General features: G+C 40.0%; 3 protein-coding genes across 4 annotated transcripts in view; 2 read left to right on the forward strand and 1 right to left on the reverse strand.

The window, feature by feature from the left end:
- Positions 1 to 22,411: 22,411 nt before the first annotated feature.
- LOC126972507 (uncharacterized) lies at positions 22,412 to 38,807 on the forward strand. The gene is made up of 5 exons (XM_050819327.1): positions 22,412 to 22,541; positions 25,195 to 25,276; positions 25,614 to 25,747; positions 31,865 to 32,059; positions 38,662 to 38,807. The coding sequence occupies exons 2-5, from the start codon at positions 25,198 to 25,200 to the stop codon at positions 38,761 to 38,763; spliced, it is 510 nt and encodes a 169-aa protein (XP_050675284.1). The 5' UTR covers positions 22,412 to 22,541; positions 25,195 to 25,197; the 3' UTR covers positions 38,764 to 38,807.
- Positions 38,791 to 46,194, reverse strand: LOC126972491 (peroxisomal membrane protein PMP34-like). The gene is made up of 4 exons (XM_050819297.1): positions 46,109 to 46,194; positions 45,885 to 46,028; positions 44,793 to 44,853; positions 38,791 to 41,835 (listed from the first exon to the last, which is right to left on the reverse strand). Exons 2-4 carry the CDS (start codon positions 45,939 to 45,941, stop codon positions 41,111 to 41,113), a joined length of 843 nt encoding a protein of 280 aa, XP_050675254.1. The 5' UTR covers positions 45,942 to 46,028; positions 46,109 to 46,194; the 3' UTR covers positions 38,791 to 41,110.
- Positions 46,195 to 67,611: 21,417 nt separating this feature from the next.
- Positions 67,612 to 72,089, forward strand: part of LOC126972498 (enoyl-CoA delta isomerase 2) — a 5,442-nt gene continuing 964 nt past the window's right edge. Inside the window, exons 1-3 of one of the 2 annotated variants that reach the window (XR_007731143.1) lie at positions 67,612 to 68,544; positions 68,933 to 69,022; positions 69,866 to 71,858. Coding sequence is in view for 1 of the 2 variants with exons in the window: in XM_050819305.1 (XP_050675262.1) it covers positions 68,185 to 68,544; positions 68,933 to 69,022; positions 69,866 to 70,120 (705 nt within the window). In the remaining variant the exon portion in view is untranslated. Of the gene's footprint in view, positions 68,545 to 68,932; positions 69,023 to 69,865 lie in introns of both variants that reach the window. The other variant, XM_050819305.1, reaches the window with a different exon arrangement.

The following is a 72,089-nucleotide window of genomic DNA, read 5'->3' on the forward strand; positions in this document are numbered from 1 at the left end:
AGAATAAACAGTTACATACTGCGCGTCACCAAACTGTTCAATATGTATAATTGTGATAGCCGATTTGATCATTTTAGTGGTAGTATAGAAAGCATAAAAAGTGCGTTCGCAAATGATTTTACGAAATCAAAAAATGTATCATAAGTGTATCTCTATATCTGTATATGTGTAAGTATTTCTATTCTTAATCTATAGTTATAATTAGACTAAGCAAATTTCTTTCTATATGTGGAAGCTTGTAATTGGCATTTAGTATTATGTTTACTTGATCGATTTGTAAATGTTGCTGTAAGCTCCCCAAATAAAATAAAATAAAAATATACTAGGCTCATAGGATTGTCTGGCAACTTGGTCTAAGTATCTTTGCATAGTAAATAAATATAAGTAAATCTTAGAAAATCTATATAAAGTGGCCATTGGACGATACTGGTTACAATCAACCTCCAAACGTCCACCTCCCTTATTCATAATAGTCTGCTAACTCAAAGCATTGCTAATTCTCACTCTGTCTTCTTCTATTGACCTAAGTCAGAATGAGAAAAAAGCGGCTGTTTTAAGTTAGCGGAGGATTACGAGTAAGGGGGTCAGTCTCTAAAGCTGTCGCTTCAATAATGATGGCAGGTCGTGTCGGAGCTCGGAGAGTTTCCGCTTGAAGTTGAGCGCGCTGGGCCGCGAGCCGGCGGAGCGAGTGAGCGGCGCGGGCTGCGGCGCCGTGCAGGCGTACTGCGGCGCCGTGCAGGCGTACTGCGGCGCCGTGCAGGCGTACTGCGGCGCCGTGCAGGCGTACTGCGCAGGCGCGGGGGGAGCGCGCGCCCGCTCGCACGTGGCCGCGGCGCGGGCGACCGCCGCGTGGACCTGCGCGCTGCCGCTCGTGGCCTACCATCTGGCGCATCAGATGTATCCTTTACACTCGCAACACGTTGATATAATAATAATGGTTGATATCACCGTTCCTTGTGATGTGATAACCTTGTACGGTGTTCTGTTTGCCGTACAGATTAATTTATGTTTGGTTCATAAATTAAACTAGACTTAAGAACAATAAGTTTATTGAACTTAGTCTAAATGGTTGAAATGATAAATGGTTTTGAGCACACGCGAACGGATTGATGCTCGAACGTGAACTAGGGGAAAATGTGGAAACACGGCACGCGCCAGCGCAACCGCTGACAGGGCGCAATGTGATGCGCGATATGCAACTCGTCCAAACCTTATGAAAGCTAATATAGACAAATTGAAATCTAGCACACGAGGCTACTGACATGTGGGATGTTGATTTTACAATAATTGGCCCAATAGTCGTTTCCGTAAACGTTCTTATAGCAAAGAGCCTTGAATATCATCTCAAGAGGCTCTCGCTTAATAACTGAATTAAGGGTCAGTTATGGAAAGCAGCTATTTTTGGAATTGTTGGGGACCAACGCCGGCGTTAATAAAATGTTATATATATAAATGTTTAAAATAAGATGAAATTATAAATAAGAGGAGAATTATCATAGTTATTTATGCAACTGTTGTGTAATAAGGGGTATTAAAACATGAATGTTGGTTTGAATGTGATAATAGTATCATGAATGCTACATGAATGTTCCAATACCTACTTATCAACAATTGCATATAAGACTTTATCTACACCCATAATATGAATCCTCTATATAAGATTATTTATTATAAGATTATTATTATTTAGGAGTGGTAGTGCCATGTTGGGTCCTCGCGGACACAACCGAATTAGGCTGGCACGCCCGGAGCAATACCACTCCCCCACTCGAAACCGGCGTGAAATAGCGGCTATGCCGCTGTGTTTCGTCCGGTGAGTGGGGTATCCGGAGGCCTACACCCCCCCCTCCCAAATACAAATGGCAGCACAGACTAAAACGAGACTACTCCAAGACGGTACCAGGCTATGCAGCCCTGGAGAATCCGTCCCTGGGCGTCCACATTTAGGGCCTGTACCTAACAGTGGTTGCCCAGGCTGCCCCGCGTATTCTGGAGGGGGCAAATCTGCGCTGACTCGGGGCAAACAGAGCAGGAGGCTCAAACCACCCTCCTCCACACTCGCTGTAAACTTTTGCAACGTCAGGGGGCTTCGCTCAAATTTAAATGCGGTCCACTTTGACCTGGAAACGGCGAAGCCGGCCCTGCTCTTTTTAACCGAGACACAGATATCCTCCCTGGCTGATTCATCTTACCTTTCCTACCCGGGGTATAATTTGCAACACTCCTTTATACCACGGGCTGGCGTGTGCGTTTACGTCAGGGAGGATGTCTGTTCTCGACGCCTGAGTTTTCTTGAAGGACAGGACCTATCCATCATCTGGCTGCGTGTAGACTGCGATGACCATCCGCGAATCTACACATGCCTGTATAGGTCCCATAGCGGTAACGCAGAGACTGACCGGCTCCTCGAACACATCCAAATGGCTACAGATTCCGTGTTGGAGCAGATCCCCACTGCAGAGATCGTGTTTCTTGGCGATTTTAACGCCCACTACGCCGAATGGCTAGGCTCACGTACCACCGATCATGCAGGGAGATCTGTTCACGACTTCGCCTTAGCATATGGTCTGACGCAACTGGTTATTGCGCCAACGCGAATCCCAGATGTGCAAGATCATACACCTTCACTGTTGGACCTTCTGTTGACCTCACATCCGGACGGCTACCTAGTTTCCGTTGACCCTCCTCTGGGATCGTCGGACCACTGCCTGATCCGGAGCACCGTGCCGATCACGCGCCCAACACGGCCCCGCTTCTTAGGCTGTCGCCGCGTGTGGCACTATAGGTCAGCAGAGTGGGACGAGATGCGGTGCTTTTTTGCATCCTACCCGTGGAGGCAGATCTGTTTTTCGCTGGGAGATCCAGATGCCGCTGCTGATGCTGTTGCTGATGTGGTACTGCAAGGTATGGAACTCTTCATTCCATCCTCCTCTGTGCCTATCGGTGGCAGGTCCCAACCATGGTGTGACCGCTCCTGCAAAATGGCCTCTCGCCGAAAGCAGGAGTGCTATCAGGCTTGGGTCAATGCGGTGGTATCTAAGGATGTGAATTCCAGCGAACTTAAAAAACACTTCAATCATGCCTCCAGGTCCTTCAAAAGAGTTATTGCTGACGCGAAGTCGAAGCACATTGGCAGAATTGGCGAGAGACTTGCACGCCTTCCCTCGGGAACTCGTGCGTTCTGGTCGCTCGCCAAAGCTGTCCAAGGAAACTTCTGCCAGCCAGCCATTCCGCCACTGCACAGGGATGATGACTCGCTGGCCCATGACGCGAAAGAGAAAGCTGATCTCCTGGGCTCCCTCTTCGCGTCCAACTCGACTCTGGATGACCAAGGTGCACCACCACCGCATATTCCGCGGTGCGATTCATATATGCCGGAGGTAAAAATCCGGCATGGTGCCGTGCTTAAGGCGCTTCTCACCTTGGACATTCACAAATCGAGCGGGCCCGATGGCATTCCCCCGATAGCGCTGCGGACATGTGCTCCGGAACTGGCGCCGGTCCTTACCCGTCTTTTCCGGCTCTCCTACTCATCAGGCGTAGTCCCGAAATTATGGAAGGCGGCTTTAGTGCACCCGATCCCTAAGAAAGGTGTACGCTCAGATCCGTCCAACTACCGCCCCATTGCCATTACCTCCATTTTCTCCAAAGTAATGGAGTCGATCATCAACCGCCAGCTCTTGAGATACCTAGAGGGGCACCAGCTGATCAGCGACTGCCAGTACGGTTTCCGTCAGGGTCGCTCAGCTGGTGATCTTCTTGCGTACCTCACCCATAAATGGGCGCAAGCGGTTGCGTCGAAGGGAGAGGCGTTGGCGGTGAGTTTGGACATAGCGAAGGCCTTTGATCGGGTGTGGCATAAAGCGCTTATAGCGAAACTGCCATCCTATGGGATTCCCGAGAAGTTGTGCAAATGGGTCACTAACTTTTTGACTGATCGGAGCATCAAGGTTGTTATCAACGGTGCATGCTCCGACTTAAAACCCATATACTCTGGTGTCCCGCAAGGGTGTGTGCTATCCCCTACGCTGTTTCTTCTGCATATCAATGATATGCTGCAAATCAGCAATATTCATTGCTATGCAGACGACAACACGGGGTATGCTTCCTACACCGGCCGTGCCAACATGTCCCGGGCGAGCGTCGACGAGAACCGGATCAAACTTGTGTCTGAAATCGATACTATGCTTTGCAAAGTCTCGGAATGGGGCCGACAAAATTTAGTCCAATTCAACCTCAAGAAGACACAAGTTTGTGCGTCCACCACTAAAAAGTCTCCCTTTGTCGTATCCCCTCGATTTGAGATCACTCCTCTAACTGCCACAGCCTGTATTGGCATACTTGGCGTCGATATATCGAGCGACGTTCAGTTCCGTGGTCACTTGGAAGAGAAGGCCAAACTGGCCTCTAAAAAGCTTGGTGTACTCAGTAAGAGCGAGACAGGACTTCACTAAAAGCCACCGCCTGCAACTTTATAAGGCGCAAATTCGGCCTCACATGGAGTACTGTTCTCACCTCTCGGGCGGGAGCTCCCCAGTACCAGCTTCTTCCATTTGACCGCATACAACGAAGAGCGGCTCGAATCATCGACGATCAAGTCATCTCCGATCGGCTTGATTCTCTAGCATTGCGTAGAGATGTGGGTTCTCTCTGCATCTTCTACCGCATTTATCACGGGGAGTGCTCAGAGGAGCTGTTCGGGTTGATTCCAGCGGCCGAATTCCACCATCGGACATTACGTGCAAAGTACCATCCGCATCACGTAGACGTCTGGCATTCCACAACCGCGCGTTTTCTTCGAAATTTCTTGCCTCGCACAGCCACTTTGTGGAATCAACTACCGGCAGCGGTCTTCCCGAACAGATACGACTTAGGGACCTTCAAGAAAAAAGCATACTCCCACCTTAAAGGCCGGCAACGCATTTCTTGACACACCTGTTGTTGCGGATGTCCATGGGCGGTTGCCTCACCTCTCCCCATCCCGTGAGCCTCTTGCCCGTTTGCCCCCTCTCATATATAAAAAAAAAGATTCTGAAACAGTTAGCTTACTACTAACATAAAAAAGCTAGTCCTAGTGACCATTACATGATGCAAACGAGTGTTGTTATGTTGTACTGAATTTTATTACAACACTCGTTTGGATGAAGTAATGGTTATAAAGACATTGGGTGTTTTAATGTTGGCAATAAGCTAACTGTTTTAGAATCTTTAATAGAGTATTTAAAGGATGGGTGTACATAAAAGTCTTTATTCACACATTCACATATTTCATCGTACTACATTTTAACTTACATACTTCTTATAAAACGTGTTTTCTTAAATCTTTATGTTAAATAAAATAAAATATCAATGTTCAGCAACCGCTTTGTGAAACCACGTTGATCAGGTTGTCTTTCGACATACGCTTCCCCCAGTTTTTTATTTCTTATCTTCCACTTATCTCTATCTCAAGCTAACCTTTTCCATCCTATTGGTAAATCATCCATATCTTATTAGTTCAAAGCAAATTAACTTACTTTAAAAAGGGAGATGATAAGTCGATTGTATTTTTTCATTTGTAATGGTATGCCTCCAGATTGGTAAAAAAACCCAGAAGTGAGGTTGGATGCTAAGAGTAGTTGAAAAATCTGCTGGAATTTCCTGGTATTCTAGGTATATATATATATTGTTAATGTTTTCTTCTTTAACCAACTAGGCAACTGCTTAATGTTTCACCACCAATTTTTGCTAATTTCAAATCAAAATTCGCAATTAGTGACATGATTTCGCGATTGAGTTAGTTGGGGTGTGGCAATGAATCCAGAAGATAGACTGAATGGGTATTCCCTAGTAAAAACATTTATCACTCTCAACTCACTCCTCAATATTATCTTTATTGTATGATTTATTGGACGACCTTCTGGTCGTGGTTAAAATGGTTCCAATCGTAGTACTCATGGTTACTGAAATTAAATATATTTATAAATTTTCTTTTTTTTGCCCAACCTGTATATCGTAACCTCACTTTCAACTTTTCTTATTAATAGAAATAGCGACTACGTCTTCCGGTAAGTGGTTGCCAGAAGCGGAAGACGTAGTGTTGGTAGGCCCCGCACTAGATGGACCGACAATTTGGTCAGGATCGCCGGAATAGGTTGGATGAGGGCATCGCAGGAGTGATCGTCTTGGCGAACTTTGGGAGAGGCCTTTGTCCGGCTGAAATGATGATGATGGTTAGCAAAGGGAGTATTGGATACACCAGTAGAGCCCTAGGATGTTATTATTGTTAAATAAATATTGGATATTTTGTGGTATTTCCTGACATAATACCAGTTGGGCAGTAAGCGGGGGCTTCGAGTTCGGTTGGTGGCTGGCTTCGATCAACCAGCCGCGGTTGGTTCAGAACTATGTGAATATGCTGGAGCCCTGGTGCGAATGGAATGCGTGTTCACGTAAGTTTACATTTTTTTTATGGAAAAGGAGGACAAACGACGAAACCTGACGTTAAGTGATCACCGCCGCTCTCATTCTCTTGCAATACCAGAGCAATTTGCAACACCAAAACAGGAGCTTTGCGGGCCTTTAAGGAAGGTGTACGCGCTTTTTTTTAAGGTATCCATGTCGTATCGTCCGGGATACATCGTAAAAGAAGCGATACCGCAGATTTCAATAAATGTAATTTCATTTCACTTCAATAAGTGAAATTTATAGGGAAACTGCATAAATAAGTCTTCGGCTGCGTGGTAAGGGTGGGAGGATGATCACAGAGAGAACTTTAAATTTATCAATGCAACTGTGGTACACAGCATAGTGTTACTTATATTTTCATATTAGTTATTAGGTTTAAACAATTTGTGATTCTTAAAAGTGATAACCTTCAATTCTAGAATTAATTATAAAAATTAAATTTATAACCAAAATTTATGAACGATGCGGGACTTGAACCGGCACGGATTCTCTCGAGTTCCGTTCGAGCGCTCTTTCCAACTGAGCCAACCGTTCGAGTTCGCATGGGTCGTAAATTTTGGTATATCTTGTTCAACTTTCAGGTTGGGACTGGCAGATCCTGTAGATGGAGCCACTGTTACTGTATAAAAACAAGATCTAATAGATTGTCAAGTGTTACAAATGCAAATTTCAATATGACCATTATTTTATGAAAAAAGGATCGACAGTAAAGTGAATAATTCTGTTGTTAGTAAGATCTGTGTCAAAATGATAATTCATACAATATTGACGTGTTCTGTAGGTCAGTTCATCCTGGGACTATCGCTGCTGGAGCTCGAGGACACTGAGGGTGCGTACAGCGCCTTCTGCCGCGCTGCCAAGGGCGTCAGCTCGGAGCCCTTCCTGCGCCAGCTGGTGAACGAGCCCGTCGACCGGCTGCCGCATCATCAGGCACTCGTGCTGTACTACATGAAGGTCACTTTTCAGAACCAACATTCATTAACAAGTCAGAGCAATATATCAAATTAAAATTTTAGAACAAAACTTTAATATTTTTTTGTTTTACAATTTGGCCGAGGATATTTCAGCAGCCTAGCACAGGCTTCGGTCTAATTGGACTGCCAGTTGCAATCACCAGCCTTAATTATTATATTAATGCTTTGGTCACTTTTCACTTTCACACAATTGACTTTTTAAGTGTTTACATAAATAAATAAAAAGCTTTTAATTTTAGCATAAAGCTTCACCATTTTTATAAGATAGTTGTATTACCGATATTAAAATCGCGATACAAAAGTAATTGTTGATCGTAGCTGTTTAATGCTGACTCATAATCAAACAAATTTAAAAAAAAAATGTCAATAAATTAAAAAAACATTTGGCGTGGACCACCCTTTTACTGTGGACATTTAGGGGGATGAGAAATAGATGTCCGATTCTCAGACCTACCCAATATGCACTCAAAATTTCATGAGAATCGGTCCAGCCGTTTCGAAGGAGTTTAATTACAAACACCGCGACATGAGAATTTTATATATTAGATTTATGAATTCTATGGAAATTCATAAAATTTAAATATTTGTTGGACATATGCCTATCCCAACGGACACCAAAAAACGGTCTTCTGGTCGTGGTTTAATTGTTTCCAATCGTAATACTCATAAAAGATCGGGATCTTTGGATATCCTCATCCCAATTTTAGCAGGAGTATACATAGACATAGTCAGTTGGGTTTGGTAGCATTCCATAACCCTGGGATTCCTAGCACCCATTCATAGGGCCTTTACCAAGACCGAAGCCATATGTTATTTCGTTCCGTGCTTTATTTGTGCTGTCCATGGCAGGGTGAGCGCATAATCGCCACGTTAGTTACCTATGATCAGAAACATTGAGAGAAAAATTTTAAGAAATAAACATCTTGACTGTTGCCTCTCAATATATTCTTGATAATGTTATGTATGTACATAGACACATAAGTGAATTTGCTAGAAACTTTCATAACCTGTTGTTAACACCAGGAACAAAAATAAACTTTTAAACTTAGTTGTAGGCATCTACGACTCTTCTTTGTCGAGTTAGTAAGTCTTTTGTGGGGCAATTTATATGCTTCTACAACAGGATCCCAGAAAATGTTTAAAACAATTAATGTATTACGAAATTCAAAAGGATTCTTATGTGGTAATGGTTACTATAACATAAATGACTTTCTTAATGATGCAAATCAAATTAAATAACAAAAATCTTATAATCGTATGAGGACAGCCCATTTCTCGGCATATATCTATTTTATTTATTTATTTATTTTCAAGTAATCTACAGCGTCACAATTTATATACAATATAATTACATTATTAAGTATAAAAATAAGGCCAAAAACTGATTACAGTATATAGGTATTAAACAAAAGAAGTAACATTTTATGATTTAAACAAGCCAGAATAAGATAACAAAATATTTACAATTACTATAATAAGCTACTTAGAAAATAAGCTTTACAAAATAAGGTTACAGGAGTGTGTGTGCGTGTATGTAAGGTTGTGTGTAGTGTATTTGAGAGTGTATGTAGTATGTATGTGTTTGGATAATCATTGCAGTCGATGTATATTTCTTATTTCTTTTTTTAGCTGTACTTTGGACAAGCAAAACATATCTAAATTAAAATAAGCTTTATTGTAGGTGAGAGCCAGACGTTGCAGAACAGAGTTTTGTGTGTAATTGGTGTTAGCTTTTGGTACAGCCAGAAAGTGCGTGTGACGAGTTCTAAATGATGGGACGTTCAATGAAAAACTCGCTAATAAGGAGGGACAATCAATTTTACCATTTAGGATTGCTTGCAATAGCAGCATATCGTTTAGCTTTCTTCGATTCTCTAAAGTGTCAATTTCGTAGTGCTTACAAGCTTCTTCATAGCATGAAAAGTTTTTAAATTGCTTGAACGCTAGATACTTTAGGAATTGCTTTTGTATGGATTCAATCCTTTGTTTATGTATGATATAGTAAGGTGACCAGATGTTACTTGCATACTCAAGTGCACTGCGAACATAACTGAAGTATAGACTTTTTATGCACTCTATGTTGCTGAAATTACTAGTTGCGCGTTTGATGAATCCCAGCTGTTTATATGCTTTATCTGCTACGATATTAACCTGGTCGTTCATAGAAAGCTTAGTATCAATTTTGACTCCCAAGTCTCTAACTGAGCTCACTTTAGATATTGATCCGCCGTTTATCTTGTAATCGAAAAGTATTGGTTTTACTTTACGTGTCAATGTTATGTAGTGGCATTTTTTAACGTTAACGACAATCCTATTATTACTATAATATTCAGACAAAGCATTCAGGTCTGTTTGCAACTTGTAACAGTCATCAATATCACGTATTTTGAGGAAGTTTTTTTGTCGTCTGCAAACATTAAATGTTGGCTGTGAGTAAAGCAACTTCCTATATCGAATAAATAGGCATTATACAAAAGCGGGCCAAGGATAGAGCCTTGTGGCACACCTGATGGTATTGACACGAAGTCGCTTCTGGCGCTACCCGTCACAACAGCCTGCATACGATTCGTGATATATGAGGTGAACCATCTGTGCAGATTCCCACAAATTCCGAGTGCATTTAACTTCTGTAGTAATATTATGTGATCCACACGGTCAAATGCTTTTTCAAAGTCTGTGTAGATCACATGACACACCTGATACCTCTCATCCATGCACTTAAATACGTAATCGGTGAATACCGCCAAGTTAGTCACGGTGGAACGATCCTTCATAAAACCATGTTGTTTCGAAGGGGATAGACCTAGCAATTGTTGGGGTAATCCGCTTGCAGATAACCGTCTCAAATAGTTTGCTTATCCCATTGAGGATTGATATTGGCCGGTAGTTCTCAATTTTAGTTTTTGATCCACTTTTATGAATGGGAACTATTAAAGCTTCTTTCCATTTATCTGGGAAGGCGCAGAAAACGTTAAGGGACAGATTAAAGATTATGGAAAGGGGCTTAGCCAAGGAAGAAGCACATTTATGTAGAAAAATTGAGGGAATGCCATCACTACCGGCTCCCTTATTTGTATCCAACGACTTTAGCAATTTGAGAGTTTCATCTTCTCGAATAATAATTTTGCATATCGTTTCGTTGTGTGTAATGTTTGTGAAACTTAGCGCATCGTTTTAATCACATATATCCGCCCCTGTGAACATAAATTTAAAATACCATTCAGATTTTGAACTCTCAAATACCATATTCAATTGTCAACTTCTAATATATCTGGTATACATAGCATAGGCCTTAGATAATTAATTATCCGTCTAGATAGGCTCTAATCTTGCTGTTAGGCAACGCATTACAACAGGCCAGGTTTAATTGGACACACAATACGTCAGCCACCTTATTTTAGCGTGCGTGCGTTACAGGAAATAGAGACTAATAGTTCGCCGCTATTTTTTTCAACATGCTCACAGCTGTTAATCTATTTAGATATATAAATTATCAAAACCACAGGCTGTGCTTAATTTGTGTTGCTATATTATAATTTGTGTAATAGTGTTGTCAATTATAATTCTTGTACATTTATTAAAAGATTTACTATTTCAGGTGATCAAGTTGTTCGAGATCCACGACGCGGGTGCGTGCGTGGTTCGTCTTGCAGAGACTGCAATTGCGATTGCCGATAAAGATGATCCCAATTTGGTTTGTTCAACTTTGTTATTCCATTAGTCTATCTTAAAGTAAATTAAATGATAAAGGAGAAATAACTTTATTATCATGGAGTACAATGGACTGTATTTTATTTTAAAATCATAGATACTAATACAAATTGAAATACATAATGAATAGGTAAAGTGTAGCTATTAAAAACTGAAAGGTATTGCATTCTTAAATTTATAATTATTTTGGCGCGTTAGACAAAAATTATCAAAGTGGATTTTTACGATGCGCGCGCACACCGTCACGCAATTTCGACACCTTGACTTTCGTTGGTCAACTATGGTCTAGTTTCCAAGCCTCCAGTAACTGATATATCTACTGAAACACAACTCATGGATGAGGATTAAATAAATTTCAATGTAATATAATATTTTCAAATTATATACAAGTTTTAAAATGAAAAATATAATCTCTAATTGTATAAAAATAATTTAATGATATTTAATTACACGTTATCGATATATTATACCTTATTTATTATTATATTGTTTTTTCTACAAACCTAAAATAGCTCGAGGAATAATTGGACGTAATTCCAGAAAACCACATTCATGTCGAAATTGTGTTGAGAACACTGGAAAACTGGTCACGTGATTCATATTAACGGACTGACAAAAATGGCAACCCTACTGTCAATCTTTAAATGACGTCATGACTTAGTAGTCCAACCTAGGTCGTAAAGAATTATTAAGAGAAAAATTTAAAGAAATAAACATTTTGACTGTTGCTTCTCAATACATTTTTGATATTGTTCTGTATGTTCATAAGCACATCGAGGAATTTTCTAGAAACTGTGACATTCATAATGTTAGCACGATGAACAAACATAAACTTGTTATGCCTACTACTCGGTTGGGTCGAGTTCGTGTATGCTTCTGCAATATGATCCCAGAAAATGTACAAAACAAATGTGTTACGAAATTTAAAAGAATTGTTAAAAAACGTTTGTGTGGGAAAGGTTATTATAGCATAAACGATTTTGTTAATGACACCACGGACTGGGAATAGCGAACACCCTCAGGCTCTTTAACTATAAATGTTTATTGTACGCTATTACATTGTAATCCATATTTTATATTAAAAAAAAGCTCGCTGAGTTTCTTGCGCCCATTCTTCTCAGGTCTGAGGCAGTCTCTTTTGAATGGGTGGTAGTTTTTGACGTTCAATAAGTGATTTTAAATCCTATTTTGAATAAAAATATTTGAATTTGAAACCCACATGGATGGAATACACTAATATTTATTAAACCTAAACACGAATTCCTTAAAATGTGATATTTGTGGTTTGGAACTTTTTCAGGAACTACGTTCAAGTTTTTAAAGGATTTTTGTTTTTTTATGCCAAAGATGAATAACTTCTCGCGTGTATAAGTACACTCACATATTTTTTTTATTCAGCCTCAGTCTAGCATATTTTATATGCACGTGTTAAAATGCTTACAGGAATAGAGTATAGGGAATAGAAATTATAAGTAAAGCGAATATAAAAATAATCTAATGATATATATAAGCTTTATATTCAAGTAAACCACTATAATTTTAGAAATATATTTATTACGTTATGAAGCTACATCAGATCGTAAAGGGGCTTTGTCATGGGTAGAAGAACTGATGAGAAACTTCCAGACCATTTTTTAAATTATGTAACAACATATACAGTATAATCTATGTACAACATATATCTGACAAGTTGAGGAATCCTTAATAAATTGTATTTATTGTAATAATACTAAAATAACACTCACTTGATTCGTTTAATATTCACAAGGGGTGACGCTATCAGATAATTAATAGATACTTGAAGGGATAATAATATATGAACAGAAAATAATAGAAATTAACTAACAATTATTAAAAAACTCAACTCCATAACTTATTACATGTCCGTTCGGTGCAGCAGTTTCCAGCCAAATGTGACTAATCTAGAGTATTGTTAGCCACGCTGCACCAACCGAAACTTTAGTAGACTTAGTTTGGCAATCCTAGCTCGAACAGCCAATCAGGAAAATCCTTCTAACGGGTGTATTGGCTTTAAAATACAAATGAGCTACTTTTTAGTTTTAAGATGTCAAAACATAACTGGTCTTTTAATTTTGAATTATTTATATTAGGGTTTTATTCAGTGTTATATGCTTCTTTAAGATTATTAAATATTAACTTGAAAGCTTAATAATAACACCTACCAGTGGGAGGCTTCTTTGCACAGGATGCCGGCTAGATTATGGGTACCACAACGGCGCCTATATCCGCCGTAAAGTGTGTTTCGGTTTGAAGGGCGCCGTAGCTAGTGTTGTAGTGCCGCTTTCAATTTTTGGGTTTTTCAAGAATCCTGAGCGGCACTGCACTGTAATGGGCAGGGCGTATAAATTACCATCAGATGAAAATTTATATGTCTAGATAGAGCCTCTTTCTTGCTGCCAGCAAACCGATGAAAACATGCTAGATTTATTAGTTTAGTGTGCGTGACAAGCTACGTCTTACACTCGCGATTTGTATGTCACTTTGTGTTAGTGTGCGGTGTATAGCTCGTAATCGAGGTTAACTGTCAACGTAAATTTTTCAGCGGAACGTGCTGCTAGTCTCGTCCCTTATTAAAAAAAAACACGTATATGTGTTGCAGGCCATGTTCCAGTGGGTGGTGTTCAAGTGGCACCTGTCCGGCGGACGCACGGAGCGGGCGCTGTCTGCCGCCGCCGCTAACCCCGCCCACCACGCACGACACGCCGCTGCCGCCGCGCTGCTGACGACACTCGGTAACCGACTGATGATAACATTGTTATATCACGGACACCTTACATAACAGTGTAGCTGTCCGCCGCCGCCGCTAACCCCGCCCACCACGCACGACACGCCGCTGCCGCCGCGCTGCTGACGACACTCGGTAACCGACTGATGATAACATTGTTATATCACGGACACCTTACATAACAGTGTAGCTGTCCGCCGCCGCCGCTAACCCCGCCCACCACGCACGACACGCCGCTGCCGCCGCGCTGCTGACGACACTCGGTAACCGACTGATGATAACATTGTTATATCACGGACACCTTACATAACAGTGTAGCTGTCCGCCGCCGCCGCTAACCCCGCCCACCACGCACGACACGCCGCTGCCGCCGCGCTGCTGACGACACTCGGTAACCGACTGATGATAACATTGTTATATCACGGACACCTTACATAACAGTGTAGCTGTCCGCCGCCGCCGCTAACCCCGCCCACCACGCACGACACGCCGCTGCCGCCGCGCTGCTGACGACACTCGGTAACCGACTGATGATAACATTGTTATATCACGGACACCTTACATAACAGTGTAGCTGTCCGCCGCCGCCGCTAACCCCGCCCACCACGCACGACACGCCGCTGCCGCCGCGCTGCTGACGACACTCGGTAACCGACTGATGATAACATTGTTATATCACGGACACCTTACATAACAGTGTAGCTGTCCGCCGCCGCCGCTAACCCCGCCCACCACGCACGACACGCCGCTGCCGCCGCGCTGCTGACGACACTCGGTAACCGACTGATGATAACATTGTTATATCACGGACACCTTACATAACAGTGTAGCTGTCCGCCGCCGCCGCTAACCCCGCCCACCACGCACGACACGCCGCTGCCGCCGCGCTGCTGACGACACTCGGTAACCGACTGATGATAACATTGTTATATCACGGACACCTTACATAACAGTGTAGCTGTCCGCCGCCGCCGCTAACCCCGCCCACCACGCACGACACGCCGCTGCCGCCGCGCTGCTGACGACACTCGGTAACCGACTGATGATAACATTGTTATATCACGGACACCTTACATAACAGTGTAGCTGTCCGCCGCCGCCGCTAACCCCGCCCACCACGCACGACACGCCGCTGCCGCCGCGCTGCTGACGACACTCGGTAACCGACTGATGATAACATTGTTATATCACGGACACCTTACATAACAGTGTAGCTGTCCGCCGCCGCCGCTAACCCCGCCCACCACGCACGACACGCCGCTGCCGCCGCGCTGCTGACGACACTCGGTAACCGACTGATGATAACATTGTTATATCACGGACACCTTACATAACAGTGTAGCTGTCCGCCGCCGCCGCTAACCCCGCCCACCACGCACGACACGCCGCTGCCGCCGCGCTGCTGACGACACTCGGTAACCGACTGATGATAACATTGTTATATCACGGACACCTTACATAACAGTGTAGCTGTCCGCCGCCGCCGCTAACCCCGCCCACCACGCACGACACGCCGCTGCCGCCGCGCTGCTGACGACACTCGGTAACCGACTGATGATAACATTGTTATATCACGGACACCTTACATAACAGTGTAGCTGTCCGCCGCCGCCGCTAACCCCGCCCACCACGCACGACACGCCGCTGCCGCCGCGCTGCTGACGACACTCGGTAACCGACTGATGATAACATTGTTATATCACGGACACCTTACATAACAGTGTAGCTGTCCGCCGCCGCCGCTAACCCCGCCCACCACGCACGACACGCCGCTGCCGCCGCGCTGCTGACGACACTCGGTAACCGACTGATGATAACATTGTTATATCACGGACACCTTACATAACAGTGTAGCTGTCCGCCGCCGCCGCTAACCCCGCCCACCACGCACGACACGCCGCTGCCGCCGCGCTGCTGACGACACTCGGTAACCGACTGATGATAACATTGTTATATCACGGACACCTTACATAACAGTGTAGCTGTCCGCCGCCGCCGCTAACCCCGCCCACCACGCACGACACGCCGCTGCCGCCGCGCTGCTGACGACACTCGGTAACCGACTGATGATAACATTGTTATATCACGGACACCTTACATAACAGTGTAGCTGTCCGCCGCCGCCGCTAACCCCGCCCACCACGCACGACACGCCGCTGCCGCCGCGCTGCTGACGACACTCGGTAACCGACTGATGATAACATTGTTATATCACGGACACCTTACATAACAGTGTAGCTGTCCGCCGCCGCCGCTAACCCCGCCCACCACGCACGACACGCCGCTGCCGCCGCGCTGCTGACGACACTCGGTAACCGACTGATGATAACATTGTTATATCACGGACTAGTAAACAATAACGACTCCGTGTCACATAACAGTGTAACACCAAAACAAGCCGATTAACGTGTACATACATAGCCCCACGCACACACTTACACTACTACAGGCCGATAGGCGGCCATTATGATAATTGTCATCGTCTGTGACAGATCAGTTTGCGTCTCAATAAAATATTTTAAAAATGCCGTCGTGCGTTGTGAAAAAGTGTTAAAACGATACTATATAAGTATTTGTGGCCAATTATGATTATTTAAGGGAGGAACGGTGCTTCACTTGCTAATATCACGGCGCGGAGGCCTTCTCTTTTTACTCGTCCGTGTGTTATATGAGATCCAAATGTTTTAAGTTTTCTTAAGAGTTAATTCCGCCAATATTTGTCTTTAACCAATTCCACACTGAATGAATAAGCCTCATACCAGAGTTTGGCGAGTCAACATGTCCTGAGGATGGATGCTTCGTGTAGAGACGAAACACGTGTCGAATTTTTTTAAGACAAATATTGGCAGAATTAACACATAAGAAAACTTCAAACATTTGGATAATTATGGATTTCCGCAAAGTAATAAGATCCTTAGTTTTCTGAGGGGTTCGAACAGGTTAAGCGTTTGAAAGGCAAACGCGTTTTAATTGTTGGTGAAATGCTTAATTTTTTTTTATGGAAAAGAAGGACAAACGAGCGTACGGGTCACCGGCCATGTAGTAGCCATGTCGTATCGTTAAGAAAACACCGCACAAGGAAACTCATTCCACAGCTTTGTAGTACCTGGAAAGCTCCTTGAAAACTGCACTGTAGCGGCCTGCCACCCATCCAAATGGTGGGGTGATATCCTAATTTGTGTCTTGGCATGCGAAGATGAAATTCGGCGACAGAAATCAGGTCAAATCCCAAGTTTTCTAATGGGTTCAAATACTTTAAGCATTTGAAAGGCAAATAAGGCGTTTCAATGCTAAGTGTCTTCAGTTTGTGTTGGTGTAATGCCTATAGGCTCTTTTAACTTATCTTCTCGTATACACTCAATCCAAGGTTATTATACTCTAAGCTGCTTAAATAATCGACTAGTTAACGTTATATTATCCTCGCTTGTTTTATTCAATGGCAAATAATCTTTATCCAAATGGGCTTAATCTAATTTGAAACGTATTTATAAATATTCAATTTAAATTACTAAATCATATGTTCGGAAAAAGTAGAGCTCAAGAACATGTGAGAAACTCAAATGCCACTCTAAATCAATCAGAGTATTTTACAATGGCTCTAAATTATTGACTATTGGCTTGACCGATTCTCATGAAATTTTGAGGGCGTATTGGGTAGGTCTGAGAATCGGACAACATCTATTTTTCATCCCCTTAAATGTTAAGGGTGGTCAGCATTAAAAAATACATACAACTTCAAATTTTCACCCATCTACGATCAACAGTTACTTTTGTATCGCGATTTTATTAAGGCAAGACAACGTTTGCTGGGTCAGCTAGTTTTATTATATAAGTTCACTGATTGACAGCTAATATCTTTTGTAAACATTAGCGGAGCGTAAGGAACTCGGCGCACTCGTGAAGTGTAGCGCTCTAGCGGCGGAGGCGGAGCGTGCGGCGAACGCCCGTGCGAAGCTGCACGACGCACACACAGACAATCCATACTACGATTTCCTGTACGCGCTTCACATATCCAGGCATCACTATCGGAAAGGTATGATTCATGATACATAATAGCTTTAAGGGTAAATGTATACACTTTTATAATAAAGTCCCAGCCACTGTTCAGGCATTATCTATAAATAAATTTAAATGTTTGATTAAAAATGGCTCTGTCGTAAATCCTATTAGTCCACAGCTGAATATCTAAGTGATCGGACAGCCTGGTACTAGATTATGAATATTTTATAGCGATAGAAATGACTGTACAATATTGTATATTTTTATTGAAAAGAGCGCAAAACGAAAGAATGCTGGGGGAGTTTCTTGCGCCTCTTCTTCTCTCTCAGAGTGCCATTTGTTTCCGAAGCGGTAGTAGTATTTAGTATATTAAATATGACATCAAAAAAAATTCTAAAGGAATCAATTTTGAGAAAATAAATGCCTTTTATGCGATTCATATTTTTCTTAGCTCCTTGGCACCTTTGCACCGGATGCCGGCTAGATTATGGGCACCAGAAGGGCGCCTATTTCTGCCGTGAAAAAAAAAGCGAGTGATCCTGTTAAGTTTGTGAGTGATCGGATCAACTGTTTTGTATTTTGACAAGGTCGCTATTATAAATAAGAAATAATAAACTGTACGCGCTGTTTAATAAGTTAAGTTAAGGGTTCCTTCATAGGTCTTGGTATTCAATTTTACAATAAAATACCAGGCAGTATACAAGGACCCACTGATGACAAATTCAAGAAATATATTAAAGCTTCTTTAATAAAGAAGTTACTTACTATAGTATATATAGTAGATTATATAGAGGATAATGAGGCATAGTTCTTATCTGGTTCCATGCAGGCCACATAAAATCGTATAATTTTATATTAAATAGGCTCATGTGTAAACAGCTTATATGAAATAAATGTAGGTACATACTTGTTACCATTTTAGCTGACGATATACCAAAAATTAACGAAATCCGTGCAGTGGTTTTGTCAAAAATCAAGAAATCACTCAGAACACAGTGGTTTCGTAAGTATTGAACTCACAAAAAAATATTTTTTTTTGGCAAAGCTTATTATTAATTTATTAATTGTTAAATATATTAAAACATTCGAATAACACAAAACTACTAGATTTTTATGCCTTGTTTAGATTGTTGGTTAGTAATTGTATTAAAGTATCGATAAATTAGAATTGTGGGGTATGCCCTATTTAAGCCTTTATTTATTTTCGCCATTTTATTTAAGTATTTGTAATTTGTTATTCAGTTTAACGCGAGCTTTCGGAATGTGTGTATCGCGCCTGGAGTGTCCAAGCGAGTGCTATACGCAGCCCGCGATTGTTTCAAGTTTTTGTTGAAAACAGTTAAAGTTGTATTTATTAATTTAACTTTCTTAAAGTTCAAGTGAAATGTTTCAATCAATTTTCATTTATTCGCTAGTAATTATGTTATTGTTAGGAGTTTGTTTACGAGAAGAGAAGTAACAGCCAATTCGCCGCCGGAAGCTACGTTGTCGCTCCTCGGGGTCAAAGTACATAGTCTAAACAGACTGTTTCCTTTTTTCTTATTAGTTGCTTTGAAAATTTCTTTTTTAAAATTTAGGGATTTTAATTTAATTATTAATTTTACTATACTTCTGAGGACCAGTATGACTTGTATTTTCATTTATTTCATATAAGCTGTTTCCATACTGTATGATTTAAAAGAAGGGCTAGGAGTTTATATCAGTTCTTTTCCCCATATCAAAGCCCCTTAACGTATTATGTAGCTTCATGAGGTTTACCAAGTGTTATTGCAATATATGCTATTGTCACTCCCTATGGTACATAAATATATTTCTATTTCTACTATAAGAATCATCCACAGCAAAGCGTGGCCGTGTCTAAGTAGTATTTTCTTGTCTCATTGAAAATGAGATCTGGAATAGTTATTTATGCAACTGTTGTGTAATAAGTGGTATTAAAACACGAATGTGGATTATCAACAGTTGCATACAGGACTATCTACACCCATCATATGAATCCTCGAAAAGATTCTGGAACAGTTAGCTTACTGCTAACATTAAAATACCAGTCCTAGTAGTAACCTAATATCATTCATTACTGCTTATATACAAATAAACTGAGTATTAATGAAACAATTATATATTTTAGTAGCAAGTTACATTTTGTATAGTGCAATAATTAAAATTCACTCGAATATAATGTTCTTTTACAGCGTTTAAAATAAATCGCTCATTTTTTCGAATCGAACAAAAATAGCGGGGATTCGAATAACCTACTTTTTTTTACGGCGCGTGACGTTCTGGTAGTGTGGAACGCGCGTAAACGAAAATGTTCTTTTTTTGAAATTCATACAGATACCACGCATCGAGCAATAAGAATGTGGCTGTCTGTTGAAACTCTTAGCGCATGAAGGGATAAAAAAAACATAGGAGTGTTGTTATGAAATTCAGTACAACATTACAACACTCGTTTGGATGATGTAATGGTTATTAGAACATTGGGTGTTTTAATGTTGGCAATAAGCTAACTGTTTCAGAATCTTTAATAGAGGATTTAAAGCATGGGGTAGATAAAGGTCTTGAAATGTCGGGTTGACTAAAATAAAAATGTAGAGCTAATAAATAGCTTTTACGCAAAAATCTAATGTAAAAACAGTTACAATTACACACGTTTCAATCCTTTAACGGCCGTTCCCAATAGTCAGTCTATCTCCGGTTGTTGCCTACTTGAGATAAAAATCGTAACTATCATTGACTTTTCTGTCCCAATAAACTTATCGACCTTAAACACCTTATCCGTACACGCTGTATGTCAATGGGAGGACGCTTACCAGCGATAGAAGTTTGTATGGAAATTGCAATTCACGCGTCCCAATATAAGGCGATAAGAATAACTTATCGGGTACATTGTGACAGCTTCAGATTATTGACAGCTAATTACTGACAGTAGAATTTAGTACTTTATCTCTATCTGTAGATAGAATATTTGGGACGTCCGTAAAAGTGTCTAAGTAGTAGTTTATGCAACAGCTGCGGCGTTAATGTACGAGCGAGCGACTCGCTGCGACCCGGAGCGCGGCGGCACGGCGCTCAGACGGCGCTACTTGGCCGCGTCGCTCACGTGCCTGCGACTGGCGAGCCCGCAACACGCCTTCCTCGCGCGCCCGGCCGCCAACGGACGCCCCGCCCAGGTAAACTGTCGCGCTAGTGTACGAGCGAGCGACTCGCTGCGACCCGGAGCGCGGCGGCACGGCGCTCAGACGGCGCTACTTGGCCGCGTCGCTCACGTGCCTGCGACTGGCGAGCCCGCAACACGCCTTCCTCGCGCGCCCGGCCGCCAACGGACGCCCCGCCCAGGTAAACTGTCGCGCTAGTGTACGAGCGAGCGACTCGCTGCGACCCGGAGCGCGGCGGCACGGCGCTCAGACGGCGCTACTTGGCCGCGTCGCTCACGTGCCTGCGACTGGCGAGCCCGCAACACGCCTTCCTCGCGCGCCCGGCCGCCAACGGACGCCCCGCCCAGGTAAACTGTCGCGCTAGTGTACGAGCGAGCGACTCGCTGCGACCCGGAGCGCGGCGGCACGGCGCTCAGACGGCGCTACTTGGCCGCGTCGCTCACGTGCCTGCGACTGGCGAGCCCGCAACACGCCTTCCTCGCGCGCCCGGCCGCCAACGGACGCCCCGCCCAGGTAAACTGTCGCGCTAGTGTACGAGCGAGCGACTCGCTGCGACCCGGAGCGCGGCGGCACGGCGCTCAGACGGCGCTACTTGGCCGCGTCGCTCACGTGCCTGCGACTGGCGAGCCCGCAACACGCCTTCCTCGCGCGCCCGGCCGCCAACGGACGCCCCGCCCAGGTAAACTGTCGCGCTAGTGTACGAGCGAGCGACTCGCTGCGACCCGGAGCGCGGCGGCACGGCGCTCAGACGGCGCTACTTGGCCGCGTCGCTCACGTGCCTGCGACTGGCGAGCCCGCAACACGCCTTCCTCGCGCGCCCGGCCGCCAACGGACGCCCCGCCCAGGTAAACTGTCGCGCTAGTGTACGAGCGAGCGACTCGCTGCGACCCGGAGCGCGGCGGCACGGCGCTCAGACGGCGCTACTTGGCCGCGTCGCTCACGTGCCTGCGACTGGCGAGCCCGCAACACGCCTTCCTCGCGCGCCCGGCCGCCAACGGACGCCCCGCCCAGGTAAACTGTCGCGCTAGTGTACGAGCGAGCGACTCGCTGCGACCCGGAGCGCGGCGGCACGGCGCTCAGACGGCGCTACTTGGCCGCGTCGCTCACGTGCCTGCGACTGGCGAGCCCGCAACACGCCTTCCTCGCGCGCCCGGCCGCCAACGGACGCCCCGCCCAGGTAAACTGTCGCGCTAGTGTACGAGCGAGCGACTCGCTGCGACCCGGAGCGCGGCGGCACGGCGCTCAGACGGCGCTACTTGGCCGCGTCGCTCACGTGCCTGCGACTGGCGAGCCCGCAACACGCCTTCCTCGCGCGCCCGGCCGCCAACGGACGCCCCGCCCAGGTAAACTGTCGCGCTAGTGTACGAGCGAGCGACTCGCTGCGACCCGGAGCGCGGCGGCACGGCGCTCAGACGGCGCTACTTGGCCGCGTCGCTCACGTGCCTGCGACTGGCGAGCCCGCAACACGCCTTCCTCGCGCGCCCGGCCGCCAACGGACGCCCCGCCCAGGTAAACTGTCGCGCTAGTGTACGAGCGAGCGACTCGCTGCGACCCGGAGCGCGGCGGCACGGCGCTCAGACGGCGCTACTTGGCCGCGTCGCTCACGTGCCTGCGACTGGCGAGCCCGCAACACGCCTTCATGCCAGTGAGAGGACGCTTAAAAGCATGGAGTAGCTGTGATAGCTCTTCTATCGGGTGCTAGAGACTTCTCGTGGCTGACAGCTGCAATAGCTCTTCTATCGGGTACTAGAGACTTCTCATAAGTGACAGCTGCAATAGCTCTTCTATCGGGTGCTAGGTACTGCTCGTTTCTTCCAGCTGCACTAGCTCTTCTAGCGGTTGCTAGGTACTTCTTGTTTCTTCTTAGGAGATACAAAATTCTACTTAAAAATATTATTATATTTCTACTTAAAGATACTTATATTCTATAAGAATAAACAAAAATTTGCCCAGTACTTTCCCCGGGGCGTAAAAAGAATAGGGGAGTCCCAGGCCCATGGGTGTCGTAAGAGGCGACTAAGGGCTTTTTAGAAGTGGGAGAGTCACGCTGCCGTCTTTTGACGTCAGCACAATCGGGCCAGACTCGTCCGGGTTAATTACCACACTCGCACAGAATGCCGGCGTGAAGTAGCGACCGGAGGCCATCCCTTCCCCCCCCAACAAAATATGAGAGCGGTCCGTAAACAGATATTACCCCAGGAGGGTACCGGCAGCAGAGCCGGAGGATCCCTCCCCGAGCACTCTCGCTCGGGCTGCCCTTCGTATTCTGGGGTGGGCACAGAAACGCGCATGACCGAGGACAAACGAGGCAGTAACACCACGGCACCCCGCTCCACGCTCAACGTGGACTTTTGCAATATCAGGGGAATTCACTCCAATTTAAACGCCGTCCACCACCATCTTGAGACGGCGCAGCCGGCCTTGTGTTTCCTTACGGAGACGCAGATATCTCGACCTAGCGATACATCATATTTAACGTACCCCGGGTACAATATTGACCACAATTTTTTGCCTGGTATGTGTGTACGTTAGGGAGAATATCTGCTGTCGCCGTCTCGGCAATTTCGTCTTTTCGTCTCGGTAACACGCCACAAGTTAGGATATCATCCCCACCATCTGGATGTGTGGCGGTCCTCCACAGTGCGGTTTTCAAAAAGCTTTCTTCCTCGTACTACAAAGCCGTGGAATGAGCTTCCTTCTGCGGTGTTTCCGGGACGATACGACATGGGTACCTTCAAAAAAAGCCAACGCAACGCTCTTGTGATTCCCCTGGTGTTGCAAGAGAATGTGGGCGGCGGTGATCACTTAACACCAGGTGACCCCCGTTCGCTCGTTTGTCCTCCTAATCCATAAAAAAAAACTTAAATACAAACAATTTATCTTATACCTGTAAACGAGCAATTCTTATACATATAAGTATATTCTGAATCTCGGAAACAGCTACAATAACATTAGAATACAAAGGTTAATTTCCCCACCATATACAAGACTATATTATAGCTCAGATGGGACATTGGGTGATCCGAAAAGCAGTAGACCCCGGTTCGAATTCAGATGTCCTATTAGTTTTTTTTTGTTCAAGTTTTGTATATTCTTAAAAGTCCGAGCAAGGCTTGGTCGTCCAGATATTTATTTTAAAGTGAGATACATAAAATTTGTTATTTTAAAGTGATATCCCTCATTTCTGGGATTAATTACTCAAATTAAATTTGCAACCAAAATATATGAACGATGCGGGACTCGAACCCGCGCCCATCGGGCTCGGGACCCCTGAGAGTTGAACAAAACATACCAAGGTTGGCTCAGTTGGTAAAGAGCGCTCGGCCGGACCCGAGAGGCGCGGATCGAGTCACGCATCATTGCTCAATTTTGGTTATAAATTTAATTTGTATAAAGGAAATATAAATTATACATGGGTAAAAATTCAGTTCTAAGAATTAATTTTTTCGTGTATTCTAGACCACGTGTTCCGCGGATTCTTAACAAAAATACATTTTGTATGCCTAATAATATTAGTGCATTAGGTTTAAATTAAGATTACAGATTATATTATTAATATATTTTTATGTAGAAATTGGCCTTTTGTACTAATGATTTGTAAAGAATAGTGGCCTATTATATACATCTAAAATATAACATAGTTAAAGATACATACAGTAGGTATTAGGTTTACTTAATATAGTAATACTTTTAAATAATTATGTATTTAATATTCAGTTGTACATATTTTGGGTGCGTGTGCTATGTATTATATTGGTTATATTTTAATTTTTAAATCGTCTTCTTGTTTCTTCATTAATGAATATATATATATATATATATTGATCACTTGGAATTTAAACGTGGACTGATTGTCATGTAAAATACTAAATTAGATGGAAATTTGCATTATGGCCGAGTTCCAACCACGAATTAATATTTTTCGAAAAAACAGTGAGGATTGATTGGTTAATAATTAATTAACTGATTGTGCTGTGAGTGGATTTAAAAAAAGTAAAGTTAGCCAATCAATAAAGTTATTATATCCAACTTTACTTTCTTGTCATCTACTCACAAGGACCCATCAATTGTAAACTCCATTTTTTTGTCACGTCTCTACGTAGAACCGACGAGGGCCTGGACCACTGGGAACTAATAATCTAAAAGGATACTATATTTTCAGGTTATGGGACCGGACGACTTAGCAGCTGAACTAAGAGAAGACGATCCGGAATCACTTGATCCAGTTCAGCAAGCTCTGCTCAGTGAGTTGTCGGTTAAATTTTTTCTTAATCTTATGGAATAGCAGCCACGCCTTCTGGCAACGATATTTTGTCTTAATTTCTATTATATAGGTTTGAAGTCGGTGCCAAGCCAAATGTAATAGCAGGTACCTAAACACGCTATGCGTGACTTTGAGCGAGATAGCTTCGTCTAGAACAAAACAACCATAGCGGCAAAGCACCGACTTAAACCCTATCAAGATTTTTATTAATATTAAAGGTTTAAATAACAGATGTATTAAATTAAATCTTTATTAAGTTATTTTGTACTTTTCAGCTTTTGTAGTCGGTTTTTTAACGTAGTTTTTTTCAATTGCAGAACCAGAGAAAATTGATTTTGATTATCTGTATCCGCATTTGAAAGATGCTGACAGGGATACACTTTTAGCTGTAACAAAAAGAGCGATTAGCACTGGACAGTTTCTTCCGATATGGTTCCTCAAGACATATTTGGTGAGTTTTTATTTTAACACAACTGTCGCCTCCCATTAATCAAAACATTCTCAAGTTCCGGCTCTAGTAGAGCCGGAGAATCCCTCCCCGAGCATTCGCGCTCGGGCTGCCCCTCGTATTCTGAGGAGGGCACAGTACCGCGTATGTCACAGGACAAACGGGGCAGCAACACCACGGCACCCCGCTCCACGCTTAATGTGGACTTTTGTAACATCAGGGGAATTCACTCCAACTTAAACGCCGTCCACCACCATCTTGAGACGGCGCAGCCGGCCTTGTGTTTCCTTACGGAGACGCAGATATCTCGACCTAGCGATACGTCATGTTTAACGTACCCCGGGTACAATATTGACCACAATTTTTCGCCTGGTATGTGTGTACGTTAGGGAGGATATCTGCTGTCGCCGTCTCAGCAATTTTGAGGGTAGGGACCTGTCCACTCTCTGGCTCCGCGTAGATTTAGAGGACCGCGTCCGCATCTATGTGTGTGTTTACAGGTCCCATAGTGGTAACGCAGAAACCGATCATCTCATGGGCTGCGTTCAAGTGGCAATTGACGACGTGCTGCACAGATCCCCTCCGCTGAAATCATAGTCTTGGGTGATTTCAACGGGCACAATGCCGGATGGCTTGATTCACGTACCACAGACTACCCAGGGCGATCTGTGCACAATTTTGCATTGGCGTATGGTCTGTCCCAATTGGTTGAGTCGCCTACGCGGCCCCCGGACGTGGATAGCCACATGCCGTCCTTATTATCTAATACACTTCTGCTGACTACACATCCCGATAGTTACCAGGTGTCTGTCGACTATCGGAACGTCCGACCATTGCCGGATCAGGAGTGTAGTGCCCATCCGACGCCAACGTCGCAGACCACCAGCGACCCGCCGCGTTTGGCACTACAAGTCAGCAGATTGGGATAGGATGCGTTCCTTTTTTGCATCCTACTCTTGGGGCAAGGTTTGTTTCCCTTCGGATGATCCTAGAGTGCCTGCGCCGTTGCAGTAGCCGATGTGATACTGCAACGATGGCGTGGCGATGGCGGCATGGATATTTTTAAACCAAGCTCTGTAGTACCGATCGGTGGCAGAACACAGCCCTGGTTCTATGCGTCAGTTAAAGCAGCATCTGACTGCAAAAAACAGGCGTATCGAACTTGGGTTGCGGCGCTGGGCACAAAGGATCCGAACTGCAAAGTTCTTGAGAGGAAATATAACCGTGCCTCCAGATTTTTTAAACGGAAAATCGCCCCTGCGAAGTCAGAACACGTCGTCAAAATCGGCAAGCAGCTTTCCAGTTACCCGACCGGAACTGGTTCTGGTCGTTGTCGAAAGCTGCTCTTGGTAACTTCAACCAGCCTTCCAAGCCGCCGTTGCACATGAGGAATGACACCTTGCCCATACGGCAAAAGAGAAAGCCGATCTCCTGTGCGTTCTTTTCGCCTCCAACTCGACTCTTGCCGACAACGGAAAAACACCGCCGACCATCCCGCGGTGTCAGAGCTCTATGCTTGAAGTACAGTTCAGACAGAAAACTGTTAGGCGAGCTCTGTTTTCGTTGGGCGTCAGGAAGTCGAGCGGGCCGGATGGCATGTCTCCAATCGTGCTTAGAACGTGTGCCCCTGAGTTGACGCCGGTGCTAACGCGTTTATTCCGGCACTCTTCGGCAGTTCGACAGTTCGGATCCAGCAAACTACAGGCCTGTTGCTATTACCTCCCTGCTCTTCAAAATCAAGGAGAGCATAATTAGCCGCCAGCTTTTAGTATACCTAGAGGGTCACCAGTTGATCAACGACCGACAATACGGCTTTCGCCATGGTCGGTCGGCAGGTCATCTTCTGGTATACCTAACACATAGATGGGCGGAGGCTATTGAAAGCAAAGGGGAAAGGCCTGGCAGTTAGCCTGGATAAAACGAAGGCCTTTGATCGTGTATGGCACAAGGCGCTCCTCTCAAAACTTCCATTATTTGGGCTTCCCAAGAGCTTATGCAAGTGGACCTCCAGCTTCCTCACTGGGCGTAGCATACAAGTCGTTGTCGACGGTTTTTGCTCGAATCCCATGCCCGTGAACGCTGGAGTGCCCCAAGGCTGTGTGCTATCTCCCACGCTGTTTCTTCTGCATATCAATGATATGTTGGACACCTTCAACATACATTGCTATGCAGACGACAGCACTGGTGATGCCGTATACACGGGCCATGCAAGTCTCTCTCGGGAACACGTCGACAAGTGCCGGGAGAAACTTGTGTCTTCTCTCGAGTCCTCTCTCGAGAAGATCGCGGAATGAGGTAAATTGAACCTTGTCCAATTCAACCCCCAGAAGACTCAAGTTTGTGCGTTTACCACTAAAAAAATCCCATTTGGCGTATCACCGCTCTTCGACAACACTTCCCTTAAAGCCTTGCCTAGTATCGGAATACTGGGTCTCGAAATCTCGAGCGATTGCCAATTCCGTGGCCATCTGGAGGGCAAAGCCAAATTGGCTTCGAAGAAGCTGGGGGTCATCAATAGAGCACGGCAATACTTCAAGCCGGCCCACATTCTAGCGCTCTACAAAGCGCGGGTCCGGCCACACATGGAGTATTGCTGTCATCTCTGGTCTGGCGCACCCCAGTATCAGCTCGATCCATTTGACCGCGTGCAACACAGAGCAGCTCGAATAGTCGGGGACCCAGTGCTCTGTGAACGGCTGGATCACTTGGCGTTGCGTAGAGACGTCGCTTCATTGTGTGTCTTCTACCGCATTTATCACGGGAAGTGTTCCTAAGAGCTGTTTAACCTGATTCCTGCCGCCGAATTCCACCTTCGCACGACAAGCCACAAGTTAGGATATCATCCCCACCATCTGGATGTGTGGCGGTCCTCCACAGTGCGGTTTTCAAGGAGCTTTCTTCCACGTATTACAATGCTGTGTATGAGCTTCCTTGTGCTGTGTTTCCGGGACGATACGACATGGGTACCTTCAAAAAAAGCGCGTACACCTTCCTTAAAGGCCGGCAACGCTCTTGTGATTCCTCTGGTGTTGCAAGAGAATGTGGGCGGCGGTGATCACTTAACACCAGGTGACCCGTACACTCGTTTGTCCTCCTATTCCATAAAAAAAAAAGTACTCAAGCACGTAATTTGGGCAGTGCCGGATTAACCACGTAGCAAGAGTAGCAATTGCTACGCGCCCCGCATATATAAACCCACTCATCTTTGCCTGAGAGATTTTTTTTTGAGTAAAACTATTGCTATATTGAATTTAATTCATATGACAAAAACAATGAAACATCACAACTTTTTCTACTAAGACAATCTACATCAGACACTCAGTAACTGACTAGTGCCAATATAGATCAAGGGCTTGTTGAATGAATTTCCTACGGGCCCCATCCTAGCTTAATGCAGCACTGAATTTGCGTACAGTAAAACACTTACTTGCTTACTCAGTAAAACACTAAAACTTTTTCACTAATTATAATACGCCACACATAGAAGGAGAATATAAAATATAAAGCACTTACTGAATCACTGATCATATATACTACATGAATCACACAATACAACACAACAAAATACACTACTATAGAAATTATTCATAAGAAATAACTGCTAAGAGATGCGTGAGCTTATACTTTCAGTGATAAAAATCGAATGGCATTAAGTATTTAGTTAAGATCATATCACTAAAAATATTTTTTCCTACCCGCAGAATTTTGGATTATTTGGTCGCGGTACGCATACTACGCGTATACCGCGACTCTGTCATAAAATAATTAATATTATAATTATTTTGTATGAGTGTAATGAATGTCTGAATTTTCTGTGTTTTAGTGTAATGCCTGATTGTGTTATGTTTTAATAGGTATGTGAATATGAAATAAAATATTTAAATACTTCTTTGTGTAGTATATACATATGATAAAATACATATACTAAAATGTTATGTATGTACGCCGATTACGCTGAGATTTATGAACCGATACACGTGATTCTTCTTTCGTTTGATGCGGAATAGTGAGTTGCCATTCGTTTTAATTTTATGAAAATTTATGATTACGTGGATGATGTGATTGTTTACGTGGACGATGTTATTTTATTTTGTGTACAGCTATTTAAGGAGTTTTTATTTAGTCTGATTATATTACCCGTGTCCCGATTTTATATTTGTATGTATTTATAAATATCACTTCTATTACTATTTTCACAATGAAATCAATCATCACATACCTAATTGTATTCCGCTTCCGTGTAACGAAATTTGAGAATGTCAAGTAAGCAATTGTCATTGGCCTTTCATAATTTTTAATAAGTCATAACTTAAATAAACCGTGTGCCAAACATTATACTAGAGGAGCCCAAGCAGGGATTTTTTTGGAATGTATTGACAAACTTGAGCACGGATTACCATCTGTATCCGATTTTAATCAATAGGCATTCAACATAAAAGGGATTTCGATGTTATAGTGGAACATGCCATCTAGTATTTGAATGTTAAAATGTTCGAATTTTAGTAAGTCGGTTTTTTTATAAATATAATGTAGTGTAACATGGCTCAGATCACAGAAATAATTATTTTTCTCAAACATGCATGGAAATATTGTCATTATTTTCGGAAAAACAACAAGCGAAGTATCGAATTTTCGGACAAAGAAAATCAAATCCATAGCAGGAGCGTTTTTTTTTTTATTTGGAACATTACAACGCTCCTGCAATGTTGTATGAAACGGCGTGCTGGGGTTATTAAATACTCTTTTGTCATTCTTGGCATACCATAGTCTCTTTGCATTTGCCTGTCGGCACAGATGATAAAAAAAATTGGCGGCAAAGCTAAAAATTCGTCTTGTTTTTGTTATTTACAAACCTACTTATTAAATATAAATTTAATAATAATTAAAATGAGTTCCAACGGTTCAGAGAGTGAAATGGAGATTGATTGTACACCACCAGATTTAAGATGAGAAGCCAAATTGGCAATGGAAAACCTGCTTCCAGCGAAGTCAAAAGAAAAATGAAAAATGAGTCATGAAAGTGTATGAAAATTTTATGGGTTGGAAAAACGATAAAAAAGTGAACATTTTCTCCGGAATAGTATTTTTGGCGTTTTTTAATGAGATTGCTAAAATCAAAAAGCCATCTACAATACAGACAATTTATTCCATGCTGAAATGTACAGTTCATGTTAAAAACCTTTTAAAAACGGCAACCTCAAAATTTTTGGGAATTTAACTACTTTTCTTAAACGACAATCGACCGGATTCAAAAGCAAGAAATCAAAATTTTTTACTGGCGACAACATAAAGCATATTTTAATTAAAGCCTCAGATAATTATTCATTATTTATTTGAGACACAGTTAAACCAAAATGGGGGATGGATTTGGATGTATTTTGATACGCAAGATTTATGAGTCTTATTAAATATACTGTCCGTGGCTGTAGCTTTATATTTAGTTTTGTTTGTTATAGGTTGCTATGATATTAGGCGTTAACGGAGCATGTCGGAGTATCGAACTCTATAAAATTACCACCAAAGACATAGACTTTCTTGATGACAAAGCAATAATTGCAACATTGCGCGATACTAAAACAAAGGTTAACCGGATATTTTAATCCAAGGAGAGTTGCTAACATTATATGTAAAAAATTTCATTTAATGTATAATATAAAACGTGTGTTTTATTTCCCTACATTCTTTTGAGAAAAGCACTATATATGCCTCGGCTACGGCTCGGCCTTCAAACTAATACTCGACCTGCAATTGCCTATTTCCCGGCCTTTGCAATAATGTACTATTGTATTTCCGGCATCAGCGTAGATACTGTTGTGTAATACGGAGCATTAAAAGACGAATGTGTGATAATAGTATCACATGAGTGATTTAATACCTAATTATCAACAAGTTGCATACAAGACTTTACTTACACCCATAATATGAAACCTCTATAACAGATTAACAACCAAACGAGTGTTGTAATGATCCAAACGAGTGTTGTAATGTTGTACTGAATTTCATTACAACACTCGTTTGGATGATGTAATGGTTATTAGGACATTGGGTGTTTAAATGTTGGCAATAAGCTGTTTTAGAATCTTTTATTAAGTATTTTTTAATAAGAATGTACTGTGGCAGGAGGTGGACGGGGCGGCGTGCGTGCGAACGTTGCTGCAGGGCGGGCGCGTGTCGGAGGCGGGCGAGGCGTGTGTGCGAGTGTTGCGGGCCGAGCTGCTGAGACTCACGCCGCACCCGCCCGCGCCCCGCGCCGCGCCGCTCGCACTGGCGGACCGCGTGCTGCGCGAGCTGGCGCACGTGCGGCACGCCGGCGAGGTATGTACTGGCAGGAGGCGGGCTAAGGTACCTAACCTGAATCACTAAAATTAGTACCATGAAGTGCCTTTTACTGAATGGCGTTTGGATCGCTTATAAAGAATGAACGAAATAAATTTGTGTATGGTCCGCGGTGTGATAAAGAGATGACGCTCTACAGTCGTTGCATAAGTTTGTCTCTCTTACTCGAAGCAAATGCGTTGCGTTTCGAAACCTAAAATGATATGATTTTAGCATTTTTTTTGCGTAGAAAATACTAAAAATACATTTTAAAATTGCGCTTTATTGCGTCAAATTATAAACCATTAAGCCCTTTTTTTACTTATTAAATAATAGTAATATAAATAAATATAGTTCTCTGAATTACAAATTAAATGTTTGCTTAGGTATTTTCGTAAAAATAACGAGTTATGAACGCACCTCCATTGATGTTTGATTTGACAGGACCGCAGAGTACATTTTTTTTAATTCGTTCTTGCAAACAGCCTATAGCCCGGGCCCTTACTGCCTCGTCTTTAGTATTTTTATATTTGGTATTTATTTTCAGTATTTTGTTTTAAAGTCCAATAAAGTATTCTCATCTCATCTTTCATCAATAAAATTTTCCTTTTCTGTATGTTTTCACTATTTTTTTAAACAACACGATTCACTTTCCTCTAAGGAAGTAGCAACTTTTTTCGAATCACCTTGACACATAAGCTTTTTTTTTTATGGAATAGGAGGACAAACGAGCGTACGGGTCACCTGTTGTTAAGTGATCACCGCCGCCCATACTCTCTTGCAACACCAGAGGAATCACAGGAGCGTTGCCGGCCTTTAAGGAAGGTGTACGCGCTTTTTTTGAAGGTACCCATGTCGTATCGTCCCGGAAACACCGCACAAGGAAGTTCATTCCACAGCTTTGTAGTACGTGGAAGAAAGCTCCTTGTAAACCGCACTGTGGAGGACCGCCACACATCCAGATGGTGAGGATGATATCCTAACTTGTGGCGTGTCATGCGAAGGTGGAATTTGGCGGCAGGAATTAGGTAAAACAGCTCTTCGGAACACTCCCCGTGATAAATGCGGTAGAAGACACACAATGAAGCGACGTCTCTACGCAACGCCAAGTGATCCAGCCGTTCACAGAGTACTGGGTCCCCGACAATTCGCGCTGCTCTGCGTTGCACGCGGTCAAATGGATCGAGCTACTGGGGTGCGCCAGACCAGAGATGACAGCAATACTCCACGTGTGGCCGGACCTGCGCTTTGTACAGCGCTAGAATGTGGGCCGGCTTGAAGTATTGCCGTGCTCTATTAATGACGCCCAGTTTCTTTGAAGCCAATTTGGCTTTGCCCTCCAGATGGCCACGGAATTGGCAATCGCTCGAGATTTCGAGACCCAGTATTCCGATACAAGGCGAGGCTTTTAGGGAAGTGTTGTCGAAGAGCGGTGATGCGACAAATGGGGTTTTTTTAGTGGTAAACGCGCAAACTTGAGTCTTCTGGGGGTTAAATTGGACAAGGTTCAATTTACCCCATTCCGCGACCTTCTCAAGAGAGGACTCGATAGAAGACACAAGTTTCTCCCGGCACTGGTCGACGATTTCCCGAGAGAGACGTGCATGGCCCGTGTATACGGCATCACCAGTGCTGTCATCCACATAGCAATGAATGTTGGAGGTGTCCAACATATCATTTATATGCAGAAGAAACAGCGTAGGAGATAGCACACAGCCTTGGGGCACTCCAGCATTCACGGGCTTCGGGTTCGAGCAATGTCCGTCGACAACGACCTGATGCTGCGCCCAGTGAGGAAGCTGGAGGTCCACTTGCACAAGCTCTCGGGAAACCCAAATGATGGAAGTTTAGAGAGGAGCGCCTTATGCCATACACGATCAAAGGCCTTCGCTATATACAGGCTAACTGCCAGGCCTTCCCCCTTGCTTTCAATAGCCGCAGCCCATCTATGTGTTAGGTATACCAGAAGATCACCTGCCGACCGACCATGGCGAAACCCGTATTGTCGGTCGTTGATCAACTGGTGACCCTCTAGGTATACCAAGAGCTGACGGCTAATTATGCTCTCCATGATTTTGGAGAGCAGGGAGGTGATAGCAATAGGCCTGTAGTTTGCCGGATCCGAACTGTCTCCTTTTTTTTGGATCGGATGGACAAGGGCTGACTTCCATGAGTCAGGGACTATGCCTTTGGAATAAGAGTGCCGGAATAAACGCGTTAGCACCGGCGTCAACTCAGGGGCACACGTTCTAAGCACGATTGGAGAAATGCCATCCGGCCCGCTCGACTTCCTGACGTCCAACGAAAACAGAGCTCGCCTAACAGTTTTCTGTCTGAACTGTACTTCAGGCATAGAGGTCTGACACCGCGGGATGGTCGGCGGTGTTTTTCCGTTGTCGTCAAGAGTCGAGTTGGAGGCGAAAAGAGCGCACAGGAGATCGGCTTTCTCTTTTGCCGTATGGGCCAGGGTGTCATTCCTCATGTGCAACGGCGGCATGGACGGCTGGCTGAAGTTACCAATCAGTTAAGGTCAATCCAGTTTAGGTTGAAATATTACCTCATGGTACGAATTAATGAACGAACTAAATCAGTTTGCGATACAATTGATATCATTTTTGACATTAAATTGACATAATTGCGATTTTGTCAGTTGAGTTGACGTGAACCTAAATTAGATAGCTCTAACCAAGTCGTGGTACGAAATAGAAAAGCAGTTCATTTTAGGTTGTCTATTGAATCGCAATAAGAGTTCATGGTAGGCCCGCTGTTCATCTGGTGCACGTAAGCAGGTACGGAGCGGGACGGGGAGACTGTTTGCGCAGCCGAGTCTTGCTTACACAATACACATGTCTTATATTAAGAGGAAGCACACAGCGAACACTTTCCCATACAAACATTTTAGACTGTTTTCTCTTTGCTTTTTAATCCTAGATCAAAATAATTTTGAAATAAGAACAATATAATAAATATCTCTGTTTTTGCTTTTTTTTTGTATTTGATTTAGTGTTGAGCTACTTGAGAAAGTGTTTAAAACGGCTTTTTTTTATTTATTTATGATTTCTTACAGCTAACAAAATGAAAAGAGTATATTAAAAATAATACAGAATGGATACGCCAACAGGAATACTATTAACAGTACAATAAGTATGAAACAAACTATTTTAATACAAAAACGAAAAATACTAGGAAAACTTAAATTAAATAAAACAGTTTAATATCAGTTTTTTGAACCTCAGACGTGATAAGTTGAAAATGTCGACGGAAGAAAATTTCTTATATATATAGTAATAGTCAGGAATTCGAAATAGAGGTGAATATTTAAGATACTTAGTAGAAGCAAAGGGAATGTTAAATAAATTAGTATGCCTAGTACGCAATGTTGGTACCTGGAATGATATTTTGTTTAAGATATCTGGACAGTAAAATTTATTATGTAATATATCATAATGGAGTAACATATCAATTACATCTCTTCTATCTTCCAAGGTATCGATTTTATGATAATTACAAGCTTCTATGTAGTCTAAAGGAATGAATTGAGATTTAAAATTCAATTTTTTCGTAAATATCTTTTGTATTTTTTCAAGGCGGTCAATATAACATTGATATGTTGGCCTCCAGATAGGACATGCGAATTCAAGGATACTTCGCACGTAAGCATAATAGCAGCACTTTTTGGCACAAGATGTCATTGAAAGGTTCGCAAGTGCGAAAAATAAACCCTAGATTTTTATAAGCCTTCTGTGTTATTATTTCGATGTGGTTATTATGGGTTAGTTTGCTATCATGGATCACACCTAAATCCCTTATTTAAGTAATTTTTGGAATAATTTCGTTGTTTATTTAATTTAATTTATAATGTTATTGTGACAGTCTATTTAAGTCATCTTGTAATATAAAGCAATCGTCTATTTGTGAAATCTTTTTGTCGTCAGCAAACAGCAAGAAGTTTGAACTAGCAAAACAATCACTTATATCATATAAATATATATTGTATAACAAAGGACCCAGGTGCTATCCCTGAGGTACACCAGAAGTCACCTCAACAAAGTCTGATCTAAAACCACCGAGGACGACGGCCTGACAGCGAATTCTTTATATACGATTCTGTCCATCTAAGAAAGTTCCCTCTGATTCCAACTGCGTAAAGCTTCTTTAGTAGTATACTGTGGTTGACTCTATCAAAAGCCTTTTCAAAATCTGTGTATATTCCATCTATTTGTGATGATAGATTCTTGTCGCACTTAACGGTATGAGTGAACTGAAGCAAGTTAGGACACTACGAGATTTAATAAAACCGTGTTGGTTGATAGGGATTGTAGGCAATTTCTATAAATATGATCATAAACAATTTTTTCTAACATTTTACCAAATATATTCAAAATGGAGATACCTCTATAGTTACCAATATTTGTTTTTGATTCCTTTTCATGTATTGGTACTATTCGGGCTTCCTTCCAACATTTAGGGAAGGTCCCTTCATTAATGGAGCGCTTAAAGAGTGTTAGTAGCGGAGGTAATAGGCCCGATTCACATTTCTTTATAAAAATAGCTAGTATACCGTCAGTACCGGCGCCTTTTCGGATATCCAATTTACTAAACAACCTCCTAAGTACTCTTTCCTCGATCTCAATTGTTTGAAGATTTTCGGAAATATTTGATTCCTCATTCAGGGTCTGATCATTTAGGTAAATAGGCTGGAATGCACTTCGAAAGTATTTATTAAATTTGCAGATATCATGTCCATTCGTAAGTAAACTATTTCCGTAGTATATGTTGTGAGGAATACCCGAATCAGTGCGTTTATTTTTAATAAATTTCCAGAATTCGTTAGGCGAAGTTTTGATATTACTCTGACAACGATTCATATATTTTGTATATGATTCGATTTGCAACCTCTTTACTCGGGCCCTCAGCAAGGAGAACATGGCATAGTCTCCTGGATTTTTAAACTTTTTCCACGTAGTGTGAACTTTGTACTTTTCTTTTATCGAATTAATTAGAGCTGGAGTATGTCATTTCGGGTATTGATGACGTGAGGGGATTTTTATAACAGGTATATGAGATTCTATGAGCGAATGTATAATTCTGTAAAAAATTGTACGACAGTGATGTGAGTACTGAATGTCAGAGGTTTTAAACAATTTAAATTTTTGTTTCTTAAGATTAATAATAATGTGTAAGTGTGAATGAAAATAATTTGTTTGATTTTTATTGAGTGGTAAAAGTGTGTGTGATGAATATGTGTGTGTGTGATGGATATACGTATTTCTGGTGTAGTGAACTCTTATAGTAAAAAATGGTAAGTGAGCATTAAACCTGCGAAGTGTCTACAAAATCGTTCAATTCCTCTTCTGACCTGATCGCCTTGGGTGGACATTTTTCATTGCGACGTAAATAAATTTTACAGTTCTTCACCCAAACAAATTTGCTATTGAAAAAATTAAAAAATAAAAATTTCAGTAACAAAAATGGTACAAACAATAGTGGATGTGACCTTCTATTAAGTGAGAAACACCTGTGTCAGAAGGTCACGCTCTTCCATATCAATTAAAATTGACTGTGCCAGTGAGGTATATATTCAACTAAGCAAAGGTTGAGAAGCAACGTGCCTTAGTTTTTTAAATATCCAGGTTAGATTCCTAATTCTATTACTAATTGATTCTAAATGAAGGTGCCAAGATAGATGTTGGTCTACAAATATGCCAAGATATTTTATGGAAAAAGTTTTATCAATAGTAGGGCAGGAGCAAAATTCGTTCATTCAATTCAATTAATTTTACGTTCCTTAGCTCTTAGTTTGCATTTATCAAGGAGCTTATTAGCAACTGTGAGGTGTTCGTTGATGAAGATTTTCATGGAATTGTCATTAAAGCCAAGATCACGTGAAGTTATCCCTTTTTGTTTATTATGGCTTAATCATATACCTACTACAACAAACAGATACATTCTATTTAAATAATTTAATAGATACATTCTATCAAAATGTGACCACAATAAGCGAAAATAATCAAAACTCCGGCACAGAATGTTTCTCATTCAGTCAAAATTTCGTAACGATTAGTTAATTTTTGAAGGACGAAATTGCCGAAAACAATACCCTGATTCTTGAATTTATTACACATGATTTTAGTCGGAGATCCAAATCAAGCTATTTTTATGACAGTTAGGGACAAGACGAACAGGTTCGTCTGATAGTAATTGATACGCCCTTTTCATTACAATGCAGTGCCGCTCAGGATACTTGAAAAACCCAAAAATTTTGAGCGGCACTACAATTATTGCGCTCGTCTCCTTGAGACATAAGATGTTAAGTTTCATTTGTCTAGTAATTTCACTAGCTACGACGCCCTTCAGACCGTAACACAATAATGCTTACACATTACTGCTTCACGGCAGAAATAGGCGCTGTTGGGGTACCCATAATCTAGCCGGCATCCTTTGCAAAGGAGCCTCAACTGGTAAGCTGCAAGCTAATTTGTTCAAGCCAAATCAGTGTTAAATAAGGCGGATTTTGCCATTATTTTATGGCGGGAATTTATTAATTTATACGGCTCCTTTAATATATAGTATCTATATATAACTTTTTTTTTTAATTTAAGGTATACGAGGACCTGCAGAAGCTAGTAGAAGAATATACCCAAGTAGTGAAACGTACTTCAGAGGATATGAAACTTTCGATGAATTATTATGTGGCAACGTAAATTAATGATATGTTGAAATAAAATCAGTTTTATATTTTTCATAATTTTTATTTTATTCCCTTCTATCCGCAACCCAACCACTTTAACCACTAAATTATTGCAACAAATCCATGTATAGTATTAAAACAATAACAAACACACACTGGCCAATTAATAAAAATAAATTAAGTATAATAATCACAGATAAACAAAATATAAATTAACATTTTCTTTGGCACACATTTTAAAAAGTGCTAATTAATAATTTTGAAACATTTTTGGTAACATTTTCACTTCATAGTTCAACTATTGTTAGTATTACCATTACCAAAATTATATCACCCGCAAACCTATTTAAATTTTATCATTTCATCACGAACAAGTAATAAATTATGGGCAAAAATACAAAAATAATATGAAATCCACGAAACAAAAATATTGTTCTGACTATAATATACATATTATGTAATGTATAAATTATTGTAAATATATTTTATAAGAAAAAGTGACAACACGAGCAAGAGCCAAGACGCCCTAATCTGATAGTAATATTGATATTATGATACCCTCTGCATTACAATGTAGTGCCACTCAGGATTATTTATAGAACCAAAAATCCGTATAGTATCTCGACATTCACTCACCTTCGCAGCTCTCAAACCAAATTACAATAATTTTAACACTACTGCTTACGGCAGAAAAGGCGTCTCTGCGGTACCTATTCATCTACCTGTCACCAATAAAGAGACTAAAATGGCGGCAAAACAGTTCTAAATGACTTTGAAACAGGGATGGCAGATAAATGATATAACATGTAAGAGCGAATCATTAGTGATCGCCATTTCAGATTCGTTTCTTTATTGGCACGAGTGACACGAGATGCAACTATGCTCTCCATCTTAATAAAATTAACTAAATATTTGCTAACAATATCATTTTATAATCTCACTATAGTGATACGACTTAGGGACCTTCAACTTCAACAAATGACATCAACGTTTCTCTTGAACCCTGGTTTTGTAGATGTCCACGGTCGGTTACCTCACGTGAGCCTCTTGCCCGTTTGCCCCCTTTTATAAAAGAAAAACTAGAAAGAGACTATACCAATAATTATTCAATAAGAGAGTATTGCAGTCTTATAGGTAAAGCTTAGAAAAGAATGGAGATGAGTTAGAATAAAATCTCTTAGACCCCTTGACACTGTTTCCTTATTATAAAACCGCTTCTCTAAATAATAAAGCTAAACGCATATTTTCCTTTCATCATAAGTTTATAAATTAAATAAATATAAACTCAAACGCAGCAATACTGGAATGTATTGAAAGAACAATGCAGATTGATAAAGTGTATCGAGTATTAACTAGAGATAACATTATTATTATTTGCAGAAAACCCAGAAATAAATATACTGATTTCAATAAAAAAATATCAGAACACTGGGATTTACACAGGGGAAGCTCCCGCCGCGAACAATTAAACAGGCCCCCCGCTTTTGCTGCTTGCCGAAAAAAGGCAAGAAGAGCATATATTTAATTTGTTTGTAAACATTTTGGAAAAAGTAACCCAGATAATTATGATGAATAAAACATTTTTTTTTTTTTTTGTGAGAAATCTTTACCTTTCATAAGGGCCGTGAAGCAAATTTTTATACCGGGCCCGCCAAGGCTCGCTACGCCACTGCATTTATACATAATAATAATTAAGTTATTTTCCTCAAATACATATGTATTTGTATAACAAAATAAAAGCACACATTAAACACTTAATACATAATACATTGTTTCATTATTATTACATTTATTGTTTCCTTATACTGGGGCCACGCTAACAGGAAACGCCAAGATTCATTCTAGGCAATAAACGTGACATACGTGTGAATTTAGTATTACATACATGAATATATTCTGTATATATCCCAGCTTAATCAAATATCAATCGACACACCGGATTAATCCATTAAAATCTGCAATTATTCCACATAACTTGACAGAAAAGATGTCAATTTATATTAATAATAGGTATGTTAATCTATGTAATATCAATGACTTTAATGCTGTGTGTAACACTTATTTGGCAACTTTTGTTATTTAAAAATTAAGGAACTGTTTGTGATTGTACAATTTCGAGAAACACAATGACTTTATTGTTTTTTTTTTCTCGCTCTCGCTCACGGTCCACAATGAAAAAAGAAAGTGTCAAGTGACGCTATGAAAGCATTTAATGTCATGAATGTACCACCACCTAGCGTCGCAATGAGTCAATTCATATTCTTTTATCAAACGTCCATCACCGCGATATTTAACGGCCTGTCCCGATACTATAGCCCCACCGTCAAAATAATATTAAAAGCATACAGATATTCCTAGTTTTATTTCCGTGCCACTCGAATTCTCATGATTGTCAGAACTAACCTTACAATTTTTTCATAAGTAACAAACATCAAGGCTGCTGTCATGACAGTCTGCAGCACTTTAGCCTCTAGTCCTCTGAATAAAATTAATGGATTCGATTTAATATCTTTGATCATTGGTTTTAGACTGTTGCCTGCTCTCAATCTTGACTGAATAAGTTGTAATGGATATGTTACGGTGGTGGCTATGGCTTTAGCTGCAGCAGCAGCTAGAAAAGCAGTGTAAGTATTAAAATTCTTAGTTGACAGTAAATACCTTTTCAGGGACTCATATATCATAAATTGTATTGCTGGATTTGAAACCAAAAGCAATGATGGCACAGTCCCGGACCATAAACCTTTTACACCTTCTTTTTTAAATACATCAAGCAGACCGGCTGAAAGACTAGCATACAGATCTTTTTCTAACTTCATTCTAGTGTTCACCACCCAGAGTGGTGATGTAAGCAAAACATTAATACTGCCCGCAATAACTCCGAAGAGAAGATCTTTCAATGCAGATGAATGACTAGTGGCAGTCCGTCTTAAAGCATGAAAGGTATAAAAATAAATGAAATTAGACATTGACAAAGACTGTAAAACAGGACACAATCCACGGTACAGAGAATCCAATCCTTCTTCATTAGCAATCTTGAGTAATAATTCCCATGTTGTCCCATTGTTCAGTTTCGGAGAATCCTGAACTGCAATATAAATACCTGATGTTAAAAACTTAAGATACTAATTATTATCAATACTTATATTATTATCTATGCTACAATACTTATAAATTGGTACGCTCTGTCTGCAATTAAATTATTTGTCGAATTTGTGACAAATAAACATTTTATTTGTCAAAGATACCAATTTACGATTTTTGTCAGTCTGTCCATACTTTTATAACTCAACAACAGCTTGAGTAAGATTATGTGGGGATAGGCTTATATATGACTAGCTGTGCCAGCGGCTACGTCTGTGTATACAATACAAAGCAACCTGTCTTTGTCTGTTAGTAAGTCAACGGCCTTACTCCCCCGGACGCACATTCGACAAAATTATCGAACTCCGTACACGACCTCCTTGAGCGGAGAGCGCCTGAAGCGGATCTGGAGTGATTTGGGTCAATTAAAAATTATTCCTCGCACCGTTCTGTGATGGGACTCTTCATTCGAAACGTGTGCATCCTACTATTATCGATATCGCAGCTATTGGCACCGGAGCTGGAACCTAGCTATGGAGATGGAGCTAGCTGCTACCCAGGTTCATAAAGTGGACAGCCTGTCACAACTCCGCCATATTTTAGATATCAGACCTACTGAAGAAGCAGTTAATTTAGTGATTGTAGAAAAGGCCAGTTCAATGCCACAATTGCCAGGAATTCAATTAAATCTTACCAGCCAGATTATCAGTTCTTCAGAAGTTTCACTTCAAAAATATAAAATTAAAAGGCGAATGAGGGTAAATTTTTTACAAATGAAACGGAAGATAGCGTTACGGAAATTTGAGACGTTTGTGTTCAAGAAGAGGAGGAGGAGGTTTTTGTTCAAGGGATAGAGCGATTGACACCGATTGAGGCTTCCCTACTAGCCTTGTATCGTGCAGGTATTTTTTTTTATGGAATAGGAGGACAAACGAGCGTACGGGTCACCTGGTGTTAAGTGATCACCGCCGCCCACATTCTCTTGCAACGCCAGAGGAATCACAAGAGCGTTGCCGGCCTATAAGGAAGGTATACCAAGAGCTGGCGGTTATTTATGCTCTCCATGATTTTGTAGAGCAGGGAGGTAATAGCAATAGGTTAGGTTATAGTTTGCCGGATCCGAACTGTCTAATTTTTTTTGGATCGGATGGACAAGGGCTGACTTTCCATGAGTCAGGGACTACGCCTTTTGAATAAGAGTGCCGGAATAAACGCGTTAGCACCGGCGTCAACTCAGGGGCACACGTTCTAATCACGATTGGAGAAATGCCATCCAGCCTGCTCGACTTCCAGACGTCCAACGAAAACAGAGCTCGCCGAACAGTTTTCTGTCTGAACTGTACTTCAAGCAAGGAGCTCTGACACCGTCAAGATTCGAGTTGAAGGCAAAAAGAGTGCACAGGAGATCGGCTTTCTCTTTTGCCGTATGGGCCAGGGTGTCATTCCTCATGTGCAACGGCGGCATGGACGGCTGGTTGAAGTTACTAAGAGCAGCTTTCGAAAACGACCAGAACTTGCGTGTTCCGGTCGGGTAACTGGAAAGCTGCTCGCCGATTTTGACGACGTGCTTCGATTTCGCACGAGCGATTTGCCGCTTAAAAAATCTGGAGGCACGGTTATATTTCCTCTTCAGAACTTTGCAGTTCGGATCCATTGATCCCAGCAACCCAACCGATACGCCTGTTTTTTGCAGTCAGGTGCAGCTTTAACTGACGCATCAAACCAGGGCTGTGATATGCCACCGATCGGTACACAAAGCATCACATCAGCTACTGCAACGGCGCAGGCACTAGGATGATCCGAAAGGAGACAAACCTTGCCCCAAGGGTAGGATGCAAAAAAGGAACACATCCTATCCCAATCTGGGATTCCAATGGGAAGGGATGGCCTCCGGTCCTCGACACTAACCTATGCGAAACGTAGAGGCACTAGGCCGCTACTTCACGCCGGTATTCTGTGCGAGTGTGGTACGGACGAGTCTGGCCTGATTGTGCTGACGTCATAAGACGGCAGTGTGACTCTCCTACTTCTGAAAAACCCGAAACGCCTCTTACGACACCCATGGGCCTGGGACTACCCTATTCTTTTTACGCCCCGGGGAAGCACAGGGCAAAATAGCGCAGGTATAGCGCGCGGCCGCTAGTAAGTAGAACATCTTCCCTATAGTAGGGTGCCTTGTAGCGTGCAGTTTTTTGTTAAATCAATGTTTATAATTTAAATAATATGGATATCGAATCCGAGGTTCTCAAGGGTGCAGAGAACGAATATGGGATCATTTTTTAAATCCACGATGGCCGCCGCGCAAAATTAGGCTTTCAACAATATGGATATCGTATCCAAGGTTCTCGAGGGTGCAGAGAACGAATATGGCATCATTTTTTAAATCCAGTGTCTATATGTGCCATTAAAGTGTCACGAAAATGTGGGACGTTTTTATCTAAGACGAGGAAGAGGGAGAATGAGAAGGATTGTGAGAGCGAGTAAGGGCGAACGTAGCATGAACACATGGCACCGCTAGTAAGTAAAAGAACTTCGCTAATAGTGTTGTATCATGCAGGTTTGGTGCGCGGCCACGAGTAAGTAGAACATCTTCCCTACTAAATTATACCGTGCAGGTTTAGCGCTTGGCGGCAAGAAGAACACCTAATAATTTCTCATATTGACAAAAAACATTTGGATAAGAGAACAGGTTAGGATAATTGATATAAATGAGATTTAAAAATTAGTTTTCCAAAGACATTTCACTTCTAACATGTGTACTTTGTACGCACACCATTTGTTATCAGAAATTTCTCTTAATTCTTTGTTATTTTTTACTTGACTTACTAAGACTCGCTTTAAAAATACAATGACTTTTTATTGTATCAGGTTAGCCAACAAACTGTTACCCCCTCATTAGTAAAAAAAAATTAATGTATTGAATAACATTTTGAAAAATCTTTAAATAATGCTTAAATTTACCTTGTTGTCTCGACCGCAGTGTGTCCAAGGGATAAAATGCAGCCATACCAACAATGCTGCCCTGAATAAAGATATAATGTGATACATGATGGAAAAATCTGAAGAAAGTAATATAGGTTTAGTGTATTAGATCAATAAGAGTTAAGACTTGCAAAGTCCCAACACAATAATTATTATGCTGAACCGCTTTAAACAATAAATAACCTTGAGCATATTAAGTAATTTAGTTTTCATTTCTCATACTCGGAAAGTAATGTTGTCTTGATCTGATTATTGGGTGAAAAATGCTGCTTTCCTCCATAGAGAGGGAAAAACTCAAACAAATTACTTTCCACCTAAGGGCCGGAATGAACTTCAAAAATAGAACTGTTTTCAGCTATGAAGAGTTTTATGTAAAAAAAAACTATTTAAGAAAAGTTGCGGCCATGTGACTTTCTAAACAGCCAGTGTGAACTTAGCGCAAACTTCTTTAAGTGGATTAAGTCGCAACAATTACGGGGAGAGATATTTAAAATTTAAAAAGTCATCATAAATTGACCTAATTTGACAATTAATTTTAAATAGGTACTATTAATATAATGATTTAATATCAATAAATAGTTTAGATAAACAACTAGTTTTATTTTCCTCATATTCGAAATGAAAAGTAAAGTGCTTAACACGGGTAAAAGAATCAATTCCTACTCGGACTATAGCCGCCCATGCTGTGCTCGGGCGTCTAAATACCTCGGGAATTGATTCTTTCGACCCTAGGTTAACAATCTACTATTTCGTAATTGAATTATATTGCCACTTAATCCCATTTCCTTTGCATAACCATAAATCTTGACAATTATGTATTTTTTGATTTCTTTTTAAATAAAAATAGCTATGTATATATTTATAGTATTAAGTAACTCAGAATATTACAGTCGGTTAAAATATAAATGCAATGACTTTTTATTCAGTATCAAACAAGTCTTACAGATACAAAGTCCATAAGTACAACCAAAACCATTTTTTTTCTACTAAGTCTTTGGACAACGCTGCAAACAGTGATTATGATTTAAAAACGCCATTATAAGTTCATATTAATAAAATAAATAATCCTACCGTTGCTCCTGCCGTTGCATGTACCAATGTTTCATAACTGAACATTGATGGTGCCATGTTCGTCAATTTACGATACACGAACTAAATTAAACTTGCATTATGTATATTTTTGTAAAGTTGTGCTCGAGTCTTGAATCATCTCTACTGCAAATATTGTTAAAAAATGATTCAATAGTACAACTACAATAATATATTCAAAATTTAATTTAATTATAATTATTTACATTTTTCCGAATGCTTTGAACTTTGAAAATTGAAATGCTTTGATTTTGAAGCTGGTTCTTTGAAGTTTGACGTCTGAACTTTTTTTTTTGTTTTTTTTTTTTTTTTTTTTCTTCTTTTGGCAATAGCGTTTACTTTTTGCCAATAACGGAAATTAAAAGATTGGGAAACTAAGTTAAAAAAGGATACGGAACACGGGAAAGGATCGGATAAGTAGAAAGAGGATTGAAACGGATATTAAAAATTTCATAAATATACATATATACTTGCTACTTACACAACATTACAAATATTTAAACTTTGATATGATTCTGAAGAATTAAAGATGACAATATTTTATAAAATTTACATGGATACATAATTAGACAGGATATACAGGTAGGAAAAGGAACATTAAGAGATATTAGATCATTCAGGAATGAGGAGCGGTCGTATAGAGAACATGAAAAGAAAATGTGATCTAGATCACATTTATCGGATTCACATTCACACATGTCAGTAGATACAATGCCTAATCTGTTAAGATGAACAGGAGTGCAAGCATGACCCAAACGCATTCTTATGCTAGAAGAACATACTAACTTATTGCATTTGGCACGGAAAAACCATGGTTTAAATGAAATAAGTGGCTGAAGGTTAAAATATTTCCTGCCTTTTGATTGACCAGTTTCAGTCCAAAGTCTATTCCAACAATCCTGAAGGTGAACTATAGGAAGAGCACCTAGATCCTGGCAAAAAACTTTACAAGGGAAAATGTCGCCATCGACCACGGCTTCATTAGCTAGTTGGTCTGCTTTTATATTACCAGGAATGTCGCTATGGCTGGGGATCCATACAAACAACACAGAAAGACCAAAGTGATTGCATTTATTTAATAGATTTCTTAATTCTATGACAACAGAAGAAATGTTTTTTGATTTAAATGGGAACCTATTGAGAGACTGTAAGGCACTTTTTGAATCAGAGAAAATTATTGTTTTTGGAAGTTTAAATAGAATAATATATTCAATAGCCTTAAAAATACCATAACATTCCCTAGTAAACACCGATGTTTCCGGAGGTAGTTTAATTTTCTGTGATATTTTAAATTGAGCGTGATAGACACCTACACCAACGGGATCCGAGGAGGAATGTTTAGACGCGTCTGTGTAAATATGATAGTAATCAACCCAAACAGTATTTTTAAGAAGATTAAACTAAAAATTTGTACTAATATCGTACTTATTCAAATCTGAGTTAAAATTAATTTCTGGAAGCAACATTAATGCTTCAAAGCTAGTACTGAAAAGAGGATAATTAATGGATCGATGAATAGGAGCTTTTATGTTGATAAATTTCTTAAAACTATTGATTATACAAGGTGGTTTTTTATTTGACCAATATGCAGATGAATCTATATGATGAGAAAGTTTCTGAAGTTTGTTATAAAGAGAGTGGTTAAGAAACTGAAAAGATCGGAATATAAATTTGTCTGCTAAATATTGACGACGTAGATGTAGTGGAGGATCACCACATTCTACTTGAAGAGCATTGATAGGACTTGACCGCATAGCACCAGAAACTACTCGTAAAGCTTTGGCCTGTATGAGTTCTAGTTTTTTAAATGTCTTAACACTACCAGGCTCCAGCAAGAATGTACCATAATGTAATATACTTCTTATAAGAGCATTATATAACAATTTCATGCAAAAAGGGTGCGCACCCCACCAAACACCTGACAGACATCTTAAAATATTAAGAGTACGCTCACATTTAGCATTTAGGTAATCACAATGTGGGATACCAGTTAGTTTCGAATCTAAGACAATTCCCAAAAACTTAACATTATCTTTAACTGGAATCTGATAACCCTCATAAAATATAGAAATAGGAGGAGGAGTTCTTGATCTCGTGAATAAAACTATTGTACTTTTTTCAGGTGATAGATCAAGGCCATTAAAGTCCAACCAAGTTTTTAAATTTATCAGCGGTTGTGTTATAGAAGAACTAGCTTTTTCAATAGAAATATCACGACAGTAAATTAATAGATCATCAGCATACTGAAGAACATTTACACTATTAAGTGATGATTTTAAATCGTGTGTATAAATATTATACAATATTGGGCTAAGTACTGATGCCTGGGGGAGGCTCTTTGAAACAAGTCGAGTAATTGACTTCCTATCATCTAGTTTCAGGATTATGTATCTTTCGGAAAGCATGTTTATGATAAAATTTGTTAATAGCAGAGGTATATTAAGTTGTAAAAGCTTACTCTTTAAAATACTTATTACGACATTATCATAGGCACAATTTATATCTAAGAACGCAGCTATTACTGATTTATTATTTGAAAATGATAATTGAATATCAGAAATGAATATACTTAAGCTATCAATAGTACTTTTCCCACGTCTGAAACCGAATTGGGATTCACATAATAGACCGGTATGCTCAACAAACCATTCTAAACGATTTTTTATAAGATGTTCTTTAATTTTCATCAAAACAGAAGAAAATGCGATTGGGCGATAGGCAGAATGGTCTGAAGAACACCTATTAGGTTTCAGTACGGGAATTATTTCTTGACGTTTCCACGTGGAGGGGATGTTACCAGATGTCACTATGGAATTTATAAGAGATAAATAATAAAATATAGCATCATCATCTAAATGAGAGATAAAGGAATGCGGAATACCATCCAGTCCAGGAGCAGAATCCTTAACATGAGACAATACACCTTTTAGTTCAGTGAGAGAAAATATACTGTTTAAACCAAAACAGTTATCATTATTTATATTTATTACAGGGTAACCAATTATTAAGTCTTCAGGAACGAAAGGTGGAGCAAATTTATCTAAAAAGCTATTAACTAAATGAAAAGGGATTGATTTTGGGGATGAATCTTTGTATGCAGATCTAAACCTTACTATATTTATATTATTTTGCCATACATGAGATGGTTTGACATCAGGTGATATTGAATAGCAGAAATTTTTCCAGCCATCAAATTTCTTTTTCTTTAGAAATTTTGAAGTTTCTGACATACTCTTTGTAAGAATTTCAAAATTCTCATCAGTGGAACATTGACAGTATGTAATTTCATCATATTTTCTTCTCTTTACTGCCACAGTACATTCGTTATCCCACCAAGGAGGAGAAGGAATAAAACCCAAAGAGCTATTTTTACTTGGAAATATCTCATTGGCAACCTCAATAAAGATTCTTGCTAAAGAATCTGCACACTGAGATTCTGTACCTGGATTAATTTTTGGAAGTGTAATAATTTTGTTTTTTATTAGATCTTTATATAAATCCCAATCAACATCATTAAGCTTATATTTTAAACGAGGAGAATAAGTTTTATGTAATACTTTATTGTTATTATTGCAGGTTGGAAATGATAATAATAGTGGGAAGTGATCACTACCAAAAGTAGATCGTAATGGATCCCAGGACAAAGAAGAAGCAAGATTAGGTGTAGTGACTGTTAAATCTGGAGCACTTGGGCCCTCGTCAGGATGAGAACGTCGTGTAGGACGACCATCATTTAATATACACAAATTCACTGAATCAAATATATCTATTAATGTGTTACCATAACTATTAGAAGATAAGTAACCCCAGGATTCATGGCGACAGTTAAAATCACCAAGGATCATAAAAGGCTTCGGAAGAATGGAAATAATATCTTTAATTTCATTTAAGATTGCAGAAGAAGAATGAGGTATATAAATAGATACATAACAGATATTTTCAACTAAAGCAGCAATAATAGAAAAATCATTACTGTGAGAAGGAATAGAGAAGAGAGAAAAGGAAAGAGGGTGTTTCACAAGCATGGCTACTCCGCCATGCCCATCCACACGATCCTCTCTGAGACATGAATAACCACGAATCTTAAATAAAGATCCTGGTTTCAACCATGTCTCTTGAAGAGCACAGATATAAGGTTTATATTTATTTAATAAATAAATAAGATCACTTTTTTTAGGAGTGATGCTTTGACAATTCCATTGAAAAACTTTGTCCATTATTTGGTTTATAAATTTGAGTAATTGCAGAAACTAATAAGGCAGCGTTGGACGGTGAAAATTCATTCGATTGACTAAGAGATTTTATAAGAGAAATAATTAAATCAATTACTGAGGATTCCAAAGGATTTTCATTTTCTTTGTTAATTAATGCACATCCATTAGAGGGTTGGGGAATATTAAAATTCCTTAAAATTTCTTGGTGAGCAGATTTGTCATATCCTTTGCTAAGTGTAGGTGGAGGCTTTGGTTTAACAAAAACAGTTTTTTTATATGAAGTATTGTTTATAGCTTTAGGTGTTGAATGTTGATGCTGGGTTGGAAAAGTATTAGGAGTGATGTTAGGTGATGAGAGTAATGTATCTGCATATGAAATTCGAGAGACAGATGGATGTATCTTTGAAGCTTCTGAATAGGAAATACAGTTTTTAGCCATTGATTCCTTTATAGCTCTTTGTCTTTCATATTCTAAACATTTTTTATCAGTTGCAATATGGGAACCTTTACATAAACAACAAGATATAAAATCATCTTGAACAGAGCAGTTATCACCACTATGTCCTTGACCACATCTAAAACATCTTGGTTTAGATCTGCATTGAGATTTCACATGACCAAACCGACAACAATTGTAGCATTGAATAGTAGGATATATATACATGTCTACAGTAAGAGAAGTGTAGCACATATATACTCGTTTAGGCAAAAACTGTCCATCAAAAGTAAATACCACAGACTCAGTACATTTAAGATGGTTTTGTCCATCAATCATCATCTTTCGTTTTATTCTCCTAATTTTTATGATTGGACCACAGCCAATAGGAACAGAAACATTATCTTTTATTTCCTCTTCAGACCACTCAGCTGGTACTCCTCTGACTATTCCTATTCTACTCACAGAAAATGATGGAATAAAAGCCTTATATTTTTCATTTTCTAAATTTTTGTTTTCAACAAAGTCATTTGCATCTTGGTACTTAGAAAAAGAAATAGATAACCTATTCCGGCCTATCCTACCTAAAGAATTTGTTTGTCACTAATGTCTACACATTTGCAATCACTTTCCTTAATATCTTTCTTATCACCACGGTGTTTTCGTCGTCTTTTATTACAGTGTCTGCATATTCTGGGTCGAGCTGACACTCTTTTACGGCCACTAGATGTCTGAGACACAGAACCATCTGTATCCATAGTGCTACCTTCGTCATTATTAGAAATTGTCACTACATGACCTATATCAGGGGCTGTCCCCCCAGGATCATCCGGGGGGTCCATCATATCATAGAAAAGTGAAGAAAAGAAGACTTACCAATAGGATGAAATTTACACAAATTAACACTTTAATAAAAACTAACTACTAAAATATATACAAACTACAACTTATCTGATCAAAATATCTAAATATTTACATGAAATTTAAAAATAAAATGAAAAATTATTAAAATTACGTGCGACCGATCAAGTTTCCCGCCCTTTTCACCACGTCTGAACTTTCAAGTTCAAAATTCAAATTAGGTTTGAACCACAGAGTATATATAATATAGGAAACTTGAAATTGATTAAAGATGTTCGTATGAGCTGGTCTTGATACCAGTGCACTTATGCAATAAAAAATATCAATGAAGGCTGACAGCGGGCAATTTACTACTGCAAGGCAACTGCCATCGTAGAGTACAAATAACTTTTACTAGTAAATCATGGTAACTTAAGCCTGGGTATGATAGTCATTTAGAACATTTTCTGAAAATGACGCTATTAAAAAATGTAACTTTTTGCAGAAGAATTCCAGAAGTATATTGAAGAATGAGAATCGTCAAAGAAAAAACCCAATAATAATATTAAAAAGCCACTCTTTTATATCAAGATTTACATTTCCATCGATTTACAAATCATTTCAATTACAAAATAGAATCATTTCAATTACAAAAAAAAAACGTCATGTAGTTAATGCCTTACAAGTGTCAGTCAAAAAAGTAAATATAAATTAATACAAAAGTTATTGAGTACAGTAGCTGCATCATCCAAACACACCGTAAATAAATAAAGGTATTCTGTGACCATTTTATAAGCGATTATAAATAATATATATATATATATATATAATAACTTTTAAGAATCTGAAACCGAGTCTCCGGCAAAAGGATCATCCTGCCACCACAAGTAGTGCCCGTTCATGAGCACGCATGAGCCAGCCATCGCCTCCCTCAACCATATTTTAGGGAAGGGGACGACCCGACTCAGGTCACCGTCACAAGCAGTGACATTTGAGCGAGCATGACGAAACCTGTTACGAGAACTCAAGCAAACAACAATAAAATAATCCTCATCTACATATCATGCAATACTCACCAAATACCTCTACTTACAATTTGCCAATTCTGCTTATACTTCTAATTAATATTGTAAATTAATATTATATTTTTACTAACAGTAATCAAAAGCTCAATCCTTTAGGGTAATCAAATCAAAATCACTCCATTCATGCAGGTCAAGGAAATAACTTTTCTTTTTATATTCCCACCGCCTTTGAAAGTTGAGCTTTAATAAGAAGAAATGGCAAGAAACTCATTGTGACAATCACTCACTCACAAATCATTTCAGTTACAATATATGTAAAGTGATGCATCAATAACACTCAAACTACAAATACTAAAAAAAATGTATATTAATACGTAAAAACAAGAGTTATTGAGTACAGTCACGGCTGACTACTACTGTATCAACAATAATAGTAGGCCATGGTACAGTAGATGCATCATGCCACACACACCGTAAATAAATAAAGGTATTTAGCGACCATTTTATTAGCAATTATAAAAAATTAAAATAATTTTGAAATTTAAAACCATGAAGCAGAGTTTCCGGCAACAGGATCATCATGCCACCGCAAGAAGGGCGCTACTAATGATCAAGGTTCACAAGCATGACGCATGGGCCAGCCATCGCCTCCCTCAACCATATTTTAGGGAAGTAGTTCATTACTTTTAACTCCGATTTTTTAATTTCTGTTAGTCAGATTATTTCCTAAAATAAAAATAATAATATAATATCGCAGGCATAGTATGAGTATAATAAATTACATAAAAAAACAGTAACACCTTGAAAGTAAGCATTGGGTGTTTGATTCCTGTGCCCATGTCTTTTTTGTAGTATCTTTATATTAACTGGATCCCCGACAGTTTTAGTAGCTCTGCGTTGCATGCGATTTAATGTTTAGAACTGATACTGGGATGTACCAGATCAAAGATGAGAGCTATACTCGTATTAAAGTAGTGTTCCACACTACTTAATAAAAATGTTGGTAAAGACAGACCTGTTACCATAAATCATTGCATCTTGAAACACATAATCATTTATGTTTTAGAACACCATAAAATGGATCACCCTATTTTTCGGGTAAAGTACCCGTTTATTTTCGGTCACACAGGATGTTACTATCACGCGTAGCGGATGTTTGGTTTCCCAAAAATCGAATTAATTTGTATGATGAAATTACCATAAAATAGTGTGATAAAAACTATTCTATATGTGAAAAGTAATTCCATGACACGTTTATTATATCCTAGCCATGGACGAGTAAAAAAAAAGTGTGTGTGTCAGCTCCGACGTACGACTGGAGTTTACTCCTCAAGAACGAATATCTTTGAACAGGTACTAAACAAAATCAAGTCCAATGGAATCGGTTACTAACAGACATACAGCAAAAGCTTATAAAAGCGTATTAATTAAAAAAGATCGACATCATAATATGCACGAAGCACAAATAATGTTAAAGCGTTATTCAAAGCATTCTCCCAGTCTTTTTACTCGAGCGGCTTGTGGGTGTCATATTCGCGCGGGGCTTATAGCTACGTGTGATAATGCGTTTAGGACGCTGTTGTAATAGGCCCCTATTACACGCTTTATGTTAGCTTCACTTGTATGTTTGTATGTTTGTAACCGTCTTTTTTGGGCGCGATTTTGGCCCATTTTAAATGGCTAGATTTCGTTCAAACTTTGTAGACTTATCGAGGACCGATGACAATACACTAATTTGATAAATTCAATTTGTAAAATAAGATTTTTACCAATATATATAATTTTTAAATCACTAATAAGCGCCATCTAGTAATGTATTGTAACCTACAAAGGAATCGTGCGACATGTCAAGACAGTTCTACAAAACTATTGTATCTAATTCGTTTAGAAGCGAATAGATGGCGGTAAATTTGTATTGTGTACATCTAGCAGCATTTTAATAAACTCTTATGGCAATTATGAAATTATTTCTTCATTAAATTGATTCTGTGATGATGAAGTAATGTTTTTACTTACGAAAAGATAACTTTGCTGTTTAAGTAATCTGTTTCCATTATAAATCATTAATGCGTGATTTAACTGAGCTAATTGTTATAAGAGCTAGTTCGGTGATCTCCGGCCAGCTGAATTAAGTGATCTTTCAATATAACTAAAATATTTTTATTTGCAAATATTTAAATCCCTTCATTCAATTTGAAAAATTTAACTAAAATATTAAAAATAAATACAAAATAAAAAAACACGCTTTATGTAAAATTCAACTTAAAAATAGAAAATAAATTTTAACAAATTTAAATTGAAAATAGTGTAAAAGAAAAATATATTTCATTATAAAAAAGCGTGGGATGCTTTTTAACATATTATTAAAATAATAATTCTTCTACGCCCCACGTTTTTTTTAACATGAAATATATATTTCTTTTACACTATTTTCAATTTAAATTTATAAAAATTTATTTTCTATTTTTTTAGTCTAGGTATGTATTTATATATAAATCATGTACGCACAATATTATAACTATATTTTCATTATTTTTGTTGAATTTTACAAAAAGCGTGTTTTTTAGTTTTTTTTTAAACTATTATTTTTATTTACATAATTTACAACTATTCTATTCTATTTTGAACATGGCAGAACAAAATTGTTAAAAAATTCTATAAAAAACAAATAAATCCTTAATGTTCAAAATATGTCAGGAAATGCCCAAAAACAACTCCTGTTAAAAGCGGAACTCAAAATTCCAATTCCAAAAGGTCTATCAAGGAAGTTACATTTTGGCGCACCCTAATAGGTATATTATACTACATGCGCAAGCTATCACGCAAAGTGAAAGGTGCACGAGAAATGGAGCGCACCAAAAACGTTACTATTCCATTTGATGAGTAGGTCTTACTCTCCATATTTTTCTCCTACCGGGCGCCTTATATGAAAATCGATTCTTAAGGAGTAAACTCCAAAAGGAGGACTCCGTGCCGGGATATTAACAAGTGAAGCACCTATATGCTAGTGTGTGTGCAGTTACGGGGGATACCAGATAACACAAATTAAGTCCCGTTATTAGTCGTAGTATTATATAGCCACATTCGGGTAAAATCCCTGTTTATTTACCGGCCACACTGGATGTCACTGTCCGTCACAGACGATGACAGATGTCATAATGGCGGCTGATCGGCTTATTTTAGTGAAAGTGTGTGCGTGGGGCTGTGTATTTACACGTTAACTGGCTTGTTTTGATGCTTCACTGTTATGTTAGGTGACACGGAGTCCTTATTTTTTTACTCGTCCGTGGCTCCGTTGATCGAAGCTTTACAAATTAAAACTAATAAAAATTATCCCACGAATAGAATGTCATAATGAAGGACTTTCAGCGTTAGTAGTTTTGTCTATCGAGGCAGATGTAGCATCCCAGCTGGATTATGAGGTTATAATTAAACAATTCAGCAGCGTAAAAAGCAGAAAATTTTTTTGAAGTTATTTTTTGTTGTTTGTTCATAATGATTTTCCTTGAAATGAATTAGCGTGAATTTACTTATTTAAGAATTTCATAATGTTATTAATGTTTTTTTTTCATTATATAATCCGTCTACTTTCGCAGGCAAAGAGCCTCGCCAAATGTATCTTGCCCACATAAAATTTTGCCGCCGCTGAATTTAATTTATTATACCTGTACAAAGAAGAAATTAATTAGCGTGAAAAAAGCCACCAGAACCAAATATAATACACGAAGAAATTGGACTAGAGAGAGCTGAGAAAGAAAATTATAATGTAGAGAAAATTTATGATGTTAATGACGGTAGATTTGAATTTCAAATGAGTAAAATGATTATAGGCTTTGGAATGCTTTTCTATAATGAACTATCAAACAACATTGTTCTCTGCACGAATAATAGGTACAAGCAAATGACTCAAAGTACACATTTTCCGTTATGTATAAGGCTGAATTTGGCCCAAGAGTGTATAATTTACGTCAATAAATGATACAAATAACGTGTGTAAAGTGCTCACCGACAGTAATATTATTTTGAAAGAAGAAATACTGGTAGTTTTCCAATGACATAGCATAATGCGACTCAGTGCCGCACAATGCCGAATTGTGCTGATGCTTAATTGGAACATGAATATACATAGTTTTAAAATGCACCAGCAGAGTGCGTGTGTACTAAGTTCAGAATTGAAAAAAAAATATTCACATAGTTAGCAATCTAATAGAAAAATAAGATGTTGTCTTCTTCATTTTGATAAATTTCAATTTTGATAAAATTCATTTCCACGAAAACATTTATGATGTCTGCTTCATTAAATGTGTCCATCAAGCCATTGCAATGTTGACAAAAGTATATTTTTTGTTCAATAAATTTGTGCATACTTTAGAATTCTAAAATGAAATTGTATTCACATTTTAAATGTTGTTTATAAAATTAAATAGTTTATGTTTGTACCTTCATTAGTTTTACTTTTATTTATTTACAGCATTGGTAACAAGATCATCAGCTCAAACCAAAATACAATGAACGAAGAATATTTAAATCATTTTTCGGTAAATTTGTACCTTTATTTTGGTATTGGTATTGGTAAAGGGCTCCTGTTTCCGCAATTAGACCGCTTAATTGGGTTCATTTTGCGTGCAGTGTTGGCCAGTCATTCCAACCAGCCCAGCTCCTTCCAGAAGTTCAGAACACTCCTGGGGTGTTCGCAGACTTCCTGGAGCGACCTTGTATTTACTAAGGTTTGTGCCCGTTGGTTGGCCACCTCAGCACATTCCAGGATTACGTGAGTGACCGTTTCATCTTCGGTTAGACAGCCCCTGCACTTAGTACTGTCCGTAACGCCGATTGTAAATAGGTGTTTGTTCAGTGATGTGTGACCCGTTAGGGTGCCGACCATAATTCGGATGTCATGTCTGTTTAGGCTAATAAGTCGACGTGTCAGTTTGGGCGATAGTGCAGGAATCGCCTCTTTCGACTGTCTGCAGCCTGAGACATTTGTCCATCGGGTTCCATGTAGGTTGTTGGTGAGAGAGCGTATCCATGACCGCATTTGGCTGAAGGGTTGCGGCAGGACCACTTGCGTTTCCGACCCCCGCCTTGCAAGTTCATCCGCTGCATCGTTCCCCAACGAACCGCTATGTCCTTTGATCCATTGCAGAGTTACCCAGTTGTTAGAGGCAGCTCGTTCTAAGGATCGGTGACACTCGTATATCAGCGCTGAGTTATAGGTGTTGCTCCCCAGCGCAGTCAGTACTGCCATACTATCGGATAGAATACGGATATAATATCCGTGTATTTTCCTTCTTAGTATCGCGTCTGCAGCTTCCTTGATGGCTATGCATTCGCATTGGAATATGGAGCTGTGTATGCCTAAGGGTATAGAGGTGTGTATATTCAGTTCCTGTGAGAAGATGCCAGCTCCAGTTCCGGCTGCCATTTTGGAGCCGTCTGTGTAAATTCTGAGTTCATTTACACCTGACTGGTCTGCTCCCACTTCGAACAGTTGAATACGTTAATTCTTTTGAAAGATGTGTGTTTTGTGTATTCTATCACAGGGTGCCTCACAGAGTGGGGAATCCTCCCTTACTCTGTTCCAGAGGTTTCCTGTGAGGCAGTCATCATTCTTGCATACACCCATCAGATTCAGGCGGAGAACCGACATTGTCGCCTCATGTTGGACATGTATGTCAAGCGGTGTGAGCCCTAGAATGGTTTCTAGGGCAGATGTTGGCGTAGTGCGCATGCAACCAGTTATGGCTGTGCAGGCCAGCCGTTGGAATCGCTGCAGCTTGGTTTGTACTGTTGTAAGCTCTGTCCTGGGCCACCAAGCTATTGCTCCGTAGGTGATAATTGGTCTAATAACTGCTGTATATAGCCATTTACATATCTTTGGAGCAAGACCCCAGGTTCTCCCTACGAGTCTTCTACACTGCCAAAATATTATACATGCTTTTTCCAGCTTGTGGTCTATGTGTTTATTCCAAAGCAGCTTACTGTCCAGTATGACCCCCAGGTATTTAACTTCTTTAGTAAGGCTTATCTCGGTATTGAACAACTTAGGTAATGTAAGATTGCCAAAATTGCGTTTGTTAGTGAAAAGTATTAGCTCAGTCTTTGATGGATTAGCGGTTAGCCGATGTTGTGTGCACCACTCCTCGATTATCTTAAAAGCAGATCTCATGAGATTACATAGAACATTCTCGAATGGACCTGTTATTAGAATGGCGAGATCGTCCGCATAAGGCTATGCGGCACAGTAGGCACTGTGTATAGTTTCTTTCTGTTTAGCTCCGCGATGAGCTCGTCCACCACAAGGTTCCAAAGGAGTGGTGAGAGTACCCCTCCTTGTGGGCATCCAGTTGCCACCACACATCTTGTGCTGGTGTTCACAGTACAACGTAACGCTCTGTGCCTCAACATGTTGTCTATCCACCCGGCAATTGTAGGATCGACATTGTGTTCAGCTAGCGCTCGGCCTATGCAAGTAAAAGGAGTTTTGTCAAAGGCGCCTTCAATATCAATAAATGCACCTAAAGTTGATTGTTTACGTGATAGACCTTTACCTACAAGTGATGTTACGCAGTAAAGGGCAGATTCAGTTGATTTGCCTTGACTATAGGCATGTTGGTTGATGTGTAGTGGTTTGTGTAGGAGAGCATTTTCCCTAATATCCCTATCGCAAAGTCTTTCTAAAGTCTTCATCAGAAAGGATGTAAGACTGATTGGTCTGAACGATTTGGGATTCGTGTAGTCACTCTTGCCGGGCTTAGGGATAAATACTACTTTCACCTCCCTCCATTGGAGTGGCACGTATCGGTGTGCTAGACAGGCCCTGTATATAGCTTTGAGATGCAGGGCCAGCACCCCGGTGTCTCCCCATTGTAGCAGCCCCGGAAAAATACCGTCAAGGCCACCTGTTTTAAATGGAAGAAAGCTATTGATTGCCCACATTACCTTATCTGTGTCTACCACCCTGTGAGCTGTGGTCCAATCCATCTGATCCGGTGTGCTACTCTGCGACGCCTCATTCCACGACTGGTTGTTGGTGATTCGGCAGCCAGGGAAGTGAGTTTTCAGGAGCAATTCGCAGGTCTCGGTGTCGGATTTGGTGTGCGTTCCGTCAGATTTTTTCAGGCAACCTAAGTCTCGCTCTGGGTCGCGTGAAAGTATGTTTTTAACTTTAGCCGCTTGATTAGTGGATTCGATACTGGTGCAGAAGCGTCTCCATCCTTCCCTCTTCCTATCGCGGATACGCTTCTTGAACCGGTACTGGGCTTGCTTGTACGCATCCCAGTCGTCTGGTGCCCGGGTGTTCTTGCCTCTGTTGAACAGCTTCCTTACTTTGCCTCGCAGCCTTTCCAGCTCTGGACCCCACCACGCAGATCTGTTGCTTGAAATGGACTTTGTCGAAGTAAGAGGGCACGTCTGTTCATAGCTGTTGATTAATGCATGAGATAAGTCAGTTATATGTGTGTTAATACCCGCCGTGTCGTTGTATTCATACGGTATGGTGATGGACTGAAGCTCATTCCTCACCAATTTGCTGTACTTGGCGCGGTCCGTTTTGCGCGGATTGCGCCTTGGTAGGGCAGGTTTTATGTTTATGTGTAGGTTATACCTAATCCACCTATGGTCCGAGCATAAAAGTTCATCCGACACGTGCCAGTCGGTGATGTGTGTGGATACATGATCGGTTGCTAGCGTTAGGTCAATAACGGTTTGGGCTCGCGTTGTGACAAAGGTCGGCTCGGAGCCCCTGTTTAGTATATTAAGGTTGGTTGAAAAGAGAAAAGTAAGTAGATCCTCACCTCCTTTGTTGGTGTTCTGGCTGCCCCAGATGGTGTGATGCGCGTTGGAGTCTGCGGAGATGATGAGCTCGAGATCTTCTGTCTCGCAGTATGTCACCAGCGCAGAGAGCTCCGATGATGGTACTTCTTCGTCGCCTGGCATGTAGACCGATGCTAGGACCACATTTGGCAGGCCTAGGCGGTCATCTGCTTGGAGCTTGACAGCGGTTAGATCTCTGGAACATAGCTCGTTTGTAATGGTAGTCGTTACATGCTGCTTCCGGGCAGGGGCCCGGAAGCAACTCGAGCTTCTGCCCTTTCGTAGACTAGTCTGCCCGCGCGTTTCCCGCTCGGCCTTTTCTGTGCCTGTTTGTCTGTTTCTTTCGGTGGGATTTGAGGCTGTCCTTGAGGCTTGCCTTTGTCTCCCACCGCGCCACCTCCTTTAACCTCTTGGGGTTTGGGAGGGTTGGCTTTGGCGGCAATTTTCCTCGCCTTCCTAGCTTCAGCTCGCGCGCGGTTGCGTGCAGCCTTACCAGGTGCTTTATAGAGGGTTTGCTCTCTTCTTTCCTGATAGGAAGCGTCCAGGCATCGTCCGTGAAGGTTGTTGCCGGTATAGCTTCCTTAAGAGTGGAGAGGTCTAAAGTCTCTTTTGGCGCTGTAGGAGCAGCCGAAGTTTGGGTCTTAGGCAACTTTGCGGTCACCTGAATAAGCGCTCCCGGGAGAGCAGCTGGAGCGATAGGCGTATCAGTATTTCTCTTTTTGTCCATACTTGAAATTTTTGAAAATTTTCATCCCCGACAGCGCCCCACCCGCCATGGAGCCTCAGTAGGGGACGCCATACACCCTGATGTGCATGGACGCCAGGACTTCTGCGGGGATATAGCGACCCTCGCCGTGAATGACTGATGACTGACGGTCGAGAAATGCAAGAGCTGCATACGGGGACAAGAGAGCCCCCCGCGCTCACCCCAGCACCCGCGACCGGGCACCCATTTTTACACGGATTTTAGGAAGCTCGCCGGCAGCCCTCTGACGGGAAGCCACAGCCGATTGATCGAGGGTGGCTGGCCCTCGACCGCCCGTTTAAGAGGAAGCCCAGGACCAAAGAGGTGTGTTACGTCAAGCAGGTAACTGACCGACCCGCTATTCGCTCAACCACCAGGATTCCCTGCTCCCTCCGTACGGGTATCCACGCACGGCACAAACACGTGGGTGTTCGAAAGTCCCTTACCCATTAGTGTAATGAGCCTTCGACCTCACGACCACATGAGGTGAAGTGAAGGAGGAAGGGGGGGGGAGGAAGGGATTAGGAGTTTGTAAAGGTTGTGGGGCGGCCAGAGGTTTTTGTCTAGCCAATTGCCGTAAGTATATGTGACTCTACAAAGGTAATTGGCCAAAGAACGGGCGGCAACCTCGTGAAGGATAGTCCACTGGCCTTGTTTAGGGGATCACTTTAATGGAACTCCCCTAGACCATTCGCCAAACCCAGCGTCGGATAGACGCTGGGAGTAGGGATTGCGTCAGTCAATATCTATATCGATTCACTGACGTTTCCCCCCCCCCCCCTCAATTTGTACCTTTATCAATACTTACATTTTTTTAACACAGTCTGAATTAAGTTTTATTATTTCTAAAAAACTACGATGAAACGAAAGCTTTCAAAATTTTGTCAACAATAAACAATATTTCTACCGATAGATTGCTCGATTGTGCGAAGCGTTGCTGTAGTTGGAACACTCAACGTTGAGCATTATGCCGCATAATGCGTTCTAGTGCTTCTCGATCTTCAGTCTTTTATAGCAAAATAGACACTCTATTTTGCTATAAAAGACGATTTCCAGTTTGATCCCGGTGTTTGCAAATGTGTTAAATTTTTTGTATTCTTTTTTATTATTTTTTGTTTTATGTCAATTCATTAAATAAGTTCAAACTATACTTGCTAACAGTGTACCAAAATTTAAGATTTTAAAAAGTCATGTTCATTTTTCTATGGCAACATTTTATTTACCCTGTCTAACTTGTAACGTAGCATTATAGATCGTAGAAATAGTAATCGTGCATAATAACTGTAATAAGCGTATGCCGAAAGATTCGTTCTGAAAAGAACATTTTATTTTATATAACGTAATATTAGCTCTGACAAGAACATTTCATTTTGTATAACGTAATATTAGCTCTGATAAGAACCATTTTATAATGTTGTACATCAACTCATAGAATCATACAGATCACCAGTAGTCATTTATTTATTTATTTATTAAGGCTTACCAACTAGATACATAATTTTACATATACGAAAAGTTAAACATTAATAAGTGTTACTATTTACATATCTAAATTAAAGGTATGCACATCGTTACTAAACTAAAAAAAGAATGCTAAAAACAAATTAGAAAAATAACAATAATGAATTTACTACTAATACTAATACTACATAGTTACTAATCTATATTTAAGCCTTTTAATGACAAGGACACCTGTTTTTTATAAAAGTTAATATTTGAAAATACATCGATGTTATTATCTAATTTAAATATTTTATTATAGCTTATACATATGAGTTGAATGGGAGAGTTTAATCCGTAGTTATTTCTATAAAATTTAATAAATATTGGGGAATAAATACCTATTCGACAATTAAATGACGGTACACAAACGCCAATATTTTGAAGAATATCTGGACAGTCTATTAGGTTGTTTATGAGTTTGTAAAGAAAAATCAACTGGGCCGCCTTTCTACGCATTTCCAGTCAATTTCAAGATTAATTAGCCTTTTTTGGTAATCATAAATATGATAGGTTTTATCGATATAACTGAGTCTAGACACGAATCTTTTCTGCACTGATTCTATTCGAGCTATGTATTTTTTGTACTATGGACACCAAATTACTGAGTTATATTCAAGGATAGGTCTTACTAAAGAATTAAACAGTATTTTTAGCGACTCAGTGGATTTAAAGTCTCGAGTATTTCGAAAAATAAAACCAAGCATTTTATGACTTTTTTGTGCAATTTTATCAATGTGGCTGCTAAAACTAAGTTCATTGTCTATAATTACACCTAGATCTTTAATTTCATCAGTATTTTTAATCAAAACGCCATCTATATTATACGTGGTTTTAAACTTTATATGCTTCCTTGATATTTTTAAATGATTGCATTTATTTTTATTAAGCTGAATAAGGTTTGTAGCGCACTAAAGTGACAAACGATCGATATCATTTTGTAGCTTAGTTTGATCAAGACGGCAATTCACTGTTCGATATATTTTTAGATCATCAGCATATAATTCATAACTAAAATCAATAATATTTTTTGAAATATCGTTAATAAAAAGTGTGAAAAGAAACGGGCCCAAATGAGAGCCTTGGGGGACACCAGAAAGTTGCTGAAATTCATTGGAATCATCTCAAGAATTCAGGAAGTCATCTCAGTTTAGTTTCAAGCATCGTACTTTCTCTCGACGACCGCAGATATACTCACGTGATCAGTCATATGCTCCGCGTTACACAACCGCACAGCAAGACCGAGCGTCCTCGAATGACGCGTCGGGACTCGGGCGTCGATAGCTATTCATGCAATTTATGCTCATTGACATCGTATGATCGAGGTTCGACGCGAGTTTACACAAACTGCGATAGCATTAGTTTTAGAGCGAGATAGAACATATAATATTATTCTCAATTCTTATTGAATGAAACGTTTTACTATTGGTTAAAATGTAAGCTTTAGTATTGGTGTGTATTTTAGTATTGGTGTATATTTATGTAAATCATATCTTCCATATATCTTCCACATATTCCTCACAGTCAAGCAGTTGTTTTATTTAATCGCCAAACGCACAGTTTCTAAAGTGGTGACCCCGAACAAGAACACCGACGGAAGGAACCCAAACAAGAACGCCGACGGAAGGAAGCCAGGAACCCGAACAAGAACGCCGACGGAAGGAAGTCAGGAAGCCCGAACAAGAACGCCGACGGAAGGAAGCCAGAACAGAATACACCGAACCTCTGCCCGGCTACACATTGAAGAACAGCTTCACCAGCTCGCCGAAACGACGAATTCCTGTTCGACGAATCTCTGCTCGAGGAATATCAACCCGACGAAGAAATGGAAGACACAAATCAGGCTCAGCCACTCCCAGCGCCCACCGCGACAGAAATCTCCACCATTTCACTGTAGATGCCCACCATTTTGGCGGGAAAATCCGCGATTGTGGTACCACAGCTTTGAAGCCGCCATCGATGATCTCAAGAGGAATCAAGCCCAGCGGACACAGATGGTGCTCGTCCAATTAGAAAAGGCTGACATCGAACAAATCTCCGACATCCTATTTAACATACCGAGAGACAAACAATATTCAGCAATCAAGGAACGTCTCATATCGGTGTATGAAGAATCCGACAGCCGCAAGTTCCAGAAGCTACTCGCCGAGATGGAGCTTGGAGACCAGAAGCCTTCACAGCTACTGCGACGCATGCGTAACCTTGCGAGGGACAAGGTTACCGACTCCACCCTCCGCATGATGTGGAGTAAGCTGCTGCCAGCCCACGTTCGCTCCGTGCTCGCCGTCAGCGAGTCATTCAGCGCAAAGTCCACGCTGGAGGAACTAGCTTTGCTTGCTGACACGATGATGGAGCAAATCCAGGATGTAGCAGCCGTCTCAAGCCAGCCACCAGCCGTCTCCAGCCAGCCACCAGCATCAGGTCCAGAATCATCGACGTCAAATCAGGTAGATCACACACAATTCGTTATTAACGAGATACGAAAACTATCACTAGAAGTCGCCGAACTCAAGTCAAGGCCATCTCAACACTGTCATCGCCACCGATTTCGCTCGTCATCTCGCAATAGAACTTCGTCACAACACCGTTCCCGCACACTCAATAGCTCACCAACACTTTAATATTATTACCATCACCGATTTGGTAGTGAAGCACGACGTTGTACTACGCCCTGCAGCTTCAAGAAAGAGCCATCGGGAAACTAGAACGGACTTTAGCTGCGGCAGAACCCGGCGTCCTTCACACTTCATACCGCCTTTTTGTCACAGACAAGAAAACAAAGATGTCATTCTTAGTAGATACCGGTGCTAATATATCCGTCCTACCAAGAAAAATAGGCCTGAAAGCAACGCCCCTACCATTTAAATTGTACGTTGCAAACAATACAACAATATCGACTTATGGTGAGAAAACATTAGAACTCGATCTCAACCTCCGTCGACCATACAAGTGGAAGTTTATTGTAGCTGACGTCACGAAACCAATATTAGGTGCCGATTTTCTCAACCACCATCAACTTATCGTAGACTTAAAAAATCGAAGATTAATTGATGCCGTCACAAATTTAAAAATCAACGCGCCAATAATGTCAACGACCTCACCCACAATACGAAGTATCGATATACAGGCCCACGAGATTAACATCGATGCAATTATCGCCAAAAATTAACGGGGAACTTTGTATTGAAACACAAGGACCTCCATTACATTGCCGAGCTCGTCCATTGGAAGAAAACGGTATCACTATCAACCCCGCGAAGTGTAACTTAGGCCAAACGGAAGTCAAATTTCTTGGATACATCGTATCAAAAAACGGTATACAGCCACCAGAAGAGAAGATTAAAGCCATTACCGAATATTCAAAACCGAAAACTATAGAAGGTTTAAGACGATTTGTAGGCATGTTAAATTTCTATCGTGACCACATACCGAATGCTGCATCAATACAAGCTCCGCTAAACGCTTACCTACACCATGTCAAGAAACGTGATAAAACAATAATTGAATGGACCGACGAAGCATCACAATCATTCGAAGAGTGCAAGAATAGTATATCCAAAGCTACCTTACTCGCTCACCCATCACATGATGCCCCTATTGCAATATTCTGCGATGCGTCTGACAATGCAGTAGGTGCAGTCCTACAACAATACATCGAAAATAATTGGCAACCACTCGGTTACTTCTCAAAGAAATTCTCAGAGGCGGAGAAGAAATACTCAGCGTATGACAGAGAACTCTCAGCCGTCTATAAGTCAGTGAAACATTTCCGTAAGATGTTTGAAGGACGTGAATTAATTATATTCACAGACCACAAACCCCTCACATTCGCTATGAATAAAACACATACTGCAAACGAAACGCCACGCCGAACGCGCCAATTATTATTCATCAGTGAATTCACACCCGATATTCGACACATCAGTGGAAAAAACAATATTATTGCCGGCGCATTAAGTCGAATAGAAACAATAAGCGATCAAGGTCGACAATTCGAAAGCTCTCTGTTTACCAACCTCATGAAAACTATGGGAGTTAAACGGATACGAAGTACTAGCTATAACCCAAAGAGTAACGGAAAGGTAGAACGCTTTCATCGTTGCTTGAAGACAGCCCTTCGTTCAAGTTTAACGAACACCTGTGCATGGGTCAATGAACTACCAACCGTATTATTAGGCCTGCGCGCAGTTCTACGATCGGACACAGGCGTTAGCGCCGCCGAACTAACATACGGCTATAACCTTCGTCTACCAAGTGATTTCTTCGACAAAACCTACGTTGATAAGTTACGTACCCATATCGCAGCTAATAAACCACACTCACCTACTTCACATCGTAATAACAAACACATATTTGTTCATCAAGATTTACATACATGCAGTCATGTGTTTATTAGAATAGATTCAGTAAATCCTCCATTACAAACACCATATGAAGGACCGTACCGTGTTATCAAACGAAGCGGTAAAGTTTATACCATTCAGTTACCAGGTCGACAAACAAACATATCGATCGACCGTTTAAAACCTGCATATTTATTAAATGAAACTGAAGAAAACAATACATTATATTCAATACCTTTACCTGTACAAGTTACCCAAAACCTTACCGATACCATACCTGAAAAACATACCACCAATACCCGAAATACCACATTACCAGACCCTACGAACAACTTGACGTCCCAGCCTATCAAAATGTCAAGGACAGGCCGACTCATCAAGTTGCCGGTGCGTTTCACTTGAAGGGGACTCCTGTAGCTGTACCTACAACCAATAATATCAATTAATACAAATGTCTAATATCTAACTTGTAACGTAGCATTATAGATCGTAGAAATAGTAATCGTGCATAATAACTGTAATAAGCGTATGCCGAAAGATTCGTTCTGAAAAGAAAATTTTATTTTATATAACGTAATATTAGCTCTGATAAGAACCATTTCATAATGCTGTACATCAACTCATAGAGTCATACAATAAATCATATCTTCCATATATCTTCCACATATTCCTCACAGTCAAGCAGTTGTTTTATTTAATCGCCAAACGCTCAGTCTCTAAAACCCCTAGTTCCTACATAAAATTCAAATTTGAACCAAAATTATTGCCTATGGGCTGTCAGCTGTAGAAGACATTGTAATCTGTAAATAATAGTAGATACCAGATACTTAAATAGAGTAAATAATTGAGGCTAATATTATCCCTGCAGCCTGTTCTTTGAAATTTGAATTGCAAAACAAATAAGCATAAACGGCGTACAACAGTACAAATGGAGATCACTCTGTAATGTGAACTGCAACTAAATATTATCTGACTGACCCGTATGTCGACTTTTCACTACTATTTTTGTAGAAACAGTCAGCAAATTGTTATATTTTCGAAAAAAGGATTACAAATGCATATACTTAAGTCTACCGTACTTTAAGGATAATTGGTTAAACTTCTTTTACAAAAAATTGGCCAAAGATACCCCTAATCCATATTGACTTTATCACATATACAAAGCAATAAATAATATTCAATTAATCAAGCGGCCAGCCATGACTCACTTATGTCAAATAGGCTGTAAATACGTGACTTGTGTTTATTGTTTACGCAAAACGCCTTACCGCTTACGGTAAATTACATAAATTAATGGATAACCTATGATATTGATATGAAGTTTGCATAAAAGACAAAGTAGCTTTGAATTATAATTTAAGAAGATGCAAACAATTGTTGAAAGCACTAAGGATAATATTAAAATTATAAGATTTAATAAACCAAAGAAGAAAAATGCTTTAGATTGTGATATGTACTTCCAAATATCTTCTATATTACATAAAGCAGCGACTGATGAAGATATAATAATGGTTGTTTTGTCTGGAATTGGTGATTTTTACAGCAGTGGTAATGATTTTTCCTCCGCCACAAATAATAAAGAAGAACTTCGTGATGTTCTAATTAAATTAATTCAAGCTTTTGTTTTATTTCCAAAATTATTAGTTGCTATAGTTCAAGGTGGTGCCATTGGAATAGCTGCTACAACTTTACCACTGTGTGATTTTGTTTTCGCTTCAAGTGATGTAAGTATTCTCTATGGTACATGTCAATCTACCTATTCTATTCTTCCTACTATGGCTCCTGTGGAAGGTATACCACAAGTTTGCCAATGTCATGTTAAAGTAGACCACCAAGCTTATAGTATTTTTGTATTCTAATTTGATTGGTAGTGATCGGTGCAAAAAATTGAAACAAGTTTTATTTTCTCATTTTATACCTGAAAAAAATATACATACTGTTAGACTAAAAAATATACACAAATATAATTACATAAATTATTTCAAGTACTTAATGATATTTACAACTTAATCTTATTCTTTTTGATATATTTACACAAAATATTATAACAAATTTAACTAAGAAAATGCATGTCATGAATAAGCTAATATAATTAAATTACTGTAATTGCAGGCTTTTTTTTCTACACCATTTACAAAATTGGGTATAGTAGCAGAAGGAGGTTCTTCATTAACATTTCCACAAATTATGGGACACAGAAAGGTAAGATAAGAGACAAATTATTCTAAACTGTGAAACAATAACTAATAAAATATACCAAAAGACTATAAAATAAAATCTTATGACAACATCATAATATTAGTCTGTATTTGCTTGTTGTATAATATGTGGTGTTGCCACTGTATATAGCACAAATAATCATATCTATATTTCTATAATATAAGCTTCATATTTTAATACTTGAGGTCACCCATATTTTTTTTATATTAGAAGGGGCAAAGAGGCATTAGGCTCACAGGATGGATGCAACCACCCATGGACATCCACAATAACAGGTGTCTAGAAATGTGTTGCCAGCCTTTAAGTTAGGGAGTATGCTGTTTCTTGAAGGTCCCAAAGTTGTTGTTTGAAAAAACACAGGTGATAATTGATTCCACGAAGTGGCTGTGTGAGGCAAGAAATTATATGCATAATAATCCAGTGTCCTGATGTTTGTTAGCAGTGAAGCCCTAAACTAATGAACAGATTCTTATGGTGATTACTTCATAAAGTGCAGTTAAGTGCAACTTGAGAGATAGGATAGTTTTTATTTCTATTTGGGACCCATAATTATTTTTATATCTAATTTTGGTTTTGTATGGACTTATTTTCTTTGAGAGAATTTATTGACATGGTTTGACAGTTCTGCTGTGAAACGATTTCATAATAACAACGGAGCTTATTATACAAAATGATTCTTGATGTTATGAAATATTGTTGATAATTTCATAAAAAACAGTATTTTATTTATTATGTACAGAACAATGTCTGTTGGGTCAGCTAGTCTTTTATCATTAATAGTGATTACTAATAGTTATATTTTAATTAAAAAAAAACTTTTTCTAGGCGAGACAGATGTTAATGTTAAATTACAAAATGAAAGCTCAAGAGGCTCTGGAATGTGGACTGATCAGTCATGTATATGATCCCAAGGAATTAGAAGATAGAGCTTGGGAAAATATATATGAAATATTGAAGTTACCACACGATTCCTTAATAGCTACAAAGAAGCTACTGCAAAAGCCTCACTTGGATCAACTGTTGTCAACTTGTCAATTAGAAATTGAAGAGCTTTACAATATTGGAAAAAGTAAACTATAAATGTACACTGCATTTAGCAATTAATTAATGTTTCATGGAGATAAAATAGTTATAGGCCGACCTTTTATCTGAGTCCTTGCCTGCATGGTACAGGGGCGCGGGGGTATGACGACAAAGGGGACTGAGACAAGTGCGGGCGGCGGGGGCGCTTAGTGAAATGAGCGAATACAAAAATACCGCTCAGGCGAGGACTCAGATCAACGGTCGGCCTATATGTACTTGTTGACTTCTATTCAAGGTTTTCATTCTTAAAATATTTTTATAGATTTATTTTTTACAAATATAATACCTATTCCATTTTGTAATATGTAAAATAAACCAAGTTTCTTCAATGATCTCATAGATCCATAATGTCTCAATAAGGTTACAGTACTCAAATTATATATGAAGGGCACAGGGGAAAAACATGCAATGTCAATGACACAATGAACTGAGAAATTGTTAAATTAACATTTTGATCCTTGAAAAATGTTATAAAAGAAACTTAAATAAAACAAAGACATATTAATTAATGAAGAAAATATATTGGTTTTGGGTGTGTAGTACAAAAAAATAACATTTTGGTTGTATACAGAAAAAAAGTAAACAAACACAGAATATACAGGAAAAAAATATGCAATGTCCATAAAATTGTTATTGTTTATGCATGACTATATTTAATCCGTGAGAAGTATTCCTTAGCTCTTGGTCCACAAACCTTTGACAAAGCCTGGATATCCATAAATTTTGGTTTTGAAACTGGAAGGCTCTCAATGTACGACCTTTCTGGTAGTAAAAACTCTAAGACACCAATAGTATAATCATGAGACTTCAACTTTTGTTTTGGTCCCATGAGAGCAGACTATGTCCAGGCAGAATTGTAATGTTCTCTATGAAAAATTAATCTTGGATGATCTCCTTTCCAACCTTGATTTCTCTTATGGGTCGAGATAAAAAAGGACATGTCTTCTTATACATAGGTGACAGAAATGATGTCCATTTTCTGACAAGTGGTTGGTCAACTTTAATCACATGAAATGGGGATGGCTTCTGTCTAGCATCACGAATCACTTTAACCCAATCATTAGGTATTTCACGTGGTGCTTTCTGGTTTATGCAACCCATATTTCTGTCACACTCTAAATATGAGTGTCCATGAATGGGAAATATGATTTTGATGACATCCAAACTTTTTGAAACACGGTATAATTCTAATTTTGATCACCGCAAGAATCACAGAAGATCACCAGCTCCCGAAAATTTATATCAAGCTTATTGAATATATAGTAATGAAGAAATGAACATACTTCATCGGAACCTTTTTTGGCTACTGTTTCCGGGTAACAGAAGAAATATGATTTATATGTAGATAATTCATGGATGTTAAAAGTATTTAAGGTTAATTGTCTTTTATAATAGACATCATTTGTGGTAATGTTCGGCATACTCAAATTTTTTTGAAAATCCATTGCAATAGCTTCCTTCACAGAGGATGACTGACACTGCATCCTAATTTGCCTTTTTCGTTGATAGAAAACACCTGCCTTCAGTTTATGTAACTTATTCTCAATTTCTAGCTTCTTTATTTCTTTTTCAATATCACTTTTTTGTAGCTCATTGGAATTCTTCAGATTTGCTTTAAGAGCTTTTGTTTTAGCCAAAAATTCATCACATGTACTGCATGTATCACTTCTCGGATATCCAAATCCTATGTTGAAGTTATTTACGAATATATATCGATATGTTTCATAGGACAATTGTTGTTTGTCTTCATACATATCATACATTTTTTTGACATTCAACTCTTCGGGCAAATAAATTTTTGAGCTATCGTGTAAACTATAATGACTTTTTCTTCCACGAAATGACCTTATATGCTCCATGACCTTAGATTTAAGAGCTGAGCTAAGTTTTTTTGGGCGGTTATTATGTTTACCTCACATGTTGGTTGGGACTTTACCTGCTGTAAGTAATTATTTTTTTATTGTAC

This window comes from Leptidea sinapis, chromosome 26 (assembly GCF_905404315.1).
Source record: "Leptidea sinapis chromosome 26, ilLepSina1.1, whole genome shotgun sequence".
Lineage (NCBI taxonomy): Eukaryota > Metazoa > Arthropoda > Insecta > Lepidoptera > Pieridae > Leptidea > Leptidea sinapis.

Excerpts from the sequence above, each read along its gene's own strand:
- LOC126972507 (XM_050819327.1), top strand. The coding sequence starts at position 25,198 with ATGGGACCGGACGACTTAGCAGCTGAACTAAGAGAAGACGATCCGGAA. Across the intron at positions 25,748-31,864 it reads GGTTCCTCAAGACATATTTG|GAGGTGGACGGGGCGGCGTG; the intron begins GTGAGTTTTTAT and ends GTACTGTGGCAG. Across the intron at positions 32,060-38,661 it reads ACGTGCGGCACGCCGGCGAG|GTATACGAGGACCTGCAGAA; the intron begins GTATGTACTGGC and ends TTTTAATTTAAG.
- LOC126972491 (XM_050819297.1), bottom strand. The coding sequence starts at position 45,941 with ATGGCACCATCAATGTTCAGTTATGAAACATTGGTACATGCAACGGCA. Across the intron at positions 44,854-45,884 it reads ATGCAACGGCAGGAGCAACG|GGCAGCATTGTTGGTATGGC; the intron begins GTAGGATTATTT and ends ATCTTTATTCAG. Across the intron at positions 41,836-44,792 it reads ACTGCGGTCGAGACAACAAG|TTCAGGATTCTCCGAAACTG; the intron begins GTAAATTTAAGC and ends TTTATATTGCAG.